Raw genomic sequence first — 72,089 nt, 5'->3', positions numbered from 1 at the left:
TCTGAGATACAGAGGTTTGATCTAGAGACGTATCCTCGAGGTAGAGTTCCTCGTCTATCTACTTTGACGATTCAGTCTTCTTTCTAGACCGTATTCGCAGTGGTCAGTCAGCGGATGAGCAGTTGGCAAAGTGGAAGCAGAGAGATGAGGCCAAGGGCAGTGTGTTGTATACAGTTAGCGACGGTATTGTGAGATACCGAGACAGGATGTGGGTTCCTAGCAGTGATTCTATCCGAACAGATATTCTATCAGAGGCCCACATGTCACTGTACTCTATTCATCCTGGGAGTACGAAGATGTACAAAGATCTGCAGCTATTGTATTGGTGGCCCAGAATGAAGAAGGATATCAGACGTTTTGTATCCGAGTGTCTGACGTGCCAGCTAGTGAAAGCAGAGCATCAGAGAGCAGCAGGCTTGCTCAAGCCTCTTCCTATTCCCGAGTGGAAGTGGGAGAATGTTACCATGGACTTCGTGACCGGTTTGCCGAAGTCAGTCAAAGGATCAAATGCTATCTGGGATATTGTAGATCGTCTTACCAAATCAGCGCACTTCTTGCCTATTAAGACGACTTTCACCATGATTCAGTATGCAGAGTTGTATATCCGAGAGATAGTCAGACTTCATGGTAATTCTGTTTCTATCGTGTCTGACAGGGATCCCAGATTCACTTCCTCATTTTGGAAGAGTTTGCATTCGACCATGGGTACGAAGTTGTTGTTTAGTACAGCTTTCCACCCTCAAACAGATGGTCAGTCAGAGAGAGTTATCCAAATCTTGGAGGATCTTCTCCGTGCTTGTGTTATCGATTTCTCTGGGAGTTGGGAGTCGAATTTCCCATTGGTAGAGTTCACCTATAACAACAGCTTCCAGTCGTCTATAGGTATGGCTCCGTTTGAAGCACTGTATGGTCATAACTGCAGATCGCCTGTTCATTGGGATGAAGTAGGGGAAAGATCAGAGTTGGGTCCAGAGATCATTCAGCAGGCTGCCGATGTAGTAGTCAAGATCCGTGATAGGATGATGACTGCTCAGAGTCGGCAGAAGAGTTATGCGGATCACAGGAGGAGAGACCTAGAGTTTGACGTGGGGGCGACCATGTTTTTGTGAAGGTAGCACCTATGAAAGGTGTCATGCGGTTCGGGAAGAAAAGAAAGCTCAGTCCGAGATTCATCGGACCATTTGAGATCCTCGACAGGGTTGGGACGCTAGCTTATCGTGTTGCTCTTATGTCGAATCTGGCCGGAGTACAAAATGTGTTCCACGTCTCTATGCTGAGGAAGTATATGGTGAATCCTTCGCATGTCTTGAACTTTGAGCCGCTGCAGCTCACTCCGAACCTGTCTTATGAAGAGAGACCAGTGCAGATCTTAGCCAGGCAGGAGAAGAAGCTTCGGAACAAGCTGGTTAAGCGAGTGAAATTCAAATAGCTTAACCATTCAGAGGAGGAAGCTACGTGGGAGTCTGAGCCAGAGATGAGGAGTCGGTACCCCGAGTTATTTGGTAAGTTTTAATTTCGAGGACAAAATTTCTTTTAAGGGGGGAGAGTTGTAGAACCCGTTAAACCTAGACTATGTATAAGCCATGCATAATTACTATTATTTAAATTAAAATGATTTTATGCATGAGGATTTAATTTCTTTCTTTAAATTTAATTATTTTATGCAGTAGTTAGTTATTATCTTTTCAGTTAAATAAGTGAGGCCGGACTGGAGTTGGAGTATGAAGATAAAATTTAATATTAAGAAAATATTCCTAGAATTTATTTAAGATAAATAATAAGTTAATTCAAGGTAAAAGAATGTTTAAGGAATTTTTTAAGTAATTTGAGGTAAGTAGTAAATAAGTTCATTTAGGTTCAATAATTAATTTATCAATTCACTAAAATATTTAATGGGTAGATAAAACACTAAAGATTTAAAATTCAATAATTAAAAAATATTTTCCCTCCATTTATCATGCAATTTTCGGCAACGTCCCTCAAGATTTAATATTGATTTGTCAACTCACCATTATGATATCTTTCCTTAATCCTTTCACGGCATAATTAATTCCTTCATTTTAAATCCTCAGTAAATATTAATTAAGCAATTTTCCTACCTCATTTAACTAGATAATTTTGGCCACCTTAATGAGATTTGATATGGAATTTATAACTCACCATTATTTGATTCCTTTCCTTATCCCTTCACGGTAAATAATCCCTTCATTTTTAATCACCACTAATTAATAATTAAGCAATATTCCTAACCCTTTTTTTAAGAAAATCGGACCCTTCTTTTCTAGATTCAAAAACTTTGACAACTCATTTCCTTTGATATCTTTCCTTACCCTTTTTCTTGATAGATAATTCCCTCACCATTTAATCTTCAATAATTATCAATTAAGAAATTCTTCTACCTTATTTGACATGATAAAATCGGCCCTCACCCTAGCAAATCAACCTCAAATCTCTTGATATCAAATCATTCCATTATCTCTCAACTCAAGGATAGAAAAGTTTCTAGCTTGCCATTTTTTCTCCAAAATACTTTGCAACTTCCTCATTCATTTCCCTAGACATCCTTCTCTCCCTTTCTTCGAAAATTTCAGTAGCATAACCTCTCACAAAAATTGTGTGAGACTAGAGGAAAACAAATCCAAGGCATGATAGGTATTTTAAACATCACATATACATGATTTTTACTATCAAAAACCGAAACCACCACAACATTATTTTCGAGACATGTACAGATTTTTTTTGTTTCGGTTTCCTCTATGCCTCACGGGTTGCTTGTTTTTGTGAGTTCAGGTGGTTGGCTCGATCCTAGGCTCCCAAGGCTGCACCTAGGCACGTACTAGGATGTTTTAAGACCATGTTGGTCCATTAGTTCAAGCCCCATGCATGCAATGAAGGGAAATTAAAGCAACTCGTCCATAATGTCATTTTGAGTCTCGAATTTTCGTGTTTTGCTGTCAAGAGGGAGAGTTCTGATCTTGGCTGCCCTAGGGGCTGTAGCCACAGTTAGAATCTCTCCTTGGTATTTCTAAGACGTGACCAAGTCGGCCTTTGAAGGCTTGGTACATGGTTCCATCGGTTTTCGAAATAAAACAAGACAAGTGCCCTTCGAACCCTTTATTTTATGCATGTGTAGGTTTCGAATTTTCGGGGTAGTGTGTATCTTGGTTGGCTTTTTAGCCCTTAGCCATGGTTCATACTATACCTCATGATATCTAGATCATGCCATGGTTGATTATTGGAATGACACATGACAGCAAGAACGAACAAGACACCCCACGCGTGTGAGATGCGTTCTCGGGTGGAGCTTGTGAGTGGTGGCAGGTGTTGCTTTGATTGTGGCTGGCCTAGGGCCCTTAGCCATGGTTCACGCCACACCTTAGGATGTTGGTAAGAGGCTCTGGTCGGTGGTTCAAGCCCCAATGGCCAATAGCCTTGCAAACGAAGCAATGCAAGCGCAAGCGCTGCTGCTGTAATTTTGGACAGCAACTTGGTGTTTCTGTTTAGAGGCATGTTTGAGTTCTTGGTTGGCTTTTAGCCTATGGCCTTGGACTGGACAGTACCTCACCAAGTTAAGAAGGTCATGTTTTTGGCCATTTGTGATTCGGTTAAGTTTAGAGGTCGTACGAAAATTTACGGTGCAATGTGCCAAAGTGACTCTCGAAAGAGCGTTTCATGTTTTTGGCCTCCATTCACCAAACTTCGAATTTTACAATTTTAGGAGCTTTATTTCATCATTTTAGGTGTATTTTAATCATGAATAAATTATGGCTTGATGTCGGTTCGGGTTGGGACGGAGTCATGGTTAGAATTTAAGTTATTGGTCTAGTTGGCCCCGTTTTTGGGTTCAATTACGAAGTCATTCTCAAGTTAAGATTATTTACATTTTTCTCATGTTAGAATTAGGTCGCAGCGAGACTGAGAACGATCCAACCCATTCGGTAAAATAATACAGGACATTTAATTATATTACGTGCATAAAAATATAAAAGTTTATTTTTGAGATATAAGCGATATTGCTTGTGGCCACTTCACACTCATGGGATTGCAGCTTATCATGGGATTTTTATTTCATCCGGTGGTCACTGACCGGTTCATGTTCTTGTATTGGTACGGATATCCAGTCCAAGGGCTGTGATGATCTCTACCGCCTAGTATACTGTGGTTTAGTCTGATAAGACGATTTAGTTCATGTTATGAGCCAGTTGCGTAGAACATATTCTCAACAGAAAGTTATGATATGCTATTTCATGACAGGGCTCTATTGAGCAAACATTTCACTTACGATTTTTCAGTTATGCACGTATTTATAATTACTCATGACAAGATATTTTCACGTTATGCTTTACGATATGATATCGTTACATGACATGAAATTTTATGATATATTTACTTGTTATCTACGATATATGCATGCTGAGTTTTTAGACTCACTAGACTTGATTGTTGTAGGTACTGATGAGGTCGGGGTCGAGGGCGGGGACCAGTGGACCATCTTGGGTCGGTAGTAGCAGGAACCCGAGGACCTCATTTATCAGTTTATTATTTTATGCAAACTCATTTTATCTCGATGAATTATTTTAAGTTGTTGCTTTGAAACAAATATTTACTTCTGCTGCTACTTTGAACATTAAATCTTTTTATCAATTTATTTTATGAATGAGGCATGTTATTTATTTAAAGAGAAAAATTTTAAATTATTCCGCAAATTTTCAAGTACGAATTTCGGGCTTCTACAATTACTACTTTGATTTTTTGCTCAATTTAACCTCAATTATGGGAAGAATTTTATCTCAAGCTTTTTATCAATATTATGGACATTGAAATCAAATTTATACAGGTTTAAGTATCATCTCATTCTCATTTTTCAATCCAAAGTTTTGTTTGTTTTTCCGAACCTGTAAAAATAACATAAATAATACAATTATACAACACATATATTTTTTATACAAGTTATTATAAAACTTAAATATTTAATACACTTTAAACTATAAAATATTAAACAAAACATTTAATAAATATACAATTTTTATATTAATCAGAAGCTGTCAGTTTATTAGGTCATGTGATGTGGAAATCAGGAGTATCAGTGGACCTAAAGAAAGTAGAGGCAATTCTAGATTAGCAGAGACCTAAGAATGCAACCGAAAATAGAAGCTTCTTTGGATTAGCAGGCTGTTAGCAGAAATTCTTCGAGACTTATCTTCAATAGTCGTATCACTTACGAGACTCACACAAAAGAACTATTAATTCAACTGAAGCGAAGGATGTGAAAAGAGCTTTCAAACATTAAAGGAAAAACTTGCATCTACATCAGTGTTGGTATTGCCTACGGAGGACAATGATTTTACCATCTACAGTGATACATCAAACAAAGGTCTCGGATGCGTACTAATGCAAGAAAGACTAGTCCACTGAAGTCGCATGAGCAAAATTGAAACGACCTCAACTTTTTTTTTCTAATCATGAACTCGAAAATTCTAAAATAAATAACTTAGCAATTCTAACAATCATAATAAATTAACATAAAAAATCTGCAAGTGCATAAAATAAATCATAAATCATCAACTAACCAAAATCCTATATCGACCTTCACAAAGATCAACTAATAATAAAATAAAGTATAGAAATATCACTAATAAAATCATTAACATAATCTTTTAAATTTTTTATCTATCTAGCTAGTGCGGAAATAAATGGCTCTAAGGTGTGTACTCCTGCACTCGATCCACTCAAATCGTCAGCACCTCCCATAATATCATCATATCCTGCATCATACAAACCTAATGAGTCTAATGACTCAGCACGTTATAAACATGGATAGCAAATAATCATATACAGTCACAAGCATTAAAAATCATACTTTTATTTAAAATAGCTTTTGGATATAAATTAACCATTTAAAATAATTTTAAGCATAAATAAATCATTTTAAAATAGATTTAGAGCATAAGTAAATCATATATCATAAAATCATTTTAATCATAAAGCTTTCAATCATTTATCATTTTGGGTGAAATTTGATCCTTGAAAGTGACTGGTTTTTATCCTCCGATCGACTGATCCGTCTTCAGCTCCACATGGTCCAAGGGTCTGGACACTAGGCTCCACTATGAAATACGCTCTTCAGGGTCCCTCTGGGACCTTTTCTCATAGACGGGGTCCCTCTGGGCCTTGGCCCGTAAACAGGGTCCCTCTGGGCCTTGGCCAGAATATGGGCTCCCTTTAGGGCCTTGGCCCGTAAACAGGGTCCCTCTGGGCCTTGGCCAGAATATGGGCTCCCTTTAGGGCCTTGGCCCTCACGATATCTCCACAAAATTATATATCATTTGTCACAGTTAATTCACATCCATCAAAATATTTTTTCTTTTTTTAAAAAAATAATAAAATAACACAGCTTTCCAAATATAACATTTTAAATAGTAAAAATTGCACAGCTTTACCATAAATCATAAAATATCATATTTTCATCAAAATCATCATTTTAAATTATAAAATATCATTTAACATGCATTATGATCCTTCGAGACGTTGCCAAGCTTTTAAGTATTTTGCCAAATGTAAAATGACTGTTTTGCCCTTAGACGTAGAAATTCTCGATTTTATCTTTTTATTACTTTTAATGACATCGGAGTATTCCAAATAATTATTTATCTTAAATGTAATTTTCCATAATTTTATTCAGCTTAAATCAAGGCGTTTTAATTAATTTTTTAATTAACTATTTGTGAGGCGATTAATTCTCGAATAAATTCAAAACTCAATATTTTAATCCCAAACTTTAAACATAACTTTTTATTATCTAATATATCCTTGTGAGCCATGAACCACACTAGTGGACCCATGGTTCCAATTTTATTCTTATTAATTTGAAATATGACCCTCACTCGAACACACAGAGCCATCTCCTTATTTACTCGAGCCATGGTCAAGCCACCTCAAGCCAAATCCAAGCCAACCCATTTAGGAACCCACTGACCAAGTCCAGTCGATAGAACCAGACCCTAACTCATTCACATGCCCTGCAACCGAGACACAAGTTCTCCACATGCTGCTAACTCATGCTAATAGACTCCTAGCAAACTAGGACTCTTCTAGCCGAGCCACCATCAAGCCCACCTGACTCTAACCGACCCTAGACCACGCCTAGACCCAAAAAAGCCTAGCCTAGACCCTGGAACCCCTCCAGCGAGCCACTCGTTCTAGAAACCAGCAGCTGCGCGCACCCATGCTTTCTCCCGTTTTCTCGAGCCAGCAGACAACCCAGCCACACCAACCCCTGGCCCAGCCCTTGACCCTCTTCCTTAGACCTTATAGGACCAGACTATCCAGCCTGACCCTCGCCTAGAACCCTACTAATCCCTTCTGAAGCCTCGCGAACAGCCCCCATGCCCCTGTGAATGCGTAACAGCGCTGTAGGGTTCGCAGCCCCTCTTCCTTCAAGCCAGCCTGCCTCTGACCTTCCTAGTACTAACCTAGGACTCTACTGGACCAACTTGGCCAGCCCCAACCCAGCTGTGAGCCGCCCTAGCCCCTTACCTCCATCTCCGTGCTTGGGGAAGAGTCACACCCCTTGTGGACTCATCTCCAACTGCTACCCACGAGTCCTAGCATTTCTAGGACTCTACCAGGCCCTCAAACATGACCTTAGCCAAGCCCCAACCAGCCCTTGCTATGCCCCATGTGACCATGCACCCTAGCCAACCCCATGACTCAAGTGCAACCCCAGACAAACCCTCGGTCAACTCCTCTTGATTCCCTCGGTTTTCCAGCTTGTTACCCTTTAAAACTTGTCATGTTTTAACCATATTTTATCATGTATTGGGAGCGTACTCGTTGGGAATCATAATGTGTTTCATATTTGCGTAAAAACATTGTATTTTTGAAAATAAACGTTCTACCGTAAAGATAATCAAACCCCTATTTTTTCATGCATAAACAATTAAATCATGCATAATATGATTTGTATGATGTTTAAAAGAGTTTAGAAAACGTACCTTTGCGATACTCAATCATCGGCGAGGGTGCAAAGATGGACGATCGGACGACGAAGTACCAAAGCTTTTCTTCTTCCCCAAAGTCTCGAAATTATTGGTGTGTGTATATGTGTATTTCAGCTGCCACAAGGTTCAATTGTGGTGTTTTGAATGCCTAGGTAACTTATTTATAGATTTAATCACATGCTAATGGGCTTTGGTTTTGGGCTTGCAAGCTTAAGGGAAATTGGGCATACTTTAAATAATTAAATTGGGTCCAATAACACTTATTTAATTAAAACATAAAATTTTATAAAATTAGTTTACCAAAAATGATATTTTTGATCTTTTCAAACTCCTTGTTTGCCCAAAACCAGCTTCTCGAGAAAAATCGAGATCGACTCGTAAAATAATTCGAACTCCAACATTTTTCGAGAAATTAAATTATTTTTAATCATATTAGGAATCCTTGCCATTATTTAATGAAAAATACACATTCTTGTCTTGGTCTTCCCCAGTCTCTTTTCCCATACCTATTATCGAATATTCGGGTGAAATCCTCAATTTCATGTAATCATGTCATATTATCATTTAATCATGCAATCATACATTTAATCATATATTAAACATCATGCTAGCATTTAAAATCAATTAATTAAAACAATTAAGCAATTAAAATAATTTGCATGCATGTGGTTTACGTAAGTTGGTTTTTCGGCTCTGCCTCAGCCTCCTCAGCTTGCATCACATAGACCCTTCCAGGCTTCTTATTACTCTGACTAGCTTGCTGAGCAGGGTTCCTCTTTCGCTGTAGCTCCCAATTAATATCTTTCAATGATTGCTCAGCTCTAAAAGCTTTGGCAACGGCAGTATTATAATCAGTAGGATCGTCGAGCATCACCTCATGTCAGATAGTCGGCCTCAAACCATCTAGAAAGTGTCGTAATTTTTCAGCAGCATCATTTACCATCCCACAAAGTGACAGCCCCTATCAAACTTCTGCACAAAGTCGGCAACAAACGAATCCCCCTGACGGAGACTAATAAACTCCCTCTTATGCCTAGAACGAACATCAGATGTGAAGTACTTGTCATAGAACACCCTCTTGAATTCTTCCCAAGTCAAAGTCGCTAAGTTCACCCCTCGCTCCGTTCCCTCCCACCATAAGGAAGTGTCGCCCTTCAATAGATAGATGGTACAACGAACTCGGTCAGCGTCCGCCATCTCCATGTAACGAAAGATCACCTCTAAAATCTAATTTATCCCTCAGCAATGAATGGATCAATAGTGCCATGGAAATCCTCGGGGTTCATCTTCCTAAAACGCTCATATGCTACATCTGGTTTAATCCTTGTACCATTTCCTACGTGTTGCTCTAATAGACGTGCCATACCGGCTAGAACACGGGCACTATCATCTTGATTATGTGGAGGTTGTGGAATCTCCTCCTTATGTCTAACCTCATCAGTCAGGACGCAAAATCCTTCTAGGAGGCATCTCAGTACACGTCGTCCAACCACGTAACCAACATGAATTTAATTATTTTTCATGAAGCATGCGACTAAAATTTATACCATGCATCATATAAGCATTTAAAGAATTTTAAACGTATAAAATGTAAAGCAGTAAAAACTCACTTATTTGAGGCGTGACTTCTTGAGCTTCTCGGAGTGACTGTACACAACCCTTTGAGGACTTGGCTCTGATACCGACTGAAACTGACCTCGACTTTATTTTTTCTAATCATAAATCATAAAGTCAAAAATTCTAAAATAAATAGCTTAACAATTCTAACAATCATAATAAATTAACATATGAAATCTCAAGTGCATAAAATAAATCCTAAATCATCAGCTAACCAAAACCCTATATCGACCTTCACAAAGATCAACTAACAATAAAATAAAACATAAAAATATCACTAATAAAATCATTAACATAATCTTTTAAATCTTTTATCTATCTAGCTAGTGCGGAAAGAAATGGCTTTAGAGTGTGTTCTGCTGCACTCGATCCACTCAATCGTCAACGTCTCCCATAATATCATCATATCCTGCATCATACAAACCTAGTGAGTCTAATGACTCAGCACGTTCTAAACATGGATAGCAAATAATACGTATACAATCATAAGCATTAAAAATCATACTTTTATTTAAAATAGCTTTTGGACATAAATAAACCACTTAATATAATTTTAAGCATAAATAAATCATTTTAAAATAGCTTGAGAGCATAAGTAAATCATATATCATAAAATCATTTTAATCATAAAGCTTTCAATCATTTATCATTTTGGGTGAAGTTTGATCCTTGAAAGTGACTAGCTTTTATCCTCCGGTCGACGGATCAGTCTTCAGCTCCACATGGCCCAAGGGGGTGGGCACTAGGCTCCACCATGGAAATACGATCGTCGGGGTCCCTCTAAGGTCTTTTTCCATAGACGAGGTCCCTCTGGGGCCTTGGCACGAATATGGGCTCCCTCTAGGCCTTGGCCCTCACGATATCTCCACAAAATCATATATCATTTGTCACAGTCAATTCACATCCCTCAAAATATTTTTCATTTTCTTTAAAATCCTAAAATAACACAGCTTTCCAAAAATAACATTTTAAACAGTAGAAATTGCACAGCTTTATCATAAATAATAAAATATCATATTTTCATCAAAATCATCATTTTGAAACATAAAATATCATTTAACATGCATTATGATCCTTCGAGACGCTGCCAAGCTTTTACGTATTTGTAAAGTGTAAAATGACCGTTTTGCCTCTAGACGTAGAAATTATCGATTTTATCTTTTTATTACTTTTAATGACATGAGATTATTCCAAATAATAATTTAAACTTAAATGTAATTTTTCATAATTTTATTCATCTTAAATCTAGGCATTTCAATTAATTTTTTAATTAACTATTCGTGAGGTGATTAATTCTCGAATAAATTCAAAACTCAATATTTTAATCCCAAACTTTAAACATAGACTTTTTATTACCTAATCTACCCTTGTGAGCCATCTCCCTATTTACACAGAGCCATCTTCCTATTTACTCGAGCCATGGTCGAGCCACCTCGAGCCAAACCTGAGCCTACCCATCTAGGAACCCTACTGACCAAGCCCAGCCCATAGGACCAGAACCTAACTCACTCACATGCCCTGCAACCGATTCACAAGTTCTGCACATGCTACTAACTCACGCTAATAGACTCCTAGCCAACTAGGACTCTTCCAGCCGAGCCACCACCAAGCCCACCTGACTCTAACCGACCCTGGACCACGCCCAGACCCAACCAAGCCCAACCCAGACCTTGGAACCCCTGCAGCGAGCCACTAGTTCGAGAAGCCAGCAGCTGCGCACACGCATGCTTTCTCCAGTTTTCTCGAGCCAGCAGCCAACCCAGCCGCACCAACCCCTGGCCCAGCCCTTGACCCTCTTCCTTAGACCCAATAGGACCAGCCTAGCCAGCCTGACCCTCGCCCAAAACCCTACTAATCCCTGTTGAAGCCTCGCGAACAGCCCCCATGCCACTGTGCATGCGCAAAAGCGCTGTAGAGTTCGCATCCCCTCTTCTTTCAAGCCAGCCGGCCTCTAACCTTCCTAGGACTCACCTAGGACTCTACTAGACCAACTTGGCCAGCCCCAACCTAGCTGCGAGCCGCCCTAGACCCTGAACTCCATCTGCGTGCTTGGCAAGAGTCCCACCCCTTGTGGACTCTTCTCCAAATTCTACCCACGAGTCCTCGGTTTTCCATCTTTTTCCCCTCTAAACCTTTTCATGTTTTAACCATATTTTATCATGTATTGGCATCGTACTCGTTGGGAATCATAACATGTTTCATATTTGAGTAAAAACATCGTATTTTTGAAAATAAATGTTCTACCGTAAAGATAATCAAACACCTATTTTTTCATGCATCAACAATTAAATCATGCATAATATGATTTGCATGATGTTTAAAAGAGTTTAGAAAACATACCTTTGCGTTTATAACTCTCCAATATTCAATTGTCGGCGAGGGTGCAAAGATGGACGACCGGACGACGAAGTACCCAAGCTTTTTTTCTTCCCCAAAGTCTCGAAATTATTGGTGTGTGTATAGGTGTATTTCAGCTGCCACAAGGTTTAATTGTGGTGCTTTGAAAGTCTAGGTAACTTATTTATAGATTTAATCACATACTAATGGGCTTTGGTTTTGGGCTTGCAAGCTTAAGGGCAATTAGGGCCTAATTTAAATAATTAAATTGGACCCAATAACACTTATTTAATTAAAACATAAAAGTTTATAAAATTAGTTTCCCACAAATAATATTTTTGATCTTTTAAAACTCCTTGTTTGCCCAAAACCGGCTTCCCGGGAAAAATCGAGATCGACTGGTAAAATAATTTGAACTCCAACATTTTTAGAAAAATTAAATCATTTTTAATCATATTACCTTGCCATTATTTAATGAAAAATACACATTCTTGTCTTGGTCGTCCCCCGTCTCTTTTCCCCTGCCTATTATCGAATATTCGGGGTGAAATCCTCAATTTCATGTAATCATGTCATATTATTATTTAATCATTTATTAAACATCATGCTAGCATTTAAAATCAATTAATTAAAAAAATTAAGCAATTAAAATAATTTGCATGCATGTGATTTACGTACGTTGGTTTTTCGGACGTTACAAAAACTACCCTACTCACGATCTCGTGTTGGCAATAATGGTCTTTGCTTTGAAAATTTAGGGACACTACCTCTATAGTGCCAAGTGTGAAATATTCACAGACCACCAAGCCTCAAGTACTTGTTCATTCAAAAAGAATTAAAAATGAGGCAAAGACTGTGAATAGAGTTACTCAAGGACTATGACTTGAGATTAAGCTACCACATCGGCAAGGAAAATAATGTAGCTGATGCTTTAATTCATAAAAACATGGGTAAAATAACTCTAGAATCATTCTCCGCACAACCATGCCTTCGAGAAACTATCAAGTTAAATCAGAGTCGAGACACGAAACTAGATAATTTCAAAGAACAAGCCAAGGAAAGAAAGTCGTCATATTTTCAAGTGGACCCAGACAAAATCCTATGGATGAGAGGACGATTATGTGTGCCAGACCTAAAAAATATTCGACAAAGAGTGATGTCAGAGGTTCATAAGTCAAAATTCTCTGTCCATCCCGACAGTACAAAGATATATAGGGACTTGAAATAAAGTTTCTGGTGAAGCAGAATGAAGAGATGTCGCCGAGTTTATATCTAAGTGACAAGTATGCCAACAAGTGAAAGCCGAGCACCAATGACCTGGAGAATTACTGTAACTGTTAGAATCCCTGAATGGAAATGAGAAGATATTTCATTTGACTTCATAATATATTTTTGCCAAATTCAATATAGATTCACGATTGGATATGGATAATCTTAGATTGACTCACGAAATATGCGGACTTTCTACCCGTACAAAGGAATTACAATCTTGACAAGTTATCTACTCTATACATGGATAACATTATGTGAATACATGAAATGCCAACAATCATATTGTCAGATAGAGATCCAAGATTTGTGCCACGTTTTTGGTAGAGATTTCAAGAAGCCATGAGAAAGAAAGTTACTCTTAGTATGGCTTATCACCCTCAAACTGATATCCAAATAAAGAGAACGACTCAAACCCTATATTATATGATAAGGTCATGTGCAATATACCTCATTAGTATTAATTGAAGTGAACATCTACCCTGATAGAGTTCGCCTACAATAATATTTATCACAAAAATATTGAAATGCCTCTATATGAAGCCCTTTACGGACGAAAGTATCAATCACCACTGTACTTTGATGAAATAGATGAGACAACAATAACTGGACTAGAACTAATCGAAGAGACAATGGACAAAGTGGCCATCATCAAAGAAAAAATCAAGGCTGCACAAGACCAGCAAAAGAGTTGGGCCAATATTAAAAAGAGACCAGTGGAATTCAAAGTTGGCGGAAAAAAACTTATTTAAGGGTCTCACCCATGAAAAGAGTCGTTTGATTAAGAAAAACTGGAAAAATTAAATCATCAGCATGTAGAACCATTCGAAATTTTAGAAAGAAGGGAAACTTTGGCTTACAGGCTAGCATTGATACCGGATGACTAGAATCCATAATGTATTCCACAAGTCCCTGCAAAGGAAATACATCCCGGACCCAAACCATGTTATGGAAATTTGAACAGCTCATGATCAAAGATAACTTGGGGGAAGTGCTGAAATATGAAGAGGTATCTATTCATATTGTGGACACCAAGGACCAAGTACTAAGACGAAATACCATTTCCTATGTGAAGGTGCAATGGTCAAACCACACAGAACGAGAAGCAACTTGGGAGTTTGAAGAGAAAATGTAAAAGAAATATATATTTCTGTTTGAAAACCAAGCCAACTCATGTTTCGAGGACGAAACTTCCAATAAAGAGGGCGGGATGTGAAAAAATATTTTTGGAGATGTAATTATTAATTGATCACAGACATGTATATGATATTATTTTCGAATTCTTAGTATGATGTTAAATAATAAGAAATTAGAAAATATTAAATAATACATAGTATTCAAAAATTTTCCAATTCAATAAATACATGAAATTCGAATTCCAGTGCAAGATACATAGTAATTTTAAACAATTTAAGCTAGATATCAATCTAATTGGAAGGAAATATTGCGTACAAGATAGTTTTATCAAAAAAGAAGCTATCAAATTTTAGTGCAGTCTAGATACATTACGAATCTGTACAAGAAAACAGTCTACATTCAACCATGCAGTCCAAGGTCGAAATTCGAAATTTAAATTACTTGGTGGACACATTTTTAAATTTGGAATGAAATTATGTATTGAAGAAGCATATCGAATTATTGAATAATTATTTTAAAATTATGAAAGAAGCATCTCAAAATTTTGAAAGGATTATAAACGAATTTTGGTAACGAATGTCAAATTCTGACGTCCCCCGACTTGCTAAAATTTGATAATATAAAAAAACATTTCTAGCATCAATTACATGCTTAAACTATTTTCTTCTCAGTTGTAATTTAGTTGAGGCCTAAGGCACTGGGACTTTTCTCATTGGAACGAATGTCATATTCTGACGTATTCTTAATGCTTAATTAATACTAGCTCAAAAACTTAATAAGTTCTCCCTGTTAATGTTGGACTAACTCTAATAATTCGACTTCACTCATAATCCATGGCATTATAGAATCCACATATCGATATTTTAGATTATTTACTCGATAAAAATCTTAATATTTGTTCATGGGTAACTTATGTTGAACACCATTAATTTTTTTTGTTTTTATTTCCTCCAAAATCTTCATACAAATACATTTCTCATAAACTTGAAATTCAAACTTACACAACCCAAATAGTCTTCAATAATATAATTCCAACACACAAATCCACTTAATCCCAAGTTTCTTAATGACTTCAAAAAATTCCTCAAAAACATGGTGTCTTACTTCTTAGTTACGTATTTCACGTAACCTAACCATCAAACCTACCCAACTTTCTAAGAAAATTTTAACTCTAACAATGTATAATTTCAACTCTTAAAATCATGATTAAAACTTATGTAACATCAAACCTTAAGTTCCCAAAAAATAAGTTAACTTAATATTTAATCTTATAACTTATGTGAGGTCCAAAATTAATACGACGTAATTCAACTGCATGCAAATCTAGGGAATATGAAAAATGATTAATCAAATGATTTTAATGGCATAAATTAATTGTGACGTGCATGATTATATGTTAAATATTATTTTATTGTCATCATGCGTTAAAATTGAAAGGATCGGTTAGAAGGTGATAAGTGTTTAGAAGGGGGGTTGAATAAACACTCACAGATTATATATATTTTTCGAAAATTAGGTTCGGTTTAGTGAAAAACTGACACTCGGTATCTCGTCAGTCGATAACAATCAGTTTAACTGAAAAAACAGTTGCGGAAGTAAACTGACTGAGAGATAGAATAACTGACTGAAAATAATAACTGAAATAAATTGCACACGGTTTGTTTCTGGATGTTCGGATAATAGAATAACTCCTACGTCACCCCTTCTATCACGAAGATAGGATTTTCACTAAAAGACTTTGATCGAATATAAAAGTTGTACTGACCCACTTCAGTTTGGCTTAACACTGCCAAAACTGAAACTCTTAGTTCACAAAAACTTTTACAGTGCGTGATTGAATTTAACACGACTGAATGAATCTAACAATGATTTCAAAGTGCTAACAAGCTCGTAAATGTAGCATTGATTGCTACTGATCAATCTGATAAGAGTGAGCTTTTGATATTTGAATACGAGTAGTGATTTTAGCAGCGTAAAAACAAGCTTGAATAGAATAGTTGTTCGTGTTTTTTTTTCGACTGCTCTTCTCGTCTATTTATAAGATTCTCTTCCAACGGTAACAATAAATAATATTTGAATCTTTATATCCGTTTATTGCCAAGTCAATATTCCTCTGACAATCGTACACTACAATATTTGAAATGCGGCGTTCCACTAAGTAACAGTCTGCTGTGTACCACTGTCGGTTGAATGTCCATTCCCGATAACTGATAACGTGTTCAGTTGAAGAATCAGCTGTTGAGCAATAGCTGGTAAGGTTTACAACTGCTGTTAGTTGACTGCTCGTTCAGTTGCGTAAATCAGTTGTGTAGTTCAGTTGCGGCTTCACGCGTTCAGTTATTATAAATCAGTTGGTTCGAGATTTTGTCCTTCAGTTTGTCAAACGCCGAAACTTAGTTTCCAACAATTTCCTCTTTTTAGGTGTTTGACAAAACTAAGCAAATAATAACTGAACATCTTAACTCATTGCAGATAAGATAAGAATTTGATTAACTGAATTTCTTCTTAGAGAATAATAATTTTCAAACAATAAAAACTGCTAATCGAAACAGTTAACTTTTGACTAACGAGATTCTTACTGCTTTTGTTGTTGATCTAGCTAAGCTTTAATATCTTCCCCCTTTTTGTCAAATACATCCATCTTATTTTATAACCTCCGAACATCAACTGATAAGAGGCCGACAGTAGTGGACATGTTTAAGATTGCATTAAGCACCGTGGTTTGCATCAAATCTATTTTCCTTGAGACAAACATCTCCACAAAGTCAACTCGTTTGCTGATTGTGTCTTGAGTTAGGGAGAGACTCTCAACTAAGCCTTTATTCTTTCTAAGTTCCTCTATTGTAAGAGAGATAGAGGTCAAAGTAACTTGAATTTTCTTCAGCCTCTCTGAATTGAATTCAACTGAAGAGTCTAGTTTCAGAGAATGAGCAAATTGAGTGTTTAAAATTTTCTTAATATCATCCATCATCTTTGACATATGGTACTGGATGTCCTGAATCTCTTCAAGTACTAAATCCATGTCTGAGGAGATACAGGTTCATTCATCCTTGGTTCCTGTTCCCTGGTAGTTTGATCAAAGACCACCATAGTCCTATCAGATAGTACCGTTTCAGCATGTATCAGCTCTGGAACGTCTTGCATACTGGCTTTTTCTTGAATAGGAGATGAAGAGTGATTCGGAGCAGCAGAGTAACTGTCCTGCTGATTAAGTTGATGATCTGTGGGAGTTTTAGTTGGAGGGTCAGTGACTGGTGCTTCTGATTGTTGGTCAACTGAGACTTGTTGCGGCTCGTCAGTTGGAAAATTTTCAATGGCATGCAACTGAGCCTCCACACTGTCAACAATTTCTAGATTTGTCAGGACAGGCGATCGAATGGGCACATCAGTTAGAACACTTTGTTCAGCAGAGATAAAAGGCTGAACTGGTTCCTCAGTTAAAGAGATAGGAGCATCTGTAGCTGCTTGATCTGTTGGGAGATCAACTGATTCAGTTGAAGGCACATTTGTCTGAAGTTCTTTGGCTACTGACTGAATGATCTCATTGATATTAGCAACTGTCAAGTCAGCGTCCGAGTATAGTTGAGGATCAGCAGCAGAAGAAGATTGTGACACATCCTGAATTGGCTCTACAGTTGTAGCAGCAGTTTGTTCTGGGGATGGCTCTTTGTGCTGTGATGAAGGTTCGTCTTCTTCTTCTTCTTCTGAAAGGCCTTCATGATGAACTAATTCTTGATCCATTTTCCAGTACTTTATCTGCGATTGCAGAGCAATAAGATCTGTGTCCAACTGAGTAAGCACAACTCGATCATTGTAAGCAATTGGATTTGTAGAAATGTAGTTGCTCTTGAGCTTTTCAATCAGTTGACCCAATTTTTTGGCTCTTACTTGATCAAAGAAATATTTTTTCCTCTCCAGTGCCTGAACAATGGTAGCAGCTTTGACCACTTTGAGAACAGCTGCTTCCAATTTGATGAATTTATTCAGTTGAGACTTCCTTTTCAACTCTTTGGCAAAGATGTGAGTTCTGAAACGTGTCCAAGCATCATAAGTTTTCAGTTTGGATTCAACAAATGCATTGACCTGTTCCCAGATAAGGTCAATGTGAGTTTGAATCGCGTTTGTTGGCCTGGGCTCTTCGATCAACTGGCCCTTGCCTTTCTCATCAGAGAGAATGTGCGGAATGTTTAGTCCAGAACGAGTAGTATCCACCAGTTCATGAGTTTTGATTCCTTTGGGTCGACCAGAAGCAAAGATGGTAGGTTGATTGACATAGATCAAAGGAGCTGTAACTCTAGCTGATTCCTTCTTTTTACTAGCTGTGGTGATGACCTTTTTGGATGGATCAATTGATGGAGGTAACTTATCTTTTGCTGAAACTTCAGCTGGAATGGCTTTCAGAGGAATAGCCTGAATAGGCTGTTGAACATCTGATAGCTTTACAATTTAAGCCGGGATAAATTCCAACATTGCTGCCGGCTTGGATTTCTGTGTCCTTTGTTTCTTTGCAATCTTCGGAGAAGATGTCTTCTCAGAATCTGATTCATTGACAATCAATTTTTGATTGATTGTCTTCAGCTGAGCCAAATTTCTGCCCTTCTTTACTGACTTGGGAACATCCTGCTGCGTCCCTATCTCTTTTTTGATCTTTACAAACTGATCAGGAGAGATGTCCAGTTTAGTCTTGGGTGGCTAAACGTTCTTGGCGTTGAAGATTTTGAACTTGACTGATTTTTCAGCATGATCAACCACTAGCCCCTTGGCCTTCAAAAGATAACTGATTTGAACTGCATACCCCTTTGACTGCTTGATTGATTTGAGCATGTTGCGCAAAATGGTGAAGATGATATGCCTCCAATTCACCTTCTTTTCAGCTATAATCACAGTCATCGCTTGAAATTTTTCAAGAGTAAGGGCAGCAAAAGAACCGGCCTTAGCTAAGATCCCCTTAGCCACAATATCAGCCAACAATTGGATTTCTGGTTTCAACTCTTTCTTGGGATCGGAAACTTTGATTTTCCGACCATCAGCTGACAACAACGATTGCATCTCCTCAATATCGGATGTATTAACCTCAGAAACGTTGTTGAGCCCATCAGTAGGCAATAAGAACAATTCTCCAAAAGATTCTTCAGAAATGGTCAACAACTGACCATTGACAGTAGTGATGACATTTCCATCAGAATTGATATACCCATTTGAGTAGAAATCATGAAGTTCCTCCGGGTAGATTTCCTAAGAAGATTGTTCAGAAACGTCCTCAAACCAGCTGCTTCCAATTTTAAAAATACGTTCTTGATATCTGCCTCAATGATTGATAGAACTGATTCAAAATCAATAGCCATAGCATTCAAAATGTGTGCTGGAATTTGATTTGTCATTTGTGATAATATGAAAACCTGAAAGTTTGCAAGATATAAGCTCTGAGTATGAATTTGCTCTGAAAATTGATATTCGCGTAAGGAAGAACTGAATTTGGGCGGGAATGGTATATATGTAGGTGACTGTTCAATTTCTGGACATGTGTCAGGTCCACGAAAAATTTGAATTAAAAACGTGTGTACGTGTGCTACAAGCGTGTGTACAATTTCAAATGGTTCTAATGAGGCCACGTTTTAAAGATGCTATTTAGCAAAAAACAAAAACAGTCACATCACTTGATTTGGAATATAATGTGGTTAATTAGTTAACTTATGTGAGAAGATTAGTAAAATAATCAGCTGAACGATCTGTTGTGAAACTGTGTCTTTTCAGTTGAGGATTTATTAACTGATGTCTTCTCAGTTAACCTTTTAAAACCAATATTCCCCTTATTAAATTCATATAAAAGTTACGACAATTTAAGCATGATATAAAATGACTAATTAAAGTAAATATGATGCTTAGTAGGTTAATCGTCTGCCGTAATGATTTCGTCCTTTCAGCTTCCTTGACCCTGGGCTATAAATGAGAATAGTTTGGTTAGTCTCAATCATATTAGCAAATAATTATTCAAAAGCTATAATGCCAGGTGCAATTAGCTCGAAGACTCCTGATATGACCGAAGCATTTATGGACTCAGCTCTGGAGAAAAGAAAGACTGCTATGGAAGATGAGGTCTTCCACAAGATTTTCCGATACTTGGAAGAGCTTCAACAACTCCAGTTCCTCCAGGAGTGTAGAGCGGCTACCACCCCCAAACTGGTGGCAAAAATGAAGAAATATTGGTAGCGCTTGCACGTTGCTGATGAGGTGGACATCTTCGCAGATGAAGGTGTCTACCTAATAATGTTCCAGAAGGAAAGGAAGATCCTAGAACAAATTTCTGAATCAGATAGATTCCTTAAGACTTCCACCGGAGTTTTAACCGGTTGGTTGGCCAAGTGGAGGTCTGCTGTAGAGGAAGAATATTTCACTGTACTCCGTGCTTATTACTTTAAATGAATAAAATGTTTATCTTGTGATACCCTTGTCCCACATCTGAAAAATTAAAGATTTAAAATGAGTTTATAAAGGGCTACAATGGACTTCTATAGCAACTTGGGTTAATCATTTTCGTAAAGCGAGGACGAATACGAAGTAGTTGCTATAGGGGCCCATTGTGCAGTCACGCAGGCGCGGTCCCGGGCTCGGGGCGTGACAAAATGGTATCAGAGCCGGTCACCGGCATAGAACACCGAGAAATAAGTGCTATGCGGGGCAAAGTGCTACGTGCATGGGAGCCACCTCTTGAACATGCGGGACAAAGTGCTACATGACGGGAGCCACCTCTTGAACCTGTAGGAGTCACCTCTAGATTCTCGGTGCTGGTGGATCGAGTGGTCAGGCCGCGACGAGGACGTCGCGTTCTGAAGGAGGGGTGATTGTGATACCCTTGTCCCACATCTGAAAAATTAAAGATTTGAAATGAGTTTATAAAGGGCTACAATGGACTTCTATAGCAACTTGGGTTAATCATTTTCGTAAAACGAGGACGAATACTAAGTAGTTGCTATAGGGGCCCATTGTGCAGTCACGCAGGCGCGGGCCCGGGCTCGGGGCGTGACATATCTAGTTTATCTTTGTCTTTTATCTTCCTGCAAGAGTTAATCTCATTAGTTGATAAGTAAATCACGAACTGAACATAATAGATGACACAAATTAATTAATAACTGATATATTAGCAGTAAAACTGATTAGGATAAATCAATTAATCGAAGTATATTGCGAAAGTGAGAAAACTTAGTTCGGGCAATGGTTTGGTTAAGATGTCAGCTGCTTGTTGTTCAGTTGAGACATATTCTAGTCTTATGTCCTTCTTCGAGGCATGATATCTGATAATGTGATGCCTGACATCTATGTTCTTGATCCTTGAGTGAAGAACTGGGTTGTAGGTAATAGCAATCGTGCTTGTGTTGTCACAAAATATGGGCGATTCTTTGGCAATAACTCCATAGTCTTTCAGTTGTTGCTGAATCCAGAGCAATTGAGCACAGCAACTCCCATCAGCAAGATATTCTGCTTCAGTTGTGGAAGTAGCAATGGATGTCTGCTTCTTGCTGAACCAAGAGATCAGTCTGTCTCCTAGAAACTGACATGATCCACTTGTACTTTTACGATCAAGCTTACATCCTGCATAATCTGCATCTGAATATCCAACTAGATTGACAGAGGATTCTATAGAATACCATAACCCAACATTTTGAGTGTCTTTTAGATATTTTAAAATACGTTTGACAGCTGAAAAATATGATTGCTTAGGGTTTGCTTGATACCTAGCACACATACAGACAACAAATATAATATCAGGACGACTAGCAGTTAGGTACAATAATGAACCTATTAAACCTCTGTGAAGTGTCGCCTCAACTGATATTCCCCCTTGATCAGTGTCTAATTTGACTGATGAACTCATGGGAGTACTTGCAGCTAAACACGATTCCATGCCAAATTTCTTCAGCAACTCCTTCATGTATTTAGTCTGACTGATAAAAATGCCTTTCTCCAGTTGCTTCACTTGTAGTCCAAGAAAAAATGTCAGTTCACCCATCATGCTCATTTCAAATTTAATATGCATCAACTTAGCAAATTTCACGCATAATATGGGGTAAGTTGACTCAAATATAATGTCATCAACATAAATTATAACGAGTAAAATATGATCATTCTTTGAAAATTTGAAAAATGTCTTATCAGCTGATCCAACAGAAAAATCGTGATCAGTTAGAAATTTTGAAAGAGTTTCATACCAAGCTCTTGGAGCTTGTTTAAGACCATATAAGGCTTTGTTCAAATGGTAGACATGATCAGGAAAATGATGATTGATGAAACCTGGAGGTTCTTCAACATAGATTTCTTCTTGAAACTGACCATTTAGGAATGCGCTTTTTACATCCATCTGATAGACTTTGAAATTCTTGAATGATGCATAGGCAAGGAATATTCTGATAGCTTCTAGTCTTGCAACTGGTTCATATGTTTCATCATAGTCAATACCTTCTTCTTGCCTGTATCCTTGTGCTACCAGTCTCGCCTTATTGCGCACAACTGAACCATCTTCGTTCAGTTTATTCCTGTACACCCATTTTGTACCTATAACAGTTTTTGAAACTGGTCTTGGAACTAGGTTCCAGACATTTTTATGGGTAAACTGATTCAGCTCCTCTTGCATTGCATTTGTCAAGTTTGGATCAGCAAGAGCTTCATCAGTTTTCTTCGGTTCCAATTGCGATACGAAAGCTGAATGAATAAATAAATTGAGCTTTTGATTTCTTGTTCTTACCGGGTTAGATGGATTACCTATCACCAATTCTAGAGGATGTGAGTTTTTCCATCTTAGTTCAGCGTTTGTTGCTTCTGTATCAGCAACTACTTCTGTAGGCAACTGAATGTTTTCAGTTTCAGTTGGAGCTGTTTCAGTTGGTAACTGAATATAATTTGTTTGCTCTACCAACTAACTTTCAGGAACTACTTCCTGTTCAACTGATTGATCCACAATTTCAGGTTCAGGTGTTTGAAGGATGTTTCGATTGATATGATTTTCTTCTTCATGATCATCCTCCAAAGTGATATTTGTAAATTGATCAACTAGCTCAACTGGATCAGTTGGGTTATCAGTTAGTATAGTTTCATCAAAAACAACATGTATAGACTCTTCAACATTTAGTGTGCTCTTGTCAAAAACTCTATAAGCTTTGCTGACAGAAGAGTATCCCAGAAATATTCCTTCTGTAGATTTAGCGTCAAAGGCTTTTAAATGATTTTTGTCATTGTCAAGAATAAAACATCTGCAGCCGAATATTTTGAAGTAAGAAACCACACTTTTTCGTCCATGCCAGATCTCATAAGGTGCTTTCAAATGATTTTTATTAATCATCGATCTGTTCTGAGTATAACACGCAGTGTTTACTGTCTCTGCCCAAAACCTTTGAGAAATACAAGAATCAGCAAGCATTGTTCTAGCAGCTTCTTTAAGGGTCCGATTTCTCCTCTCAGCTACACCATTTTGCTGAGGAGTTCTAGCTGCTGAGAGCTCATGTTTAATTACCAGCATTTTCTAAAAAAATTGAAAGAATTTGATTGATGAATTCAGTTCCTCGATCGGATCTGATTCTATGAATTCAACTGATTTCTCATTTAATAGTCTTTTGAAAAGCTTGATTAGTTGTGCAGCAGTTTGGTCTTTGCATTTGATAAAAATAACCCAAGTAAATCTTGAAAAATCATCCACAACCACCAAGATATATTTCATTCCCCCTAAGCTCATGACTGGTATTGGACCAAATAGATCCATATGTAACAGCTCTAAGCATCGGGAAGAAGATTTATGGCTCTTGTTTTTAAAAGAAGATTTTACTTGTTTACCAAACTGACATGCTGAACAAATTTTATATTTGGTAAAATCCATTTTGGGCAAACCAGTGACAAGATCGTGATTACTCAGATATGCAATAGATTTAAAGTTCAGGTGGTTTAATCTCTTATGCCACAACCAGTTTTTAGAAGATTTTGAAGCAATAAAACATACTGGTGCATAAGGTTGATCATTCCAACTGACTTTGTAAGTGTTTCCATACCGTTTGCCAGTTAGGATGACCTCATCAGTTGAGTCTCTGACTGAACAAGAATGTTTGTCAAACTGAACTGAGAATCCATTATCGCATAACTGACTGATGCTAATCAGATTATACTTGAGATTCTCAACTAATAAGACATAATTAATAATAAAGTTACCATGGATAAGCTTACCTTTACCCACAGTTTTACATTTGGAATTATCTCTGAAACTTATGTTTGGTCCAATGTACTTGATCAGTTGAGATAACAAGTTTTCATCTCCCGTCATGTGTCGTGAGCATCCACTATCCAAGTATCAGATTGATTCCTTGCTTGTACCTGTTACCTGCAATCACACACAAGATATAATTTAGGTACCCATATCTATTTGGGTCCAAAACTGATTAGTCCTTTAGGAATCCAGACTTGGATTAGTCTGACTGACTGTCCAGTTGCTGTATTCTAGATGGTCTTTCTCGATTTGTGTGTGCTTGGTGTGTGGTGTGCAGATGAGACAACATGTGATTTAGCTTTGTTCAACTGATTGTTCAGCCTATATCTTTTCTGAACTGGCTTGTTGTTATAGTAATTGGAGTAGCCATTTGAATAATTCATGCTGAATCTTTTTGACGACTGACTGCGTGAGTCAGTTAAAACTTTTGGGCTATAACCAATACCATATGTTCTAGCCTTGTTCGTACTTTCAATAGGCTGTTCAACCAGTTTACTTGGCTCAGTTTGTTCTTGTACCACTACTGATTTGACAAAGTGAATGTATTTCCCTTAATCCATATTCAGTTTTGGTCGAGTATCATTGGAAGACATTTCATCTTGGTTATTGAACCCTAAACCAGTTTTATCAGTAACTGATTTCTGTGAGTTCTGTATTTCACTTAATGCAGCAGATGATTTGTTCCACGCTTGAATAAGCTCAGTTTGCTTTGAATTTTCAAGCATCAACTTCTGAATCATTGATTGATTCCTGCTTCTTTCAGCATTGAGCTCAGTAATCTCCCTTTTTAGACTTAACACATCAACTGATTCATCAATTTTAGTTTTATTGTCTATGAGATCAGTTTGCTTTGCTCTAGCCTTTTCAAAAGATAAGGCAAGCTTGTGGTACTCATTAACCATGTCATTAAGAGTTGAAATGAGTTCTTCTCTAGTGAAATCAGTTGAGGTGAAGTCAAATACATGTTGACTGATTGACTCCACTTCTGTATCACCAGCCATTAGACACTTCAATTCTTCTTCACCATCACTGGAATTGCATTAGGTTTCTGGCTTTTACTCCTCGCTGTCAGTTTCTGCCAATTTAGATTTATTTTCTTCAGCTAAGAGCACATCATGCTTCTTTTTGAAAGACTTCTTATCAACCTTGGATCTCCTTTTATGCTCACATGACTTATTCTTTCTTTCAGTCGAGCCTTGACTGTCGTTCTTGGGTTTGGGACAGTCAGCAATGAAGTGAACGGGTTTGCCACAGTTGTAGCAAGCATTTGATTTCTCTTTAGAATTGTTTCTCTAATAATGCTTCTGGAAGTTCTCTTGATTCTTCCTCATAAACCTTCCAATTTTTTGATGAATAATGACATAGCATCATTGTTCAGTTGATCAGCAACCTTCTCGACTGAACCAGTTGGTTCTTTTCTGACAGCAGCTAAGGCAGTTGTGGCTGCTGGAGTAGAAGGTTCTCCTTCTCGAGTTTCCAGCTCAAACTCATAGGCCTTCAGATCAGCGAATAGGTCATGAAGCTCAACCTTGTTTAGATCCTTGGACTACCTCATTGCCATGGTCTTAACGTCTCAGTCCTTGGGAAGACCTCTGATCACTTTTAATGAAACTTCTTTGTTGGTATACACTTTTCCAAGTGCATTTAGCTCATTGATGATACAACTGACTCTTTCATCATACTCATGCATCGATTCTCCATCTCTCATCTTGATGTTGTCAAAATTCTGAACAGCAACAGAAATTTTATTCTCTTTCTTTTGTTCATTTCCTTCACAAAGCTGGATCAGTTTTCCCAAATTTCCTTAGCTGTCTTACACATCTTGATTTTGCTGAAAGTTACTTTATCCAGCATTTTGTACAGTATATCCTTTGCCACAATGTCCAAATTTGCTTTTCTTTTATCCTCAGCAGTCCATTCATCTATGGGATTTTCAATTCTATGAGGTACCCCATCGGTGATTGCAACTGCTGTGTTGGCTTTCAATATTTTCATCGGACCTTCAGTGACGACATACCACATGTCATCATCTTGTGCAGCTAAGTGAGCCTACATCCTGATTTTCTAATCATCGAAGTCTTCTCGGAGAACATAGGGATTTTATTGAAAGATGCCATGATAATCAGTTTGATAAGAAATATTCTGAGACGAGATACAACCGCTCTGATACCACTTGAAAGGATCGGTTAGAAGGTGATAAGTGTTTAAATGGGGGTTGAATAAACACTCACAGATTATATATATTTTTCGAAAATTAGGTTCGGTTTAGTGAAAAACTGACACTCGGTATCTTCTCAGTCGATAACAATCAGTTTAACTGAAAAAACAGTTGCGGAAGTAAACTGACTGAGAGATAGAATAAGTGACTGAAAATAATAACTGAAATAAATTGCACACGGTTTGTTTCTGGATGTTCGGATAATAGAATAACTCCTACGTCACCCCTTCTATCACGAAGATAGGATTTTCACTAAAAGACTTTGATCGAATACGAAAGTTGTACTAACCCACTTCATTTTGGGCTTAACACTGCCAAAACTGAAACTCTTAGTACACAAAAACTTTTACAGTGCATGACCTAATTTCACACGACTGAATGAATCTAACAATGATTTCAAAGTGCTAACAAGATCGTAAATGTAGCCTTGATTGCTACTGATCAATCTAATAAGAGTGAGCTTTTGATATTTGAATACGAGTTGTGATTTTAGCAGCATAACAGCAATCTTGAGTAGAATAGTTGTTCGTGTTTTTTTTCGATTGCTCTTCTCGTCTATTTATAGGCTTCTCTTCCAACGGTAACAATAAATAATATTTGAATCTTTATATCCAGTTGATTGCCACGTCAATATTCCTCTGACAACCGTACACTACAATCTCTGAAATGCGGCGTTCCACTAAGTAACAGTCTGCTGTGTACCACTGTCGGTTGAATGTCCTTTTCCAATAACTGATGACGTGTTCACCAGAAGAATCAGCTGCTGAGCAATAGCTGGTAAGGTTTACAACTGCTGTTAGTTGACTGCTCGATCAGTTGTGTAAATCAGTTGTGTAGTTCAGTTGTTGCTTCACGCGTTCAATTATTATAATCAATTGCTTCGAGCTTTTGTCCTTCAGTTTGTCAAACGCCGAAACTTAGTTTCCAACAAAAATGTATTTTTAAGGATTATTCGAGTTGCGATCGAGGAACGGAGACCGAGGGCTAAAAAATGTAAAATGTTTTTTATTAAATAATTGTTTTTAATTATTTAAAATATGATTGATGCTTTGTCATATTTTTGAAAATAAGGGGTTTTAAGGTGATTTTATACGCCGGGACGTAAATTTTATCGGTGTTGGTTTTTCAACAAAAATACGAACATTTTGGCAAACCGACTAATAAATTCACAAACTTGTTTAAACAAAATTATTTTAAATATTTTAATTAAGTACTAATGGGCCTAATTAACCTACTTAGTGGGCCTAAGCCTTGTTAGTGATTTAATTAAGTATTTAAAACTAAAACCCACCCCATAACCCTACCATATGCACGCCCCACTTTCATAATTCATCACCAAAATTATCTCCAATTATACACCGCACACACCATGGTTTTGAGAGAAAATTCGAAGCCTTCAAGGGAAAATTCAAACCAAGGATCTTTGTGTCGTTGTTCTTCAATCGTCAACGAATAATCGTGCGTTAAATACGCAAAGGCACGCCATACATCTCCTTTTTCACATCTATCACATCATATTACTTGTGTAAATTGTGTTTTCTTGGAAAAGAGGATGGCCTTGTTTTTATTTTTGTTTTCATTCTTTAACATGTCAAAAACTCATGAATTTATGGTGCAATACTTGATATAATATTTCATGAAGGGGTTGCCATGACAGGGTATTAAGGAGTGACGTTTTTCCACAGGGCTCGGTTTTGGGAAGTAAAGGCTTGGCTTGGGCCCGGCTTGGGACCAGGGCTAGCTAAGGTCAGGTATAAGTCCGGGAGAGGGTCCTAGCCATGCTAGGGCTCGAGTCAAGGGATGGGAAAGGAGTCTTAGCAAGCTAGGACTCCCACCCGAGGGCAGTAAGTGCTGCGTGTTTGGTGTGCAGCCGCGCAGGGTTTGTTTGGCTCGGCCAGGGGGCTCGGGGCTGGGGCTAGGTCAAGGGTTTAGGGTCCTAGGAGGGTGCACAAAAGGTTGGTTCAAGGGCTGGTTGGGTTGGCTAAGTCCTAGGCGTGGATGGAGAGTCCTATGTCTAATGGGGTTCTCGGCCACTTCTTGGGTTGAGCTTGGGGGTTCAGTTTTCAACCTAGGGTCAAGTATTATGGGTGCTAAGGGTCCAGTAAGAGGTCTGACTCGGGGTTGGCTCATGATGTTTCGAGCATGGCTCGACAAAAACAGGAGATGGCTCGAGGGGAACACTAGGCGTGAACTTCTTCTTTGAAAAATAAATCGAAACATGGCTCACGGGGGTCGAGTCAGTGGTTCACACGGGATAAAATAATATAAAATGTCTAAGTTTAAAATTTGGTAAGAAAATATTAAAGTTTGGAATTTTTCGAGATTAAAACACATTAAAAACGTAGTAGTTAAAGATTTATTAAAAAATCTAGTATTAAGCTAAATAAAAATATGAGAATTTGAATTTAAGCTTAAATAATTATTTGGGGCATGTTAGAGTCAATGAAATTTATAAAAAGTCAAATTCGAGGATTTTTACGTCTAAGGGTAAAACAGTAATTTGACACCTAGAAAATAGTAAACGTCATGGCAGTGCTCTGAATGCTGTTTTATATGTTAAAATGATTTATTTTAAACGTTTATGGATTTTATGATAAAAAAGTAATGCTAAAAGACATGTTGCATGCTTGGTTTTAAAAAAATGATATTTTATGCATGATTTTTGTAAAGTGATGATAACATGAAACGTTGGAGGAGTTGAAGTAATTGTGACTATTATGATGCTATGATGATATGAATGGGGATGTCGTGAGGGAAAAGTCCCCCAGAAGGAGTCCATTTACGGCAAGAGGTCTCAGAGGGAGGCCATTCGTGGGAGAAGGCCCCAGATGGAGCCCGTCTATGGGAGAAGGCCCCAGAGGGAACCCGACGATTGTATTTCCATATGATGATGATAGGCCAAGACTCAGTTGACAGGTGAGAGTGACGCTGATTTTCCCGCCGCCCAGTACTGTGGTTTTATGATAGATGGATCCATCGACTTTATGATGATACGAAAGTCATAATTAACGATCCAAATTTAATAAAAAGGAAAACGTACATGCTTATGATGGAAAAGGAAATGTTTATGATCAAATGATGAATGATATGTATATGTTTATGATAATATGCAAATGTTAATGTTTCACGTGATCATGAAAATGTTATTTTAAGTACAAGTATATTTACTGTTGCATGTGATCTGTATACGTATTACTTGTTGTCAAGATTATGGTGTGTTGAGTCTTTAAACTCACTAGGTGTGATGGATGCATGTGATTATGATGTTAATGTTACTGAAGATCTTGATGGTTGACCTGACTGAATAGAAGTTGCTCATAACCCGAGGACCAGCACATCTACTTATCCGCATTTATGTTTATGATTACGTTAAAGATTTTGACGAATTTTATTGATGTTTTGAGTGATTTTTGAGAGGTTTAGTATGGGCTATACTTTTCAGATTTAATGCTTTTTAGGTTTGGTAAAACGTTTGACGATTTCATGCTTTGACTATTTTCTTTGAATTTCAAATACTAGTTGGTTGTTTTATTTTAAAAATTGTGCAAAAAAATTTTATATTTTTATGTTAGTGTTTGGCTGAAATCTTGGTAGAATTTAAAAATTAATAAAAAATTTCGAGTACTTTTTCATGCAAAACGAATAGCAGACGTTTCAGTTGGTATCAGAGCAATGATTCTGTAAAGGGTTGTGCCACCATCAGCATCGGGAAGATCAGTCAGTCAAGCTTCAAGTTGTAAGTTTTTAATGCTTTATATGATTTTTTTCTTAGTAACTACATGATAGCATGATTTATATGTTTAAGATGCATGCTTATTACGATTTGATGATATACATGTTTACAGCTTAAAGATAAATGAAACTTTATGTTGCATGATTAGAAAAACGTAAATTTAAATGCATGTTGATTACGTTTAGAAATTTAGAAAACGTTCATATATAATGCCTCCTAGACGTGCCCCTGTTATTGATAATCAAGCTGAGAACAGTGTGAACCATCAAGGGAATCCACCCACACCTCCTAATGGGGATGCTGCTGTGCGTGCACTTGAGGGTATGACCCGTTTCTTTGAACAGTTTCAGCACGCTCCTAGACCACATCATGATATTTTTGATCGATTTCGGAGGCTCGGTCCGAGGATGTTTTCCGGCACTACTGATCCTTTTGCTGCTCAGAGTTGGATTCGTTCACTCGAGATTCATTTCCGTTACTTGAATATGGGGGACGCTAATAGGGTTAAGTGTGCCACTTACATGTTCAGAGATGATGCTTCCCTTTGGTGGGAAGGTGCGGAGATTGGGATTGATTTGGCTACACTCACATGGGCGCGATTCAAAGAAATTTTCTATGAGAAGTACTTCACTGCGGATGTTATAGGGCGATTGAAGAGGGAGTTCATGAGCCTCCGTCAGGGAGACTCGACTGTTGCTAAGTTTGTGAGAAAGTTTGACAGGGGTTGTCACTTTGTGCCCCTCATTGCCAGAGATCCTGCTGAGAAGATGAGGCATTTTATGGATGGTCTTCGACCTGTCATTCGCCGCGATGTGATTATGATGCGGCCAGTGGATTATGATGCTGCCACTACTTATGCATATCAATCCGAGCAAGCATTAAAAGACATTGATTTTGAAGCGCAGCATAAAAAACAGCAACACCAGCAGAGTCCTAAGCCCAATAAGAAACTATACACGGGACCTCCTAGGTCTCAAGGGCCCCAAAAGCCCCAAGGTCAAGCAAAGAAGCCAGGACCACCAAAGCCACCACAACCTGGAGCACCAAAGCCTGCTGAGAGGACCCTATGCAAGGAGTGCAATCGCCCACATCTTGGCAAATGCATGTGAGGGACCTACAATTGTTTTATTTGCAAGGAAGATGGGCATAAAGCTGCTGATTGCCCAAGAAGAGAGCACCTACTATTGGAAGAGCATATGTTATGAATGCTGAAAAGGCTGAGGAGAAGGCAGACACTACACTTATTACGGGTAACTTGGTCATTTAACATTTTTATATTGCTTTTAATTGCATGAAATGTTAAATTGGTTATTAGAATTGAATTGGGAGTAAGATTTAACCTAGTGGAAATTAGGTTGCATGCTCTACCTTAGTTGGAAATTAAGATGTAATTTTAGAAAACATAGGATTGGTATTGAATTTTGTGCCTTATTTTATGTAAAGGATGAATTAATTCCAAATAAAAATTTTTATGATCAAAATTAAAGAAAAATCATAACTAAGGGTTGGTTAGGGGTTTCGAAATTTCTTGAGGTGTCTAAGTGCAATTCTCGAAAGTTTGAGGGCTTGAAAAAAAATTTCGAAAAAGTTTAAGGGCTAAATTGCAAATACCGAAAACTTAAGGGACCGAAAATGCAATTACCAAATTCTTAAGGACCAATAAGTAAATTTCGACACTTAAGGGACTAAATTGGAAATTTTCAAAAAATATGAGGATTAAATTGCAAATATTCAAAAATTTGGGACTAAAATGCAAATTTCAAAAAATTGAAGGGCTAAAAAGCAATTTTTCAAGAAAATTCTCAAGTTCAACGTGTATTCTTCACCTAACTTTGGGAGAATAATTATAGAAATTTCATAAGTTTCAACACGAAAAGATTAAAAAGACGTTTTCGCCGCAGGGAGGATTATCATTCAAGGTGTAGCAACCTATGCACTACTAGGTTCGGGAGCTACATATTCTTTCATATCTGAAGCCTTCATCAAAAGACTGAATATTATTCTTTAAGATATGGGTTTGGGTTTCAAAGTTTCTATTCCTTTCGGTGATCTAATGCTCACGTCTAAAATTGTCAAGAATCTGGAGCTTCGTTTATTCAAAGAAGTGGTTCGGGCAGATCTTATTGTGCTTCATATGCCTGAATTTGTTATCATACTCGGGATGGATTGGTTATCAGCGAATGGAGCTTCGATTGATTTTCTGCCAGCGATCAGTGTCTACTCGACCGCCTAGTGGTAAATCTTTTGTATTTGAGGCGGCAAGAAACAAGCAAATGCCGCACATTATCTCTTGTCTTTGTGCGAGGAAACTTAGTAGACGTGGATGCCAAGATTTTCTAGCATGTGTCACTACCTGACATGATCCTATCAGTCAGAAATTGGAAGATGTTGATATTGTCAGAGATTTTCGTAGCAGTCTTTCCTGAGGACGTTTCTGGCATTCCACCTGATCGCGAGGTGGAATTCTCCGTTGAACTAATATCGGGCATAGTACCTATATCTAAAGCACCTTATCGTCTAGCACCTGTCGAAATGAAGGAATTAAAATATCAAATCCAAGAATTGATAGACAATGGTTTCATTTGCCCTAGCTATTCTCCATGGGGCGCACCGGTATTATTTGTGAAGAAGAAAGATAGTAGTATGCGATTCTGTATCGAATATCGAGAGCTTAATAGGGTCACTATGAAGAATAAGTATCCACTACCAAGAATTGAAGATTTATTTGATTAGTTACAAGGAGCATCGATACTTTCTAAGATTTATCTCCGTTCTGGATACCATCAGTTGAAAGTGAAAGAGTTCGATTTTCAAAAGACAATGTTTCGTACCAGATATGGGCACTATGAATTTATCGTCATGCCATTCGGTCTGACTAATGCGCCAGTGATCTTCATGGATGTCATGAATTGCGTATTTTAGCCGTATCTGGATCAGTTTGTTATACTCTTCATTGATGATATTTTGATATATTCCAAGAGCAAAGAGGAGCATAGTCGACATTTGAGGACAGCACTGCAAGTAGTGCAAGATAGGAAGTTATATGTAAAGTTCAGCAAGTGTGAGTTTTGGCTTGATAGAATGGCATTCTTAGGCCACATCATTTCTAGTAATGGCATTGAAGTTGATCTGAGTAAAGTAGAGGCAGTGAAAGAGTGGCCAGTACCGAAGAGTGTCACCGAGATTCGCAGTTTCTTGAAACTAGCTGGCTATTATCGCAAGTTTATTCAGGGATTCTCATCTATTGCAGTACCTTTGACATCCTTGACTAAGAAGAATGCAAAGTTTATTTGGGGAACCGAGTGTCAAGACAGTTTCGATAAGTTTAAGCAAGCTTTGATATCAGCGTAAGTGATTTATGCCGTCGGGGCAAGGAGATTATGTTCTCTATATCAACGCTTCTAAACTTGGTTTGGGTGCAGTTCTGATGCAAAATGACCGAGTTATAGCCTATGCGTCGAGATAGTTGAAAATTCACGAGAAAAACTACCATACTCATGATCTTGAGCTTGCAGCAGTAGTTTTTTCATTGAAGATTTGGAGACATTACTTTTATGGGAAGAAGTGAAAAATATTCACCGATCATAAAAGTTTGAATACTTCTTCACCCAAAAGGAATTGAATATGAGAAATCGTAGATGGCTGAAGTTAGTGAAGGACTATGATTGTGACATTAGCTACCACCCAGGAAAAGCTAATGTTGTGGCAGACACATTGAGTCGTAATGCAGCAGTTATTACTCAATTATCACTTCAAAGACCGTTGCAGTCTGAGATAAAGCAGTTTGAGCTTACAGTGTATGCTAGGGGCGAGGCTCCTAATCTTGCCACCTTATCAGTATAGTCGATTTTGAGGGATAGAATTCGTAAGGGTTAGTCCACTGATGAGCAATTGCAAAAGTGGAGAGCAAGAGATAAAGCCAAGGGCCTGAAACTATATTCTGAGGTGAATGGTATAGTTCATTATCGAGATCGTTTATAGGTTCCTAGTGACGAATCTTTGAGAGAACTCATTATGAAGGAAGCTCATGACACAACATATTCCATTCATCCAGGAAGCACGAAGATGTACAAAGATTTGCAGTTATTATACTGGTGGCCGGGTATGAAGAGAGACATTCTGCGTTTTGTGACCGAGTGTTTGACATGTCAACAAGTTAAAGTAGAGCATCAAAAACCAGCGGGGAAACTTAAGCCACTTCCTATTCCTGAGTGGAAATGGGAGAATATTACTATGGACTTTGTTGTGGGATTACCAAGAACTGTCAAGAGATTTAATGCTATATGGGTGATAGTGGATCGTCTTACAAAATCAGCACATTTTCTACCTATTAAGACGACATTCACCATGATTCAGTATGCCGACTTGTATATTCGAGAGATAGTTCGTCTGCATGGGATTCCTGTATCTATTGTTTCTGTCAGATATCTGAGATTTACGTCATCATTCTGGAAGAGTCTGCATGCATCGATGGGGACCAAGTTATTATTCAGTACAGCATTCCATCCTCAAACCGATGGTCAGTCAGAAAGAGTTATTCAAACTTTAGAAGATCTACTGCGAGCTTGTGTGATCGATTTCCAAGGAATTTGGGAACAGAAATTATCTCTAGTGGAGTTCACCTACAATAATAGCTATCAATCATCAATTGGGATGGCTCCTTTTGAGTCACTTTATGGAAGAAAATATAGATCTCCTATTCATTGGGACGAGGTTGGTGAAAGAAGATAGATTGGTCCGGATGTGATTGGAGAGACTTCCGAGCTTGTAGTCAAATTTTGTGAGAGAATGAAGACTGCACAAAGTCGACAGAAGAGTTATGCTGACAAGAGACGAAGAGACTTAGAGTTTTCAGTGGGAGATCATGTGTTTGTGAAAATAGCACCTATGAAAGGTGTTATGCGTTTTGGCAAGAAAGACAAGCTTAGTCCAAGATTTATAGGTCCGTTTGAGAATTTGGAGAGGATTGTGACACTAGCTTATAGAGTAGCATTGCCACCGATGATTTCTGGAGTTCACATCGTGTTCCATATTTCGATGCTGTGAAAGTACATGTCGAATCCGTCACATGTGTTAGATTATGAACCTCTAAAATTGAATCCCAATATGACATATGAAGAAAGACCTATCCAAATCTTGGCAAGGCAATGAAAGAAGACTGCGAAACAAAGTCATTCCAATGGTCAAAGTCAAGTGGCTGAATCACTCCAAAGAAGAAGCTACTTGGAAAACCGAGAGGGACTTGAAGAGTCTCTACCCGGAGCTATTTGGTAAGTTCTAATTTCGAGGACGAAATTTTATTTTGGGGGGGGGGAAGGAATTGTAAGGTCCAAAATTAAGACGACGTAATTCAACTGCATGCAAATATAGGGAATATGAAAAATGATTAATCAAATGATTTAAATGACATAAATTAATTGTGACATGCATGATTATATGTTAAATAGTATTTTATTGTCATCATGCATTAAAATGTATTTTTAAGGATTATTCGAGTTGCGATCGAGGAACGGAGACCGAGTGCTGAAAATGTAAAATGTTTTCATTAAATAATTATTTTTAATTATTTAAAATATGATTGATGCTTTGTCATATTTTTTAAAATAAGGGGTTTTTAGGTGATTTTATACGTCGGGACTTAAATTTTATCGGTGTTGGTTTTTCAACAAAAATACGAACGTTTTGGCAACCCAGCTAATAAATTCACAACTTATTTAAACAAAATTATTTTAAATATTTTAATTAAGCACTAATGGGCCTAATTAACCTACTTAGTGGGCCTAAGCCTTGTTAGTGATTTAATTAAGTATTTAAAACTAAAACCCACCCCATAACCCTACCATATGCACGCCCCACTTTCAGAATTCAGCACCAAAATTCTATCCAATTATACACGGCACACACCACAGTTATGAGAGAAAATTCTAAGCCTTCAAGGGAAAAATCAAGCCAAGGATCTTCGTGTCGTTGTTCTTCAATTTTCAACGAATTATTGTGCATTAAATATGCAAAAGCACGCCATACATCTCCTTTTTCACATCTATCACATCATATTACTTGTGTAAATTGTGTTTGCATGATGGCCTTGTTTTTATTTTCGTTTTTATGCTTTAACATATCAAAAACTCATGAATTTATGGTGCAAAACTTTATATAATATTGCATGAAGGGGCTGCCATGACCGGGTATGAAGGAGTGAAGTTTTTCCACGAGTTTCAGGGCCCTAGAATACACACAACACACTGCCACACAAGGAACAAAAGCTGGAAACCGAAATCATGCACTTGATGATCATAGGGATCGGTTTTGGGAAGTAAAGGCTTGGCTTGAGCTCGGCTTGGGAGCAGGGCTAGCTAAGGTCAGGTATGAGTCCGGGAGAGGGTCCTAGCCATGCTAGGGCTCAATTCAAGGGTTGGGGGCCACCCGAGGGCAAAAAGTGTTGCGTGTTTTGTGTACAGCCGCAAAGGGGTGGGTTGGCTTGGCCAGGGGGCTCGGGCTGGGCTAGGTCAAGGAGTTAAGGTCCTATGAGGGTGCACAAGAGGTTGGTTCAAGGGATGGTTGGGTTGGCTAAGTCCTAGGCGTGGATGGAGATTCCTATGTCTAATGGGGTTCTCGGCCACTTTTTGGGTTGAGCTTGGGGGTTCGGTTTTCAACCTAGGATCAAGTTCTATGGGTGCTAAGGGTCCAGTATGGTCCATAGGGGGTCTGACTCGGGGTTGTCTCATGATGGTTTGAGCATGGCTCGACAAAAATAGGAGATGGCTCGAGGGGAACACTAGGCGTGAACTTAGGGTTTCTTCTTTGAAAAATAAATCGAAACATGGTTCACGGTGGTAAAGTCATGGTTCACGAGGGATAAAATAATATAGAAAGTATAAGTTTAAAATTTGGTAAGAAAATATTAAAGTTTGGAATTTTTCGAGATTAAAACACATTAAAAACGAGTAGTTAAAGATTAATTAAAAAGTCTAGTATTTAAGCTAAATAAAATTATGAGAATTTTAATTTAAGCTTAAATAATTATTTGGGGCATGTTAGTGTCAATGAAATTAAGAAAAAGTCAAACTCGAGGATTTTTACGTCTAGGGGTAAAACTGTAATTTTACACCTAGAAAATAGTAAACATCATGGCAGTGTTCTGAATGTTGTTTTATATGTTAAAATGATTAATTTTAAACGTTTAAGGATTTTATGATAAAAATATAATGCTAAAAGACATGTTGCATGATTGGTTTTGAAAAAAATGATATTTTATGCATGATTTTTGTAAAGTGATGATAACATGAAACGTTGGAGGAGATGAAGTAATTGTGACTATTATGATGCTATGATGATATGAATGGGGATTTCATGAGGAAAAAGGCCCCTGTGAGAGCCCATTTACGGGAGAAGGCCTTAGAGGGAGCCCATTCGTGGGAGGCGGCCAAGTGGGAGCCCGTCTATGGGAGAAGGCCCAAGAGGAAACCCGACGATCGTATTTCCATATGATGATGATAGGCCGCCAAGGATCACTTGACGAGTGAGAGTGTCGCTGATGTCTCCGCCGCACATTATTGTGGTTTTATGATAGATAGATCCATCGACCTTATGATGATACGAAAGTCACAGTTAACGATCCAAATTCAATAAAAAGGAAAACGTACATGCTTATGATGGAAAAAGAAATGTTTATGATCAAATGATGAATGATATGGATATGTTTATGATAATATGCAAATGTTTATGTTTCACGTGATCATGAAAATGTTATTTTAAGTACAAGTATTTTCACTGTTGCATGTGATCTATATACGTATTACTTGTTATCAAAATTATGGTGTGTTGAGTCTTTAGACTCACTATGTGTTATGGATACAGGTGATTATGATGTTAATGTTACTGGAGGTCTTGATGGTAGACCTGACTGGACTGAAGGTGCACATAACCCAAGGACCAGCGCTTCTACTTTTCCGCATTTATGTTTACGATTACGTTAAAGATTTTTACGACTTTTATTGATGTTTTGAGTAGTTTTTGAGAGGTTTAGTATGAGCTACAATTTTCAAATTTATTGATTTTTAGATTTGGTAAAATGTTTGATGATTTCATGCATTGACTATTTTATTTGAATTTCAAATACTAGTAATAAGTGCATAAAGCATTTTATGCACTTAAATATTCTTATACTTCATATAGATTGTTAGTCTTTTTGGGCGGAATTACGCGCTTTTTTTGTTTTTTGGTGTAATTGCAGGAATCTAGGTGCGGGTACAACTATGTGACGTGAAAAGGAGCTAAAATGGCGCCTAGGAGAAGAAGTGTGAGCAATGACCCGAAGGGTGGAATGCAGTAAGCCCCGCGCATATGCACGACTTATTCCCGCGCACATGCGCGCAACTGGCAGAAAGATCGGCGCACATGCGCCCCCAAAGCCGCACACATGCGCGACCCATACAGTGAGCCTCGCGCATATGCGCCACTCAAGCCGCGCATATGCGCGAGAGACAACAGGCGACATCCAGAGAGTGGCGCGCATATGCGCCGCTCATGGCGCGCATATGCGCGCGGCGCGAGCTTCCAGAAATAATTGGCTTCGGCGTGTTCTTTTTAGGGGTTCTGAAATATTTTACACGCAGCCGTCATATCATTTGAAAGAGGAGAGAAAAAGTCAGAGCACTGAGCACGGGACGCGAAGAACGGAGATAGAAGACGTTGAATCCGGACACGGAGACGCACTTTCATCTCTCGCCAACACGTTCTTAATTTGGTTTCTTAATTTTACGTTTTTAATGATTACAAACAGGTTTTGTATTGATTTAAATTCGAGTATGAACTAATTTTATATTATAGAGATTGATGTAATCTTGGTTGAACCTATGTTAGTGACATTTTGAATTTTCATGAATTAATTCGTCGTGTTTATTTGTGATTTCTCGTGATTAATGCTTTTGGATTACTGGCCATAATTCGATTGATCTAATAATTAAGATCTAACACTCGAGAGAGGGGATTGAAATTAGGACAGGAGAAATCACATCGTTAGATATTTATAACGTGCAAAAGACGTATAACTCTGATGAATCCATAAGAGGACCTTGGTTGCATTTATTACGTGTTGCTTGATTTTGAATAGACATATTAAAATCGGTAATAGGTAATACAGTTCTATTTATCACTCGACAGAGGGAATAGAAAACAAATTGCGAGTTCTTGGTTAGTAAATACGATGCAATTTAATAACATGTTAGTTAATTTTGATTTAGCATAGGGGAAGCCAGACGAAATCATATCTCTAGATTTATTTCCTCAGCGAATTTTCTACTGCGTGCTCGAATTACAGGAATTGTTATTTTATTTGAATTGATTATAAACCAACCATTTTATTTGTCTAAATAAAGTCGAGCTATGTCAATTATGGTAATTAATATACAATTTTAAATAATTACTCTTCGTGGGATCGATATCTGTACTCAAACCAGTACTAAAACTTGACACCGTATACTTGCGGTAGTGAAAACACGCAACAAGTTTTTGGCGCCGTTGCCGGGGAGTAAACTATTTAATTGCATATTAATATCGTTATAAGTAGTATTGATTTTAATTTAAACTTTATTTTATTTTATTTTATTTACTTTGTTAATCTATAATCTTTTTGTTTTGCATTGCATGCGAAGATTTCAAAATCCCGACTTGTTGATTTTTGATCCGAAAATAGAAAGAACTGCCAGAAGATTAAGGAAAGCAAGGAGAGACGAAGTTAAAGCAATGACTGAAAACAGAGATAATCAGAATGAGCTCCCTAGAGAGGTGCCAATCCGGGAACATTTCCGCCCAGTCATCAACGCTCACTACTCTGGAATAGCTCGTGGAACTATTGCTGCTAATAATTTCGAGCTAAAGCCCACACTCATCAACATGGTTCAACAGAACCAATTTGGAGGAGCAGCCACCACAGATCCCCATCTTCACCTCAGAACTTTTCTGGAGATCACGGATACGGTAAAAATGAACGGTGTTTCTGACGAACTTATTCGATTGCGCCTGTTTCCGTTTTCTCTTAGGTATCACGCAAGGAGTTGGCTCCAATCTCTACCGCTGGGAAGTGTTACTACTTGGGCAGATTTGGTTACGAAGTTCCTGTCAAAATATTTCCCTCCTGCTAAATCTGCTCAGCTGAAAATAGATATCACCAACTTCAGGCAGAGAGAATTTGAAGTATTATATGAGGCGTGGGAGCGATACAAAGAATTACTCAGGAAGTGTCCGAATCATGGATATGCAGATTGGGTACAAATCGAGTTATTTTACAATGGTTTGGATGGGCCGACTAGAGGGAATGTGGATACAGCCGCCGGAGGTACTATTTTTTCTAAAACACCTGATGAGGCCTATGAATTGCTTGAACAGATGACCATTAACAGTTATCAGTGGCCGAGTGAGAGATCTGGATCAAAGAAACCTGCTGGAGTGTATGTTGTAGACCCGATCACATCACTTACTGCACAGGTTTCAGCATTGACCGCACAGATTGCAGCGATGAACAAGCCAGGCCAATCTACGTCTGATGTAGCATTGGTGACTGCTGAGGAAGAGCCAGTTATGGAGGAAGCTCAGTACATCAACAACCGTGGCTTTGGAGGTTATCGAGGTAATCCTCCCCCTAATACTTATCATCCAGGTTTGAGGAATCACGAGAATTTCTCTTATGCGAACAACAAGAACGTGTTGAATCCTCCACCGGGGTTCAATACACAGAAAGGGGAAGGAAAGCCATCTTTTGAAGATCTAGTTGGTACATTTGTGACTGAGTCTGGGAAGAGAATGGCGAGAACTGAGTTTCGTCTTGACAACATGGAGACACACATGGGTAATATGGGTGCCACGATGAAATCCTTGGAAGCACAGATTGGGCAACTAGCCAATGCTTTAAAAGATCAGAATTGAGGACAGTTTCCCAGCAATACCGAGGTGAATCCTAGGGAACAGTGCAAATCTGTCACACTGAGGAGTGGCAAGGAAATTGGGATCCCAGAGCCTGCTGAAGAAAGTGTAGAGATTACAGTTGAGGAAGATGAGGGAAAGAGTTCAGGTGTTGGGGAAGAGAAAGTAGAGGAACCTGAGAAAGTACTTGAACAGCAGCCCTTACCAAAGGTGAACCTCCCATATCCACAGAGGTTCAAGAAGAAAGGACTAGATGATCAGTTTGCGAAGTTTCTGGAAATCTTCAAGAAAATACACATCAACATCCCATTTGCCGATGCATTGGAGAAAATGCCCAATTATGCTAAGTTCATCAAGGATGTGATGTCCAAGAAGAGGAAACTTCAAGAATTTGAGACCGTAAAGCTGACCGAAGAGTGCAGTGCCATAATCCAGAGGAAACTACCACAGAAACTCAAAGATCCAGGGAGTTTTACTATTCTTTGTGTTATTGGTGGTTCTAGAGTAAATAGAGCTTTATGTGATTTGGGTGCTAGTATAAATTTAATGCCTTTTTATATTTACAGGACTTTGGAGCTTGGCGAGGTGAAACCTAGCACTATTACTTTGCAGCTGGCAGACAGATCACTTACCTATCCACGAGGGATAGTAGAGGATGTGCTGGTAAAGGTAGATAAATTCATATTTCCTGCTGATTTTGTCATCTTAGATATGGAAGAAGACTAGGAGACTCCGCTTATCTTTGGAAGGCCATTCTTGGCCACCGGGAAAGCCTTGATCGATGTGCACAAAGGCGAGCTCACATTGAGAGTAGGTGGAGAAGAAGTCGTGTTCAACATCTACAACACCATCAAAGGACCAAATGAGGTAAGTACTTGTAATAGCATTGATATAATTGATTCATGTGTATCTCATGTTGGTGCAGGTAGGATGACGAAGGACTCTTTAGAGAGATGCTTGTGGGAGTCAGCTTCCACAGTGGATGAAGAGGACTGGGATGTGCGAGAGGATTTACTTGCCCTTAATACGCTACCTAAAGAAAAGATTAATGCCCAACATGAAGAGTTACTTGAGGATGCAAGTAAAGAGGTACCAAAAGCATCCCCTGCATTGAAGGAATTACCGAGTCATTTGTGCTATGCATTCTTAGACGAAAGTTCGTCACATCCGGTAATTATATCTTCTGCTCTTACTATTGATGAAAGGGATAGGTTGTTGAGGGTGTTGCGAGAATTTAAGTCTGCTTTGGGATGGACAATTGCTGATATAAAGGGGATTAGCCCTACTGTTTGTATGCATAAAATATTGATGCAGGAGTCCTATTCCCCCTATGTTGATCATCAGAGGAGGCTTAATCCAGCCATGAAAGAAGTTGTGAGGGCTGAGGTATTAAAACTGTTAAATGATGGTGTTATTTATGCTATATCTGACAGTTCTTGGTTTCACCAGTACAAGTAGTGCCTAAAAAGGGAGGTATAACTGTAGTAAGAAATGAGAATAACGAATTGATTTCAACTCGTCCAGTGACTGGTTGGCGAGTGTGTATAGACTACAGGAAATTGAATGATGCGACTAGGAAAGATCATTTCCCTCTTCCCTTTATTGACCAGATGCTTGATAGAGTAAGTGGTTATCATTATTATTGCTTTCTAGATGGTTATTCCGGTTACAATCAGATTGTCATAGCACCGGAGGATCAAGAGAAGACTACCTTCACTTGCCCCTACGGTACATTTGATTTCAGGAGAATGTCATTTGGTCTTTGCAATGCACCTGCTACTTTTCAGACGTATATGATGGCCATATTTTCTGACATGGTCGAGGAAATAATGGAAGTTTTTATGGATGATATCTCTGTGTTTGGTTCATCATTTGACCATTGTTTGCAGAATCTAACGCTTGTTTTGCAGAGATTTCAGGCAAAGAATTTAGTGTTGAATTGGGAGAAATGCCATTTCATGGTCCCAGAAGGTATTGTGCTCGAGCATAAAATTTCGGCTAGAGGGATAGAAGTGGACAGAGCCAAAGTTGTGGCAATTGAAAATCTCCCACCGCCGAAGAATGTGAAAGGGATCCGAAGTTTCTTGGGACATGCTGGGTTCTATCGTCGTTATATTAAAGATTTCTCTAAAATTACTAGACCTTTATGTAATTTGTTAGAGAAGGATTCTACATTTATTTTTGACGATGATTGCTTGCTGGCGTTTAACAGGATCAAGACCGCACTTATTTCTGCGCCCATTATGATCGTACCTGATTGGAAGGAGCCATTTGAGCTCATGTGTGATGCTAGCGACTATGCTGTGGAAGCAGCATTGGGACAAAGACGAGACAAGATGTTAAAAGCTATCTACTATGCAAGTCGTACACTCAATGCAGCCCAACAGAATTACACAACTACTGAGAAAGAAATGCTAGCGGTGGTGTTTGCGTTCGACAAGTTCATAACATATCTTATAGGCACCAAGGTAACTGTTTTCACTGACCATGCAGCTCTTCGCTACTTGTTTGCCAAAAAGGATGCCAAGCCCAGGTTGATACGATGGATACTCCTACTTCAAGAATTTGACTTTGAAGTCAAAGACAAGAAAGGTTGTGAGAACCAGGTAGCATATCACTTGTCACGCCTAGAGCTGGAAGAAAGAATTGAAGGTGGAGTTATCAATGAATCGTTCCCGGACGAACAACTCTTCAAGGTAAATGTTACACATCCTTGGTTTGCAGATATAGCTAATTTTTTGGCTGCAGGGGAATTACCTTCAGATTTAACTTATCACCAAAAGAAGAAATTTCTTCATGATGCCAAGTTTTATTTGTGGGACGATCCCTTCCTGTTCAAGAGATGCGCTGATCAGATAATCAGACGATGTGTAGCTGAGGAAGAAGCGGGTAAGATTCTAGAGCAGTGTCATTCCTCACCCTACGGGGGACACTTTGGAGAATCAAGAACAGCAGCTAATGTATTACAGTCTGGTTTTTATTGGCCTAACCTGTTTAAGGACAGTTATACTTTGGTTAAGTCATGTGATAAATGCCAAAGAGTTGGCAATATTTCTAGACGACATGAATTACCACTAACAAATATTTTGGAGGTGGAACTCTTTGATGTCTGGGGTATTGACTTTATGGGTCCGTTCCCTTCCTCTTTTGGTCAATCTTACATTTTACTTGCTGTTGATTATGTATCCAAATGGGTGGAAGCAATTGCCACCAGCACTAATGATGCTCGAGTTGTTGCTAAGTTTGTCCACAGGAACATCTTCACAAGATTTGGAACGCCTAGAGCCATTATCAGTGATGAAGGTACGCATTTCTGTAACAAAATTTTTAACTCACTATTGGCCAAGTATGATGTGAAGCACAGGGTGACACTGGCATTCCACCCGCAAGCTAATGGGCAAGCAGAGGTATCCAACCGGGAGATCAAACAAATATTAGAAAAAACAGTGAAGAAAAACCGGAAGGATTGGGCGATCAAGCTAGATGACGCTTTATGGGCATACATGACTGCATACAAGACACCTATTGGGAAGTCACCTTATAGGTTGGTCTTTGGGAAAGCTTGTCATCTACCTTTGGAACTGGAGCACAAAGAATTTTGGGCTTTGAAAAAGCTAAATTTTGATATTGGAGCATCGGGAGAGCAACGACTGTTGCTGTTGAATGAGATGGAAGAATTCAGGAATGATGCATACGAGAATGCCAAGATATACAAGGAAAAGACCAAGAAATGGCACGACAAGCATATTCTTCGACGAGACTTCGAACCAGGGCAACAGGTGTTATTATTCAATTCTCGACTGAGGTTGTTCCCTGGTAAGTTAAAATCACGATGGTCTGGACCATTCACAGTGGAAACAGTGTACCCACACGGCGCAATTGAGTTAAAGTGCAACAATGGTCAGACATTTAAAGTCAATGGTCAGAGGGTCAAGCATTACTTTGGAAATGAAGTGCAACACATGGACAACATCCCACTGGGAGAACCAAAGTAGACTGAAGAAAGTCAGGCTGATGACGTTAAACCAAGCGCTGTGTGGGAGGCAATCCACGTTTACTTAATTTTTGCATTCGTTTTGTTTTTCTTATTTTATTTCAATTCCTTAGTTTATTAATGTTAATTTTCTCTATGCAAATATTAATGTGAATCGTTTTATTTTTCGCAGGTTATTTATTTAAAAAAAATATCGAGAATCGCTTGGAAAGAGTGCACCGCGCACATGCGCGACATATTTGCGCGCACAGGCGCGATAGTGGCAGAGAGTTCAGCGCATATGCGCCACTCCGGGTGCGCACATGAGCAAAAATTACAGAAAGGTCGGCGCATATGCGCCAATCCGGGCGCGCATATGCGCCACATCCCAGCATGCCGAGATAGTAGCATGGCGCATATGCGCCATTTTATATCGCGCATATGCGCGCGACCCAGTATAAAAAAAACCCTCAGATCGCGAATTTCTCTCAACAACACACTCTAATCCCCAGCCGCCGCTGCCGTCCTACCTCAGAAACCCACGCCGCCGCTGCCGCTCTACCGAAAGCCGCCACCGCCTACACAACTGCAATTTTTCCACCTACACTCCGATTTCTGGTAACTCTCTCGTGAAGTCAAAAGTTTTATTTCAAAATTTTTCTCAAATCTTGAGATTAGTTGAAGTTGGTGTCAATCTAGTGAGGAATTTGTGATATTGTGAAGTGGGTACGTCGAATTGGTATAAATCTTCTGTAATTGGATGTACGTTGAATTGCTTACTGGATTATTGGTGTGGTGCGATTATCGTGTTTAAATTTGGGGGTCCGATTAGCTTCGATTTTGGTCTCTCTGTGGTTGGGTTGATTGTGTGATTGTGATATTTGTTTATTGAGTTGATGGCACCAAAAAAGAAGTCGAAGAAGGGTGCCTCTTCCTCTTCAAGCTTCGATTCTCACAGGTTTTGGAACGAGGAGGCCCAACAAGTGTATGAGAGCTCGATGACTCGGTCTATTATCCCAGAGAGGGAATTTAATTTATCAACAATACGTGGTTTTATTAAGCGTGAACTGGAAAGAAGACAATGGGTTGAATTTGCTCAACCCCCTCTAGATGCTGTGATTTCTGTTGTGCGAGAGTTCTATGCCAATCTGCGGATACGGCATGACGAGTCAAAAGTACTGGTGCGAGGTAAGTTGGTATCGTTTGATTCTCAGACGATAAATTTGATCTATCAGATGCCAAGCCTCGAAGAAGACGAGTACAGTGAATTCTTAGAAAAGGGGGTTGATTATTCAGAGGTCATTCGGACCGTGTGTCAGGCGGGCGCCGTATGGAAAATGAGCTCGAGTGGTCCAATTTCGCTGAAGAAATCTGAGATGAACCCTAATGCTAGTGCGTGGACATCGTTCGTGTTGGCTCGGGTTCTCCCATCCTCGCATTACCACAATGTCACCAAAGACAAAGTTGCGCTTGTCTTTGCTATTTTGATGGGCAAATCTGTTAACTTGGGACGAATAATATATGGATCAATCATGAGAGCCGGCACAGGATTAGCTCCGGTCGCCCTTCCATGCCCTCACATTGTTACCGAACTATGCAGACAGGCCGGCGTCTCCTGGTCGCCTGATGAGCAAGTACTTAAGTCGAAGGCTCCCATCGTTGCTCCCTATATGCCTCCCGTTGATTCAGATGACGAGGACCTGCCACAGGCACAGTTTCCACCACCACCACCACCTGAGGGAGCCCGACAGCGCAGGGGAGACAGATTGAGACGACTAGAGAATGAGATGCAGGATCAAAGGCAGTTATTAGTTGATCAACGCCAGGTGCTGGACTCGCTTCAGTACCGCACGGACTCTTTCATGGGTTACATGATGGACTTCACCTCCGTTCTTGCTCAGCGATTCCCACCTTTAGATCCAGAGGATCCCATGTTTCCTCAGCCAACTGCTTGGCCACCACAGTATCCAGGACCACCACCACAGTATCCAGGACCTCCTCCACAGGCTCGACCCCAGCACATGGATGAGGATGTCGATGATGATCACGGCGAGCACTGACGCTCGTCGTGTGAGGTATGCTTGTCCCATTTCTTTCTTGTTTATACATTGAGGACAATGCATATTTTAAGTTTGGGGGGGTGATTTGAGTTTATTTGATGCTTTAGTGTTTAATTTTGATGTTCATTTATTTATTTAAAAAAAAAACTACTTAATTCAGTTTTTTTTGTTTTTTTTTCTTAGTCGTTAAATTATTTTTTTTTTTAGAATTGTGGAATTATGGTAATAACCAAACAATGATGAGAGTTGACCCGAAATTCATGTTGTTCCTTAATTACGAATCTGAATGCATGCTATCTTTACGTAACCGTTTACACACTAATTCATGATTGCTATGACTGTTGATACATCTGATGTCAAGAGAGTGTTCATGTGACTTGTGATTTGAATTATATGAATGGACTCCAAAACCTGCATGTTGATTACTTGTTGTTGAATTACGTGTTCACTAGCACAGAAATTATCCAGACAGTCTTTGAATTATGTTGGGCATGTGCTTCTTTGAATAATTTTCCAATTGTTAGCCCTTTGAGCCTAAATGAGAATGAGATGTGGAAATTCTTTCTGTTTGAACACCCGAAAGCATGATCATTCCGTGTCTGTTGATTGGTAAATTGAAAGTAGTCTAGAACTTGGTTTGGCACTCTTCGAGGCGAGATACGGGTACTGTGTGATTTAGGGATGATTTAGACGATTTTTGGAACGTTTGAACCTTTCAAGCCTACCCATAACATCATAATATACCCTAGTGTCCCATGTTTGAGTTTAATGAAAATCGGATGGAGTGTGCCAAGGCACACAAAAGCCCCCATTCGTATCAATTCTAAACTCCTACGTCAACTACCAACTTTTGAGCATATACACTAGTATCTACCGGAAACTGAGAGAAAACGAACCTGTGTATCACCACAAAAGTTCTTCGCCCTTGTGAGCGTATAAGAAGATCATCGAAAAAAAAAAGAAAGAAAACAAATAAAGAAGAAGAGGTGTTGAATAAAAAAATAAAAAAGGGGGAGAAAGAAAAAGTTGAATAAAGAGTAAAAGAGTATGACATGTGATGTGAAAAAGAGGATAAAATGGTGAAAATATTGTGGCAAGGCAAGTGGAAGTGAAACAAAAGGAAGGAGACGCGTGTTGAAAAATAAATTGGTTTGTTTTCTCTCACTTTTGACTCCCTACCTTCGTTTGAAGCCATCAGCCATAGCCTAACGTTATAAGCTTAAAAGACCTATTAACCAAGTCACACGTACCCAATATACTAGTGGAGAAGAGTTGCCAAAGTTAAGCCTATGGACACTTGAAAAATGCCGTCGATAGACATAGAATATGATTGTGTACATGTGCACATCTCATGATATTGGATTCTGTTTGGTTAATTACTGTCTTCAAGTTACCATTCTGTTCAGCCAGTAGTTACCCTTTAAGTCCTGTTTATTTGTGAAGGTGAATGTGTGCTTCAATGGTTTTGCTAATTACATGTGTGTCGAGGAGTCCAGAATTTTATGCAAAAGAAAAAGTTATGAACTTATTTTGGCATTTGGTTTGGGTAAACGAGAATAGCAAAACACACACGCACGTGAATTGTGAGTAATTTGGCATGTGCTTGATTCAATATCATGGAAACTGTAATCACTGAGGCTAGTGATTATCATTTTATTCCACAATTCTTGTTCGTTTAGTTACTTTCTTTAGGATGTGTTTAGTCGAGTCTAGCTAATGTTTTATTTATCATATTTTGCTCGGGATTAATAAAAGTTTAAGTTTGAGGGGATTTGATAAGTGCATTTTATGCACTTAAATTATTCTTATACTTCATATAGATTGTCAGTCTTTTTGGGCGGAATTACGCGCTTTTGTTGTTTTTTGGTGTAATTGCAGGAATCTAGGTGCGGGTACAACATGTGACGTGAAAACGAGCTAAAATGGCGCCTAGGAGAAGAAGTGTGAGCAATGACCCGAAGGGTGGAATGCAGTAAGCCCCGCGCATATGCGCGACTTATTCCCGCGCACTATGCGCGCAACTGGCAGAAAGATCGGTGCACATGCTCCCCCAAAGCCGCGCACATGCGCGACCCATACAGTGAGCCTCACGCATATGCGCCACTCAAGCCGCGCATATGCGCGAGAGACAACAGGCGACATCCAGAGGCGCGAGCTTTCAGAAATAAATAGGCTTCGGCGTGTTCTTTTTAGGGGTTCCGAAATATTTTACACGCAGCCGTCATATCACTCAAAAGAGAAGAGAAAAAGTCAGAGCACGGAGCACGGGACACGAAGAACGGAGATAGAAGACGTTGAATCCGGACACGGAGACGCACTTTCATCTCTCGCCAACACGTTCTTAATTCGGTTTCTTACTTTTACGTTTTTAATGATTACAAACAGGTTTTGTATTGATTTAAATTCGAGTATGAACTAATTTTATATTCTAGATATTGATGTAGTCTTGGTTGAACCTATGTTAGTGACATTTTGAATTTTCATGAATTAATTCGTCGTGTTTATTTGTGATTTCTCGTGATTAATGCTTTTGGATTACTGGCCATAATTCGATTGATCTAATAATTAAGATCCAACACTCGAGAGAGGGGATTGAAATTAGGACATGAGAAATCACATCGTTAGATATTTATAACGTGCAAAAGACGTATAACTCTGACGAATCCATAAGAGGACCTTGGTTGCATTTATTACGTGTTGCTTGATTTTGAATAGACATATTGAAATCGGTAATAGGTAATACAGTTCTATTTATCACTCGACAGAGGGAATAGAAAACAAATTGCGAGTTCTTGGTTAGTAAATACGATGCAATTTAATAACATGTTAGTTAATTTTGATTTAGCATAGGGGAAGCCAGACGAAATCATATCTCTAGATTTATTTCCTCAGTGAATTTTCTACTGCGTGCTAGAATTACAGGAATTGTTATTTTATTTGAATTAATTATAAACCAACCATTTGATTTGTCTAAATAAAGTCGAGCTATGTCAATTATGGTAATTAATATACAATTTTAAATAATTACTCTTCGTGGGATCGATATCTGTACTCAAATCAGTACTAAAACTTGACACCGTATACTTGCGGTAGTGAAAACACGCAACAACTAGTTAATTGTTTTATTTTAAAAATGGCTGCAATAATATTTTATATTTTTATGTTAGTGTTCGGCCGAAATCTTGGTAGAATTAAAAAAAATTTCTATTACTTTTTCAAGCAAAACGAATAGCAGACGTTTCAACTAAACTAATTGATCAACGTTACTTTAAATTGTCATTACTCTAAATTCTTAATTTGCCACAACATTATTCCACTAACGCTTAGATTTTCAAGTCCAATTGAATCACCATACAATGCACTTGATTGTCATTCCTTATAACATTATAACCCAGATATAACAAGGTTCTAAATATCCCTTCAAGCCTAAATCACCGAAATTCATATCATTTAAATCATTCAATTCTTATTTATTGCTAAACCAGTCCCCGAATTTCTTAAAAGTTGCAAAATTAATTTATAATTTCCTTGAAAATTATCCAATTGGTCTTTAGTTACAAAAATTTCACAATTACACATAAGTTCTTGGCGTTCCTAATTCCATTATATAGGTTTCCTGTAACACAAAATTCTATAATTTTAAGCTTATTAATCCCAAATCAATTCTCATAACCTATCTTACCTTTCCATCAAAACCTAAAATCCTAAATTATACATTTTTATACTTCTAAAGACCGTCGCAGTCTTTGAATCATTATTTATTTAATGAAATTATCATAAAATTAACTCAATTAGTAACCATGAATCATCAGTATTTTCTTAGAAAAACTACATGCCCCAAAAGCATTCAAAATCTTCATGACTAATTAATGACCAAAAAAGTAGAACATCAGTACTACTAACTAAAAATCAATATAATCAAATCATTTTCAATACTTTCCTAATATCCATTAGCCAAATTCTTAATCATGTCCAATTTCATCACAAAGCCAACATGCATGAAAATCATATAATTTATTATTTCATGTCACATCATTCATAAAAATTCTAAAGCATCTAACCTCGAAACATATAGACAGATAAACATGTATTGTAAAATGTATATCATATAAACATGCAGGTGATATCATAAAACTTTCAAAACATTTAAAACATGAAAATTATAGACTTGAGGCTTGAAGACTGAGCTTCTGAAGCTGGCGGTGGAACAACCCTCTATTCTACCGTTGCTCTAATACAAACTGAAACGTCTACTGTTTAAAATAACTGAAACGTATATTGCTTAAAATTCTACTGAAACTTTTTTTAAAGGGTATGACCGAAAATACTCGAACACAAAAACATTTAAATAAGTTAAACATGTGTTTTTAAAAGGTCATCTAATCTCTGAATAAAAATAGCTGTAGTTAATTAAATCTTAAAATAAAATCAATCTCCTATTCTACTGATTTAAAAGAGAAACTCGAACACATAACAACAGTCTGATGAATCAACAACATATCACAAGATTTAAAAAGCATTTAACCATATTGCTTAAACCCAAATCTCATAAACATATTACGCGGAAGAAATGCAAGGTCCTCGGATTTTCACGTGCACCCCCAGCTCAGCCTACTCAGTCTTCAGCGTCTCAAGTCTCCACATCAACATGCTTACCTACATCATTCACTCCTAGTGAGTTTAAAGACTCAACAAACCTGAACCGTGATAGCAAGTACATATACATCACATGCAACAATGAAAAGTACTGTAATTAAAATACCTTTCATGATCTTAAAAGCATGAACTTAAACATGTCATGTCAAAGCATAACATGTCCAAAACATGTCTCATCATATCAACATATACATGTTCATTTTCTTTATTTGAATTCAAAGCATTAGTTGTGACTTTCGTATCAGTTCTATTCGATGGATCCATCTACGTATAATCGTGGTACTCGGCGACGGGGACATCAGCAACAGTATTACCCATACACTGAGCCTTGGCCTTACATGTTCATTTTCGTTTTCGTGTTCCTATTAGTCACAACCAACTCTCATCCTTCAAAATATGTCAACAAATTCATCACTTATAAAAATCATACATATACGTAAATTTCCTTAAAATCAAACATGCAATGTATTTTCATATTTACATAAAAAGTCATGACCGATATAACATATACATTCTAAACATGTAAAATTGTGATCAGGGAGCTGCCAGGACTGCTAACTCGGCCCAGATGCAAATGACCATTTTGTCACTGGAAACCCTAATTGACCATTTGGCCCCTGGCCTCAAAATTTCGACCCGAAACCAACCAAACTCCTCAAAACACCTCAAAACATATTTATAATCAATATCTTGATGTAAACTCGAGCCTGTTTCATAAATTATATGATTTGTTTTAAAACTTGGACCGGGGTCCTGGTTTTAACCTGAATCAACCCCGAAATTAACAAAAACTTTTCAAGCCTAAACCATGCCTCAACCATACCCTACTAGTCTTTAAACCATCTAGACCAGCCCACTTAGACCCTTGAACATCACCTAAATGTTGCTGGATTTTCTTGCACCAAAACGAACCGGACCCTAATGCACTAAACCCTCAAAAATCATGACCGTAGACCAAACCAATGGGGACCAGACCTGAACCAATTCTTCCTAGCCCACCTCTGGACCTTCCTTGACCAACCTAGGTGCTGCCCTCGGCCCCATGCTCGTGCATCCCTCGGTTCCTCAAGAAACACACAATTTAGCCATCGTATCGTCCTAAATCGACTCCTAGCTCTTGGAACTCCCTTCTACTCAAGACCAGCCATGTATGGACCTCCCCCTAGGCCTCGGTTTGGATCCTTCTGGACCGCACCATGGCCTGGTTCAGCCCTCCTTGGCCGAGCCTACCCTTTCCCTTCACCTGACCAACCGCAAACCTTAGCCCCTCAAGGAGACAGATTGGCCCTCCCCCAAAACGCGACCAACTCGTGACTCCAGGACTTAGACACCTACTTACCCTTTGATGTGTTCAGCCCCCTAGCATCAGAAATCGGCAGGCCCTTTCATGACGACAACAAAAACCGTGAGTTACATGTCAACAAATGCATATTTCGTGACAAAACGATGCACAAACGATTCAACATAAAAGATTTAAACACTCCTTACGCAAACACACACACTTTAGCGTATATTATCATGAATGATGAGAAACAAAGGATTTATGGCCTGCCATTGCGATTAAAAGCTCAAAACCTTTGCGTAGAACGTGCACCGGAGAGGTGGGAAGGGATTTCTTTGAAAACCTGAGAGGATTTTCGAAGGGGAAGCTGATGAACAATTTGAAAAGCTGCTGCTGTTGAGGGGATGGGCGGCCGTGTGTTGGTGAGGGAGTTTAGGTTGGTTTAGGATTTTTAAAATGTAGGGTTAAGTTGTATAATTATGCACCCACTAAATAAAAATTAAAGGGATTAAAAGGATTTTTTACCCATTAAGCAACAAAATAGTCTCATTAAGCTCAATAACACTCTCGAAAAATATTTTACTTAGGTACGTTTTTGAAAATATTGCCCGAACCCTCAAAAAGTCTCCTGACTTGCTAAATTTTGCGTACCGATTTAAAATATGACCCGGCAAGTAAAAACACCCCACCAAGGCCCAACTTCGAAAATATCACTTAATTATACCATATATTAAATAATTAAAAATAAATTTTAAATAAAAACATTTTTCTTTAATTGTCACAAGTCTCTGTTCCTCGTTCGAGCGTAAAAAACTGCTAAAAGCTTTTATGCACGAAACTTTAATAAACCATGCAATAAAACACTTATTCTTGTCACAATCAAGTTTTAAATGCATTAAAAATAATTAATTAAAATACCTAAGAAATTTGATAACTTGCATACATGTGGCTCACGTGGACCTTCAAATTTTCGAAACATTACAGTTAAACTTCTTGGCATTCATTACTTGTCATTTCCATTTTATTCTTCTTTTAATTGGGTTTTGCTTTGGAATTATGTTTAAAAGAAAAGAAAAGAAAATAGTTGAGCATAAATTTGTCCTTTCTGTTTTATTCTTCCTCTAATTGGGTTTAATTTCCAGATTTTGTTTGTAGGAGTTTAGATTAAAATTTGACAGTTCATTGCAAGTTTACAGTGGCTTTGATTAAAGATATATTATTTGCGGCTGGAAGAATTGTTTGGGATGTTGTTGTACATAAGATTTTTGAGAAATATTATTGGCGATGTTTAATTTTGGAACATAATGATGCTGGTTTGATTTTCGAATATATTGATGTTGGTTTGATTTTGGAACATATTAATATTGTTGATGATTTGATTTTGGAATATGTTGTGATATTTGTTATGATTGTTTGTATATATATCGATAATTATCTAAAATTTTATTTATTAACTTGTTTATTAAAATATAGGTTTTATTGTATATTATTAAAAATAAAAAATAAACACAATAGCTTGCAACGCACTGTCGATATCATTTTCCTTGGCGTGCAAGGTGCTGAGGATGCCATTTTCCTCGACATGCAACCTGCTATTTATGCTATTCCTTGCGGTGTGCAGTGCGCTGCCGATGCCATATTTCGTGGTGTGCAGCGTGTTGTGGATGCCGGACCCACTACGGATGTTATTTTCCGCTACGTATAGTGCGCATTGTCAATAAATATGACTTTCAAGAGATTAATTATGCATTGTGTAATATACACCACGGAAAGTCGGTTTGAACCCCGCGTATAGTAATTTTTGTTGTAGTGGTACAAAGATTTGGCTTCCGAACTTTTACAAACAAATTTGTGCCTCTTAATTTATTGAATTAGTTTATTGTTATTGTTTTCAGATATATTATTAAAATATTTGATGTGTTAGGTAAAATACCAAAATATCGCATACAAATTATTTGATAAAATACTTTCACAAAACTGTTATATTATTTAAACCTGCATTTTTTTCAAGTGATTTCCAAAATATTTAGTTAGACTCTACAAAGTTATGTTGAGAGTCATCTGTTCGTTTTGAAAATCGAACTCGAAAACCAAACTCGATATAATTTTTCGGTATCTGTTTTATTTATGAACATTTCAAGAATGAGTTATTATAGCTTAAAAAAATTTTAAAATGTTTATTCACTTTTTTAAAACAATTTTTTGGTCCTAACAATTTTTATCGATTTTAAACATAATATTACATAACCATAATTTATTAGAAAATATCTTAAAATACGAATTTTGGGTCTTAGGCGTGTAGAGTGCAAGACATTACTTTACTTATTAAAAAATAATAAAATTTTAATTAAAAAAATTGTTGTGAAAAGCAAAGAATATAGAGAGGAGATTAAGAATATAGAGAGGAGAGAATGAGAAGTAATTATTTATTAATTATTTGAAATCTCTATTTATAGAGTAAATTTTTTAATATGAGAGAATGAGAAGTAATTATTTATTAATTATTTGAAATTTCTATTTATAGAGTAAATTTTTTAATACAGAGATGAGTGAATGAGAAGTAATTATTTATTAATTATATGAAATCTCTATTTATAGAGTAAATTTTTTAAACGGTCGAAGGATTTGATAATATAAGAAAAATATAATAAAATAATTAAATATAATAAAATGATAAAAAAAATTCCAATATATGCTAAACATTTTAAATAATATTTAGATAGTTTTATTACTATTTTATTAAAATATCATCAAATTAATATGTGATATAGTTGTGTGAATCCTACGAAAAAACGAATGAATCTTAACGATGGCTGCGATCTTGAAAATTTTGGTTAGATAATATTCTGATTATAGTAAAATAATTTATATTTCTTAATTTTAAAAAATCGATTCAATATGATATAACTAAATATTGACTATCTCTCAATTCCATGAAATATTTTGATAATATAACTTTTATATATATAAAAAATCCGTGTACTATTTCAGGAAATTTAATAAGTGTAGCATAGAATCTCATTCCAATAAAAATGAAATATTTTTGTTGAAAATTTCACCAGCAAATCGATTTTGTAGTTATGGACCAAATCGTGCTTCTAAATTAATAATATGATTTATTACCTAAAATATAATCAAGCATAGTTATATAGTAATATTTCTAATTTGTGCAAATGTGGATAATATTCAATAATCAAGCTTAATTAAGTAAAAAATTAGTGATATATAATTATAATCTGCGAATATATTTGCATATAGTTGTTTTCTTTTAATATTACAAACATATTCATGGATAAAGTAAATATGGTATTCATTGATATAATTTCATTTTTTTGGGATTCGAAAAGATTTGTCGTTAACTTCACAACTATTTTAAAGTTATATAAACTTCAATTCTTCACACAACAAAATCAGATAAAAAAAATGATAAAGATAAAAATCTATTTACTTCTCGTTTCAATCTTTTTCGCAGTTGTTACGTGGACATGTTATGCTAAAGAGCAAGTAAGTTATTGTTTATTGAAGATTTCTTACATTGAATCCATCTAATCCAAAAACTCATAGATATGTCATAAAATTCTTCCTACCCTGAAAATCATGAATGAAACGCTGTGATTTTTTTATTTATTTTCTGTCTTCCTATCTTGTTGCTATGGTGGGCACAAAGATGGGTAATAAGGAGACATTCATCTATTGGATATACAATTTTGATATGATCCATTACGTCTAATAAGTGTTTGTCATTTCATTGATCGATACAAATATGAGCACGGTTGATGAGTAGCATAACAAAATCATATATTTATATATTCTATGGTAGTCATAAAAATATTTATTTTAAATTTTTACTTTCAGCCAAAAACATGGTGCTTAGCGTTCGTCACTGCCTCCGTTGATGATTTTCTGAAATTTATGAATTTCGCATGTGCCTCGATTGTCGATTGTGGGCCGATTAAGCCAGGGGGTGTGTGTTATAAGCCAAATGTGGTGCTCTATCATGCATCGTTCGTTCTCAATTCCTACTATCGTCTGACAGGCTATTGTTGGAAAGAACTCGGGATTGTGTTGCATAGAAATTTATGTAAGAAAACAAATTTTTTTCTATTTTATTGTTGTATAATATATATATATATATATATATATATCTATATATATAGTTGATTTTAAAATAAATATAATATTGCGTACATTTTATATCTTTATTTTTAAATATAAGCAACTTCCCAAAATCTTGATTTGAATAGTTTTATGGCTAAATTTAGTTTAATGGAATTTAGTATATCTTAATTTTTTGTGTGAATTCGTATATAATTATATAAGGTATTTGTACAAACTTTTCGTCTAACTGAATTGGAAATTTCTTGAATTCGAATAGTTTAGTGTTTCCAATTTTTTTATAAACAAATTTCTTTCTCTATTTAGTTATTATATTTAATATCATATATGGTGGATTTTAAAGTGATTATAATATTGCATGCATTTTATATCCGTTTTTTTTTTATAATTTTTAAATCATTATTTTAAAACACAAAAAAAATTGAATAATCTTGAAATTGAATAGTTTTATAAAATTTAGTTTGATGGAATCTAGTGTATGGTAAAAAAAATATTATATGAGTAGGTATTTCAGAAGACGGTCTCACGAATCTTTATTCGTGAGACAGATCAATCATATCCATATTTACAATAAAATTAATATATTTGACATAAAAAGTAATATTTTTTCGTGTATGACCCATATAGAATATCTATTTCACAAAATTGACCCGTGAGACCGTCTCACAGAAGATTTTGTTTTAATATATTTATTATTTATAAAAAATTTTCGTATAAGTGAACTGAAAAATACTTGAGTTCGAATAATTTGACGGCCAATTTTTTTATGGGATTTAGATATATTAAATTTTATTTTTTAAATTAGCATATATAGTATTTGGATCATGAATAACACAAAATTTTTAGTGATATTATATATATTATGAGTTTTTCAGAGAAACTAATTTTTTAATTTTTTTTATGTTTATGTTTTGCAGCTGCCGGCAATTGCAATTATTTATAGAAGGGAGGCGGGAAATAACATAGCAGTACCGATTACGCCCGGAGTATAAATAATTAATTAATAACTGTGTTAATCATTTCGGATGTTAATGATAATATTTATTTTCTATAAACAGAATATGATTCCGCTATTTATTTATTTATTTATTTTTTTAATGTTTTTTAAAGAAGCTATTTCGAATAATTTTGTTCTTAATCATTTTTCTCCGAATGAATGAATATATATGTGTGTGTTGCTGTGTTAAATAAAAATTCAACCGCATAAAAGCGAATTTATTGTTTTTTTCATTGATTGATAATTGATATAAATAGTCAAATAAGTAACTTGTATTACTGTATGATTAAATCTACACTAAAATATATTATAAAAGTGTGAACTCAGAGTATACCTGTGGTTGAGGGCCTGAAGCAAAAATGAAAAATGGTAACTTTTATCACAAAAACCCATTGAGACGGTCTTACGAGTTAATTTTGTAAGACAGATATTCTATTTGAGTGACATCTAAAAAAGTATTATTTTTATGTCAAAAATATTGCTTTTTACCGTAAATATGATTATAGTTGACTCGTCTCACGAATAAAAATCCGTGAGACCGCCTCATAGACATCAACATGACTCTATGTAGGATCAAGTGAAGTGTTTAGAAATTGCGGGGGTGTGGGGTTAAATAAACACTTGATACAATTTTGTTTCTTCTGGTTTATTTAGCTGGGTTGGCAACTAAATTATGTATATTCTCGAGTGTCGATGTTAGTTTACTAATAATTAAGTGCGGAAAGAAGCTAAACTGACATATTAGAAAAATCATCAACAATGTTGGCTAAGTGAATTGAAAGGTAAACCAAATGTGGAAAATGCATAGATATGTTTATTTATGGATGTTCAGAGACTCAAACTTCTACATCACCCCTTCTTCTTTTTGGAAGGCTCACACTAGATAACTTAGGATTATACAAGTGATTTACATGATCTCAGTTCAGTTTGAACTTAAACAATGTCAAACTGAAACTCCTAGTATATCTCTGCTGATAATAGATAGTTTCCAAACTGCTATTCAAATGTAATAAATTACAATACTGATCGAGCAAAACTTGCACTGTAAAATCCTCGGTAAAAAATAACAAAATTCAAGCTCCATATAATCGGAAGTGTACGATGTCAAGTAATAATATAGTGTACATGAGTACGAGTATCGTTCATCTAGAGACTGTATTACACAATTATTATTTTCAACTATTAAACCTTTAGCAACGATGATTTGATTGATTCCTGACTACTAGAATGATCAAATAAAAAATTAACTAAATGATTCAAGGATTAGATGATGAAATGAACAAACTAAGATGATTAGTTAAAGATTCAAAGAAAAATGAATTTGTTGTGAATCTTGGTTCACTTATATCTCGTTAATTTAATTAATTCGATTCGACAACGATCCATGCTTTTGACAAGATTTCCAAAACAATTGAACACGTTCTCTCGAGCAATGCCAAACTAATTCAACAAAGTGATGTAATTAAATCTCTTTAATTATTTATACTGCCCGAACGCCAAATTTTCTATCAAAATGTATTCGGGAATTGGTGTTGGCGCTCGAGCGGTAAAGTTATACCTCTCGGTCACAAACACGAAAATTATTTTATCTAATTTTTTTTAAAATAATATATCTTAAAAAAACAGAAAACTCAAATAAATAAAATAAGATTAGGAAGGGAAAAAATTAGTTCTCAATTTATAGTCTAGAGCTAGACTGTAGGCTCCTCTCAGTTTTGATTTTCTTGGAATCGAGTGACTCTAATTTGTGGCTCCACTGCGCCACCCAAGTAGTGTTTCAATATTTGGACATTGACCGTGAAATGTTCATTCTTCCCATTTCAAAGTTATGGCTCCCGATGGGAACACCTTGGCAATCATATATGGTCCAGTCTACCTTGGTTTGAGTTTTCCAGGGAACAACCTCAGTCTTGAATTATATAGGAGCACTACCTCACCTTCCTTGAATTCTCTTGTAACAATGCGCCTGTCATGGGCTTCTTTTGTATATTTCTTGTATGACAGTGCTAGATCATAAGCTAGATTTCGGAATTCCTCTAGCTGGTCCAATTGTAAGGCCCTGTAATTAATTATCCGATAATTTGGTAGAATTAGAATAACTATTGAGTCGTAAATTAAAATAATTATTTATGCCAAATAAATTCAAGAAGTGTGTTAAAAATATGTATTTTAGAATATCAGAGAATTTAACGATATAAAATACATATAGAGTTTAAATAACATACGAGTTCTTAAAATAAGTTAAGTCCGGATAAATGGACTCAATTTATTAAATGTTGTGGTCAATTATTACACATATACACCACTTTATTAAATTAAAGATAAGGGGAAAGAAGCAAACCATTCCCGTAGCCTTTGTTTTCCTTTTTCTTCAAAATCTCGTCACCCTCATCACCTTCAAATTGAAGAGGCCATAACTTTACCGTCCAGCGTCGAAATCTTGAACGGTGTGAGGGGTTTTCTTCCTTACTTCAGTAGCTTCGTTTTGAACCATGAATCGCCACTTTTGATGCTCGTTTCAGTCCAAATCGAGGCATGTTCGTAGCTGCTGCTGTTCGTTCGGTTTAGGTGAGATTTAAGTTTAGTTCCTTGGAATTTTGTTGTGTGTTGGAGTGGGTTTTAAGCCTTGTGATTTCCCTGTAACTCCAGCTCATTTTCTGAATTTTTTTAGCTCGTGAACAGTAACTCCGACGATTTTTCGGTGGGTTATCGCCTCGAGACCGCTAGCGACTAGAGTAAACTTCGACCTTGTGAGTTCTTAGTCCGAAATTTCAGCTTCTAAGCGTGACAGTAGGCTGCCAAAATTTGGATTTTTACCCATTTTGATTTAAATTGTTTTCGGCGTTCGAAAAGCGTTTTATTGACATATTTATTGGATAATTATTGTAGCTTTGGTCATTGGAAATCTTCGAGGTATAATTCAGCGAGCCTATTAATTATGTCGAATCGTTTTGTGTTATATTGAAAGATATTATAGTATGGTTGTTATCGTTGGAATCAATCAATCTAAGGATTATCGAGTTGATAATGGTTGGAATGTAAATAATGATGAGTTGTGGAATTATTCGGCTTATTTTATTATTTTAGGTTGAGAGAGTTCAGTTTATCGTTCTTGAAGATCATTTTCGTGATATAGGTATGTTACAGATCGGTAACATATGACGGTAAAACATAAATTATGTTTAATTGTCATTCTGTGTTTCATTGATCGTGTTTATGAATTGTTGACTGTTGTAATTTGTTAAATGTCTTTGTTGTGATATATGTTTATTATTGTGACATATTATTGGCATTTAGCATAGGGCATACTGTTATGACATTCATGTTGAGCCCTATCGTTTTTGTTAGCCGTTGTTGATATCCATTGTTATCTGGCAATGTTGTTTATCTCGGGATCATAGTGTGGCTGATAGGCTTATACACATGAGACCGTAGATGTGATTGAAAAATCCCTGTGGTTAGTGCAGCCTTTTGAGGTGAGCGCTGGGATTGTGTCATCTAGTTCGTTTTTTTGTGTCATCCTGTTATATCGTATCAGCTGTATGGAGGCCGAGTCAGGGGTGTTATTCAGCACAGCTTGGCATACCTCGCATACTTGGCAGGACGGTTTAGCTGCATGACGATGTAGCTCCCCTGTGTTGTTGCTCAAGCATTATTCAGTTGTTATCGTACCGATTGTTGGCTCCTGTTATCCCGATTATTCGTTGAGCCTCTCATGCATTGCATATCACATTTGATTATATGATTATGCATGATTTCTGTTATTGTTGTTATTGTTGGACTGTTTCATACCAGAATCCTAACCTCAGTTGTTTACTTGGGGGCTGTTGTGGTTGCTTTTGGGCACCATGGTAGATCTTCTGAGTCGTTTTGCAGCATCAGGCTGAGGTTCCGCCAGTGGAGCTCGGGATTGAGGTTGGATTGCTTGGTTCTGTTCAGTGGAGTCTCCTAGTTAGTCTATATGTATGTCTTGGGTTTGTTTCAGTCTTGTATTGTAGTTTATTTGCCGGGGAGATGCCCCGTGTATCTGTAGTGGTATTTGGTTGTTTTTGCAATGTTCTGAGTCTACTCTGTGATATTTATGATCTGGTGAGTATTTGGTAAGTTCTAATTTTTGTTTAGTCCTTGGCCAGTGCGGCTATAGGTTGTTTAACCTTGGTTTTGTTTTAATGACTCTAGTTGGAGTATATTTTGATATAAATTGCTGCTTGAGTTTTTCGGGATGTCCTATTTACAGAGAGGTCATGTCGAAATTTTTCTAGGCCCTGAGGTCCATTTTAAATTATTTTAAACCATTTCCGCTTGTAAATCTAAATCAAACCATTATTGTTTGATCATTATTTGTCATTAGAGTAAATGGGCCTCACACCAATTGCAGCAATCATCGTTCACCTGCAGTAGCAAAATTGAAATTCAATGTTTTGGTTGCCCAATACGCTCGATGATCTAACTCCACAGGTAAATGACAAGCTTTACCAAAAAGAAACCTATAAGGTGTAGTGCTTATAGGTGTCTTAAAATCAGTTCTATATGCCAAAGAACGTCATCTAACCTCAAAGACCAGTCTTTCCGTGTTACGTACCGTACTCTTAAACTATTTAAAATTTGCGGAAAAATAAAGTTTTTCTTAAATACAAAATAAACTTTCAAATTTTGATCATCAATATACTGTTCATCCAAAATATTTGCAATAAGAGAGATTACAAATAAAGTTTGCCTAAGAAAAACACTTGTTTAAACATCGTAAACCATAACGTGAAATCAGAGTATTAAAATCGTCATTATAAAATCTTAAAACATGGGCGGTCCTTGGGTTTAGCCTCCTGCGCAGTCCAAGCCGGCACATTGATCCCCACCCCTCGTCTCCTCAAAATCATCCTCACATGCATCGATCAAGTCTAGTGAGTCTAAAGAATCAACATATATAAACTGGAGATAACAAGTACTACATAATAAAACCACATGCATCTTTAATGTAGGGCTTACATACTTGAAACTTGAACTTAATAGCATAAACATACTTGAAACTTGAACGTAGTAGCATAAACGTAGACATGCCATCATCATAAAACTTTTCTTAAATATACTTGCATCATACATACTTGAGCATACATAACATCATTTTGTGTAGAGATATGTTTCAAAGCAAGTGACCCATACATAAATGCGCCTGATCAGACTAAGCCACAGTATTAGGCTGGCAGGAAAAGTCCACTACCACATACATGAGCTCCCCGGTCATGCTTTACCGGGTTGATTGGTCACTGGTCATGCTTTACCACTTTCCAATCCTGATCTAAACCCGGTCATGCTTTACCGGGGTGGAGAGGTCCTTGGCCAAGTTCACCCACTTCCAAACCCGTTCATAATTTGGTCACAAGACATTAAGCACACCTCAAAACATAAAAAAATTTCTTTTGCACGTCGAACATACTTACTTGGCGCTGAGGGATTCGTGGATCTCGCTTGGGGCCACTGCTGCACATACTAACATGAGTTTGAATACCTATCTTGCATAACTTAGATGTATAGTCATGCTCACACCCAAAAATGAAAAATTTCCTTACGACATTCTAAATCTTTCGGGACTCGACCTCGTTTAATCACTGTACTAAATCATGACATCAAACCCCAAAACAATCCCTAAAATTTAATTTAAATTTATATATTTATTTATTTATTTTTTTTAGAAGTACACGAACCCCGTGTAAGGGTCCGGGTAGATGCTGGAATTTCGCATTTCGAAGGAAACAAGGGCACGGACCTCGTGTAAGGGTCCGTGTACCTACTGGAATTGTGAACCAACGGAATTCCCTACACTTGTGACCTAATCCTACTCACTCGATCATACGGACCGTGAACCAACACCTCAAAATCCATCCAAGGATGCTATGACACTGATTCAAACTCAAACAAACGACCCAAACAACTACGCAGCACAAACAACGTAACACAACTCGTGAACACGATAATTTAACACCAAAGCTTTTCCTACGACTTCTAATGCACCCAAGGACCATCGACATGAAATGAAGTATCAAAACTCATCCCAACATCATACTCAAAATACTTAAACGCAGCAGCGATCACCTAACGGTTCCCAGCGAAGCCTGCAACAATTAAACTTCAAGAACACGTCAAGAACATATTTTCATTAAATTACAGTTTGAGCAGTCCCACGAAAACGATCATAACTCACTCGTTCCATGTCCAAAAATTACGAATTTACTCTCAAATCGAAGGTATCGAAAATTTCTACGTTTTATATGTTGAAAATTTTTCAGAAAATCGACCGCAAATTCATAGTCTTTAAAATGACTGCAAATTTTGAGTTTCCAGATCTAAAATCATTTCAAAACCGATCCAACAAATTCTTGCTCAAACTTTTCACAACATACATGGATTTTTACGCATAATAAACATAAGAACATATAATATAACAAGATCGATGCATAAACAAAATATTATACATGCCTTTTATCTTTAAAAATTCTGAAACGAATACCAAAGTAGGAAAGGTGCTATGGTTGATCCAAAACGAACGTGACACGGTTCCTTGAAGAAAAGTGAACGAAAATATGCTGGTAAAATGCACAAGGATAGGGAGGCTGCTAGAACTCCAAGAACCCCAACTTTTCTTTTAAAATAATGAAATGAAAGTGCAATGAAATTGTGTGCGGGTGTAAATCGTGTAAGTGTGTGTGTGTCTAACGTGTATGTGTTTAGATTTAATTAGGGGTAATAAAATGCTTAATTAAAAATAAAAGTGTTAATTAAAAAGTTAATCCTCCTTAATTTTTACAAAATCCCATAATTAACAAAATAAAACACAAAAATGCTAACTTTAAAAGTTTTAAAATTCTAAAAATCACCTAGTAAATTAAATTAGGCTTTAAAAATGCTAAAAACTTAATAAATAATTTAAAATACCTCAATCCTAATTTAAAATAAAATATCACATTTTAAAATTGCCAAAATCGTCGCCAGTCTCTTTTCCTCGATCCTGCATCGAATAATTGCCTGAAACATGAAACTCGAAAAAAAAATTTAAAGTGCATCACATAAACATAAATAATTTAAAATAATTAAATTTCATAAATCATGCATCACTAAACTCAGTTTAAAATTAAATAAATGATTTAACAATTTAATTAAATGCATGGGTTTTACGTGTATTGAATTTGGGCTCTACATTGCGAATTAACTCCTTCGACCTTTTCCAAAATCCTCTTGATCTCATGATTCGACACCTCAACTTGACCACTTGTTTGGGGGTGATAGGGATTAGAGATCTTACGAGTGACACCATATTTAGCCAACAGTTTTTCAAAAAGTTTTTGCAAAAGTGGATGCCACAATCACTAATGATGGCTCATGGCGTTACAAATCTATTAAAATTATTTTTCTTCAAAAATTTCAGTACAACTTGAGTATCATTCGTGGCATATGATTCCGCCTCCACCCATTGGAGACATAGTCAACCACAATCAAAATGTATTTTTTTTGTGAAAGATTTTGGAAACAGTCCCATGAAATATATCCCCCAAACATCAAAAACTTCGCACTCAATGATATTATTCAAAGGCATCTCATGTCGATTAGAAATGTTACCTGTGCACTGGCATCAATCACAAGCAAGGAAAAATGAACGTTCATCTTTGAAAAGAGTTGGCTAATAAAAACCACATTCAAGTACCTTAGATGTCGTTCGTGTTTGTTCAAAATGACTACCTACCTCGCGGTAATGACAGTGACTAAGTATCTGTCCTATCTCTTCCTCCGCCACACATTTCCTTATCATGGCATCTGCACAAATTTTGAACAAGAATAGTTCCTCCCGAAAATAATATTTAATGTTCGAAAATAATTTCGTTCTTTGGTGAAATGTTAGATTTGGGTGGTGTGAGTCTGTAACAAGAAAATTAGCAAAATCTGCATACCATGGACAATTTTGAATCACTAACAATTGTTCATCAGGAAACCAATCATCTATCTCGTCATTTACATATTCTTTGCTTATATGCTCCAGCCTATAAAGATGATCAACTACCACGTTCTATACACCTTTTTTATCTTTTATTTCAAGACCAAACTCTTGAAAAAGTAAAATCCACCTAAGCAATCATGGTTTGACCTCTTTATTAGCAAGCAAGTACTTAAGTGCAGAGTGATCAGTATAAACAATGACTTTTGACAAAACAAGATATGAATGGAACTTATCAAGAGCAAATACCACTGAAAATAATTGCTTCTCAGTTGTTGCATAATTTAATTGTGCTTCATCTAAAGTCTTACTTGCATAGTATATGGTGTGAAATAATTTGTTCCTCTTTTGGCCTAGACTAGCACCAACCACAGTATCACTATCATCACACATTACCTCAAAGGGGAGATCCCAATCGGGTGCCTCCAAAAACGGACATGTCACCAAGCACTCCTTTAAGTTCTCATATGCCTGCAGATAGTCATAATTGAAATCAAACGACACTTATTTCATAAGTAGAGAGGATAGCGGCTTGGCAATTTTAGAAAAAATATCTAATGAAACGCCGGTAAAAATCGACGTGCTCTAGAAAACTTCTAACTCCCTTTATTGATGTCGATGGTGGTAGATTCTTGATGACTTCCACTTTTGCCTTGTCCACCTCAATCCCTTGTACAGAAATCTTGTGTCCTAGCACAATCCCTTCTTGTACCCTGAAATTGCACTTCTACCAATTCGGCACCAGGTTTATTTCCTCACACCTCCTCAATATCAAGTTAAGATTCTGCAAACACTCATCAAATGTTGCCCCAAAGATAGAGAAGTCATCCATAAATAATTCCAGAAACGTTTCAATCATATCATGGTATATAGCAGTCTTGCATCGTGGAAAAGTGCCAGGGGCATTACAGAGACCAAAGGGCATACATCTGAAGGAAAAAGTGCCATAAGGATAAGTGAAAGTGGTTTTCTCTTGGTCCTCTGGTGCAATAGTGATCTGAATGTACCCCGAGTACCCATTTAGGAAACAATAAAATTCATGACCTGCTAATGTTTCTAACATCTAATCAATAAATGGAAGGGGAAAGTTGTATTTACGGATGCGATCATTCATCTTTCTATAATCAATACACACTCTCCACCTCGTAACAGTATTAGTGGGAATAAGTTCATATTTCTCATTAGTAATCACAATCATCCAACCCTTATTAGGCACACATTGAACAAGACTTACCCATCCACTATCAGAAATAGGATGGATAATACCTACATCAAGAAGTTTGATTGTCTCGGCCTTCACTACATCTTGCATCTTTGGGTTGAGTCTTCTCTGAGGTTGCACGAAGGGCGAATACTTCTATTCCATCAGGATTTGATTGATCAAGAAGGAAATCCAAAAGGTACATGCAGATTGATGGATTTATTCCATTGATGTCTGCCACTTTCCAGGCAAATGCACTTTTGTGCTTTTTAAGGATCTTAATAGTTTGTCCTCCAATGCATCTGTCAAAACAGCAGAAATAATGATAGGTAATTTGTTATTCTCACCTAAGTACACATACTTTAGGTATGGAGGCAGTGGTTTCAGCTCAAGTGTTGGTGGTTCCTTGATGCTTGACTTTTGAGTGGCCAAGTCTCTTCGATCCCACAGATCCTCTAGTTTCATCCTTACTGGCTTCTTCCATGGATTTTTTGCATTAAAGTATGCCACTATTTCAGAAATTTTCTTTATCCAGTTCATTCTCCTTCAATTTAGTAGGGAGGGTGGCTTTCAATGGATCCTTCATAGCATCCTTGCACAAAATTACACACAAGTGAATCCAAAGCATCAACTCTAAAACAATCATTAGTGTGCAATGTGTGATTAAGAGCATTGAAAACATCAAAAGTGATTTCGTCCTCTCTCACCCTCAATCTCAACTTCCCTTCTTGTACATCAATCAAGGCCTTGCTAGTTGAAATGAATGATCTGCCCAAAATTAAAGGCATCTCCATATCTTCATGCATGTCGAGCACCACAAAATCTGCAGGAAATATAAATTTTTACACTTTCACAGTACATCCTCTATGACTCCATGTGGATACTTGAAAGATCTGTCTGCTAGCTGCAAAAACATCCTTGTTGGCTTAGGCTCTCTCAACTCCAGTTTCTTAAATACAGAAAAAGGCATAAGGTTAATACTTGCACCAATATCACATAAAGCTTTATGAAAAACAACATCACCAATCATGAAAAGAATATAAAAACTCCTTGGATCCTTGAGTTTTGGTGGGATCTCTTTTTGCACCAATGCCGAGCATTTTTCAGTTAAATTGACAGTCATATGATCTTCTCACTTCCTCTTATTTGCTAACATGTCCTTCAAAAATTTAGCATAACTAGGCATTTGTATCAAGACATCACTAAAATGAATATTAATGTGCAATTTCTTAAATACTTCAAGGAACTCACCGAATTAAGCATCAATTTTAGCTTTTTTCAATGTTGCAGGAAAAGGTAGAGAATAACATTTCTAGCTTGTGTAGTTGGTGTCGGTGTAGAGTTAGAAGACTCCCTTGGATGCATTAGCTGATTCCTCTCTTTTCTCCCCATTTTCATCATCTTCTTGTTCAAGTATATTTCAATTCCTCAATGCTAAGTCTTCACTTGCTCTTTCGGATTAGTTTTAGTGTTGCTTGGCAAGGTGCCTGGCTCTCTACTAGCGATCATCTTAGCCAACTGTCCTATCTGATTCTCCAACTCTTTTATCGATGCATCCTTGTTCTGTAGTCAAGTTTCGATGGATGAGATAAATTTAGACATCATCTGCTCCAAATTAGAGTTTTCCTCTCTAGGATCAGGTCTATACATCAGGTTCTTTCCATATCGTTGTTCTCCCTGTGGGCGACTCTGACTGTTTTGACCACCCCATGAGAATTTGGGATGTTGCCTACATCCAGGATTAAATGTGTTCGAGTATGGATCATTCCTAGGATGGTTTTGAGTCCCCACATGATTCACTGGTGTCTCGTCTTGCACATAGAAAGTATTACTGTCTTGACAATCCTTAGCAGAATATTCCCCTCCGCATTTATCACATAATATCTCTTGAAGGCGCATCGCCGTCCCACTCACATTCAAGCTATCTATCTTCCTATTCAGTACTTCTAATTGCGCAGTGACAACAAAGAAATTAGTTTACTGGTGAACTTCTACACTTTTCCTCTGATGGTTTCTCTCAGATTGAGGATGATAACTGCTAGCAGCCATCTTCTCCAACAACTCATCCTTCTTCAGCAGTTTTTCTCAAAAGATTTTCACAGGCCGAAACATCTATCATGGTACGATTAGAAGATATTAGACCATAATAAAAAGTTTGGACAACTAACCCAAGATGCAGCTCATGATGTGGGCATCTTCGCAGTAAATCTTTTCTCCCAGGTCTCGTAAAGTGACTCTTGCTCAAATTGAGAAAAGGTGGTTATGTCCACTTGCAACTTCATGGTTTTTGATGGAGGAAAATATTTCATGAGAAATGCCTTGGCCATATCTTCCCAAGTCGTGATTGAACCTACAGGAAAATAATTCAACCAAGCTTTAGCTTTGTCACTTAAAGAGAGGAAACAAATGCAATCTAACAGCATCATCAGATACTCCATTAAATTTAAAAGTATCGCAAATTTCAATAAAGTCTGCGATGTGAGTGTTTGAATCATCTAGCACAGTTCCCCCAAACTAGACAATATTCTGAATCATCTGAATAATGGCTGGCTTGATCTCAAACCGGTTCGCCCTGATGGTTGGTCTCACTGTGCTTGGACGTGCTCCATCAAGAGAAGGCTGTGCAAACTCCAACATGGGTATGAGCCTTGGCTCCTCGTGTGAAGACCCAAAATTTTGCATTAAAAAGAGATAAAGTACCAAGTTGATTTTAATTTTGCATTGAAGATTAATTATGTCATTGAGGAGAATAAATTTTCATGCAACCTTTGGCATGGAGGGGGAAGTCCTAAAATCACATTGGTAACATTTAAGTCCATAAACCATGCAACCTTTGGCATGGAGAGGGAAAACCTAAAGACACATTGGTGATTACATGCCATAAATCATGCAACCTTTGGCATGGAGGAGGAATACTTAAATTCATATTGGTGCCTATAAAAAGTGGCAAAGGAATGAGTGAAATCACACCAAAAGAAACATCAAAAGATTTCTCCAAAATTTGCAATTTTCGAGTACCAAAAATTCTACCCAATTTCAGAAAGTTTTGCGCATTGTTTTACACATCTAAATCCAATCTCCACCGTTCAGAATATACCTACACGTTTTTGGAGCAACATATTAAAAATTCAGATCGATCCAACAGTTCAATTAGGCGCCAACGTTTTTGCAAGGTGACTGGTTTTTCAGTGTCAAATTCCAACTTGTTCATTCCAAGATTTTTTCGAACAATCTTACAGGTAAGTGGGTTTATATGTTTTAAAGATTATTTATATTTTAAAATTCGATCGTCTACTGCATGATGTGAACAAGTGTGGATTTCGAAAATCACTAAGTTGCTTCAAATAGTTTCGTTCCGTTTGTTTGTTCGTTTATGCGTCTTCGTTTCGTTCTATGTTGGATTCATTCTGTTCGAACCAATTTGTCTCCGAATGATAAATTATCTGTTTGAATCTGAATGGTGCATCGGTAAAGTCTGTGTGGGAAAAGGTCTCAGAGAGAGCTTTTCTATGGGAGAAGGCCCCAGAGGGAGCCCGAATACGGGAAAAGGCCCTAGACGGAGCCCATTTACAAGAGAAGGCCCCAGAGAGAGCCCAAGATCAAGGATAGCCCATGATCATTATAATATATTTGTCTGATACGTTATGTTCTGAAATGTTCTGATTCGAAGTTCTGATTTGTTCTAAGTCTGATTTATGTTCATCCAACTCTGAAACTCTGATTTGTTCAATGATTAACTTATGTTCATCCAACTCTGATATACTATAATATGTAAAAGAAGAAGGTTTTAAAAGTATTATGTATCAAATGTTTTCTGGTATTCGATCGGCCCCACTTGCTAAGTGTTTCCCAAAATGCTGACCCCCCTTACGTCCCTCTCCAGATGAGAATAAAAAACAAGTAGAAAAAAGTAGCATGAGCAGTTCTGGGGCTGGTAAAGAATTAGAAGGAAGGAATTCAAGTTATGGATGTTCAAGCCCATTAGTATCCCTTTGTCTTCTTAGTAATGTTTGTAATTTTCGCTTCCGCAATCTTTGTATTTTTCCTTTCATGTAAAGACAATGGAATTTTATGAAATAGACTTGTATTTGGCTATTTTCTACGAGGCTTATTGTTATTTGATTAACAATGTCGGATGTCATTGACGTCTCGATCTCGTGGCGTGATATTTAAGTGGTATCAGAGCCGCCAGGTTCATAATCCGGCTGGGAGTCTGATAAACAAAATTTGACGAAGTGAAATTTAGGCAAATGCCCATGCCTTTCTATCCAAATTATTCTGGTACATCATACTCATCTCCATTTGTTTAAATCCTCAAATTCAAGCTGTTTCCATAGTTGGAT

The 72,089-nt window shown here is 37.2% G+C and overlaps 2 long non-coding RNA genes across 2 annotated transcripts; both read left to right on the top strand.

The window, feature by feature from the left end:
- The first annotated feature begins 56,874 nt into the window (after positions 1-56,874).
- Positions 56,875-58,586, top strand: LOC142518267 (uncharacterized). The gene is made up of 3 exons (XR_012813503.1): positions 56,875-56,952; positions 57,304-57,529; positions 58,482-58,586. It is a non-coding gene; the product is annotated as an uncharacterized LOC142518267 (long non-coding RNA).
- A 2,239-nt stretch (positions 58,587-60,825) lies between these two features.
- LOC142518260 (uncharacterized) lies at positions 60,826-62,400 on the top strand. Its single transcript, XR_012813498.1, has 3 exons — positions 60,826-61,129; positions 61,233-61,311; positions 61,451-62,400. It is a non-coding gene; the product is annotated as an uncharacterized LOC142518260 (long non-coding RNA).
- Positions 62,401-72,089: the final 9,689 nt, after the last annotated feature.

The sequence above is a fragment of the Primulina tabacum genome, chromosome 1 (genome assembly GCF_025594145.1).
Source record: "Primulina tabacum isolate GXHZ01 chromosome 1, ASM2559414v2, whole genome shotgun sequence".
NCBI classification, from domain to species: domain Eukaryota; kingdom Viridiplantae; phylum Streptophyta; class Magnoliopsida; order Lamiales; family Gesneriaceae; genus Primulina; species Primulina tabacum.
This window is presented reverse-complemented; position numbering and strand designations above follow the sequence as displayed.